At 30.8% G+C, this 72089-nt stretch overlaps 5 protein-coding genes across 5 annotated transcripts; 4 read left to right on the top strand and 1 right to left on the bottom strand.

Annotated features, from left to right (window-relative positions):
- The first annotated feature begins 4235 nt into the window (after positions 1 to 4235).
- On the top strand, positions 4236 to 5545 carry LOC105764357 (heavy metal-associated isoprenylated plant protein 20). Its single transcript, XM_012582895.2, has 3 exons — positions 4236 to 4418; positions 4524 to 4599; positions 5010 to 5545. The coding sequence occupies exons 1-3, from the start codon at positions 4335 to 4337 to the stop codon at positions 5300 to 5302; spliced, it is 453 nt and encodes a 150-aa protein (XP_012438349.1). The 5' UTR covers positions 4236 to 4334; the 3' UTR covers positions 5303 to 5545.
- Positions 5546 to 13639: 8094 nt separating this feature from the next.
- LOC105764358 (hypothetical protein) lies at positions 13640 to 19293 on the top strand. The gene is made up of 9 exons (XM_012582898.2): positions 13640 to 13849; positions 13936 to 14070; positions 14176 to 14292; positions 14891 to 15019; positions 15387 to 15563; positions 16724 to 16864; positions 17615 to 17800; positions 18142 to 18213; positions 18580 to 19293. The coding sequence occupies exons 1-9, from the start codon at positions 13727 to 13729 to the stop codon at positions 18739 to 18741; spliced, it is 1242 nt and encodes a 413-aa protein (XP_012438352.1). The 5' UTR covers positions 13640 to 13726; the 3' UTR covers positions 18742 to 19293.
- An 8106-nt stretch (positions 19294 to 27399) lies between these two features.
- LOC105762204 (uncharacterized protein At1g66480) lies at positions 27400 to 29161 on the top strand. Its single transcript, XM_012580099.2, has 2 exons — positions 27400 to 27989; positions 28841 to 29161. The coding sequence occupies exons 1-2, from the start codon at positions 27495 to 27497 to the stop codon at positions 28991 to 28993; spliced, it is 648 nt and encodes a 215-aa protein (XP_012435553.2). The 5' UTR covers positions 27400 to 27494; the 3' UTR covers positions 28994 to 29161.
- Positions 29162 to 39010: 9849 nt separating this feature from the next.
- On the top strand, positions 39011 to 39709 carry LOC105764360 (mulatexin). Its single transcript, XM_012582900.2, has one exon. The coding sequence runs from the start codon at positions 39124 to 39126 to the stop codon at positions 39526 to 39528; it is 405 nt and encodes a 134-aa protein (XP_012438354.1). The 5' UTR covers positions 39011 to 39123; the 3' UTR covers positions 39529 to 39709.
- A 9581-nt stretch (positions 39710 to 49290) lies between these two features.
- Positions 49291 to 54330, bottom strand: LOC105764359 (hypothetical protein). The gene is made up of 9 exons (XM_012582899.2): positions 53978 to 54330; positions 51912 to 52724; positions 51481 to 51666; positions 51285 to 51328; positions 51116 to 51205; positions 50942 to 51038; positions 50757 to 50828; positions 50479 to 50589; positions 49291 to 50061 (listed from the first exon to the last, which is right to left on the bottom strand). The coding sequence occupies exons 1-9, from the start codon at positions 54017 to 54019 to the stop codon at positions 49618 to 49620; spliced, it is 1899 nt and encodes a 632-aa protein (XP_012438353.1). The 5' UTR covers positions 54020 to 54330; the 3' UTR covers positions 49291 to 49617.
- Positions 54331 to 72089: the final 17759 nt, after the last annotated feature.

A 72089-nucleotide genomic window follows, 5' to 3' on the forward strand; every position in this document is an offset into this window, starting at 1 on the left:
ATAATTCCATGGGAACCTTTACCAAATATAGATTTAAAATTTCAGCATATACATATTTCAGAAGCTCACTCTTCAGCAAATAAATCATATAGGACTTTAATTAAGGACTTCATATAGGACTTCAGCAAATAAAACAATTGTTTTATCATATAGGATTTCAGCAAATAAACACATCTTCAGCTTCTTAGAATCACATCTTCAGGAAATAAATCATTAACAAGCATTCAACACACAAATTAAGTAAACTAGAGGACTTTAATTCCTATAGGAATCAAATTGCCATATCATTTTTACTCGAAAAAAAATATTCAATGAAAGCCAGAAATAACCAGTTCAAACAATAGCCCTTTAGCCATTAATTCTTCACACAGAGCTCTAGGTATCCATTAAGCTAAATCTAGAAATTCATATATGTTGAACTGAACAAGAAGGAATTGAAACATAACCTGCCAATATCAAACGAAGCCATTTTCTCTAGCATCAAATACTAACAAATTTAACTTCTAACTAGATAAGTAATAAACTGCGACCAACGATAAAACCATGGATTAAACTACATTTGACTACATTTAATGCTATTAGAACATCAAAAGCATGGATTAAAATCTAAGCTGCGATCAACGATACAGTAAGTGGTAACCAGAGAAGACTGTCGGCACAGATCAGTGAGAGCAGAGGTGACATTCAGCATAACCAGGGGCCAAAATCTTTTAGTTACTATTCCCAACCACCAAATATATGAGCAAGAAACCAAGAACATAAAGGAACTAAACCAGAAACCAATTCACAAAACTATGGACAAGAAAATATACCTTTCTAAAGAAGTCTGCGAAGAAAGTCTGCCCAAGACAAGCCAAACACCACAGGCTACAAAACGGTAACAAAAACCCGACCCAAGAAAGAGAGGAAGAGTGGAATTTGTAGAAAGCCTGAGCAAATGAGAGAACCTAAACTAGCAGAAAACCCAAGCAAGAGATCTCAGACAAAAACAACACAGTAATGAAAATCCCCAAAACAATTTATAAGAAGAAGAAGAAATCAATGGGGGAAAAGAAGCCCGAAACCAGATCAAGGGAGAACGAAAGGGAGAACGAAACCAGATCGGTGTAGAGAGGAGAAGGGAGAACGAAAGGGAGAACGAGAGTGTAGAGAAGGGAGAACGGGAAAATGTCTTACTGATTCCAAATCGGTAAGACGTTTTCCATAAATTGGGGCCTAATTTTACCCGTGTTTGTAAAATATTTTCCTTTAGGATTTTATTTTCCACCAACCAAACGCTGGAAAATCCAGAAAATATTTTCCACCAAAAAAACGGAGCCTAAATTATATAACAATATTCTCTTCGAAACGTTTTCAAGCTTTTCACTCTTTCACTAGCATTTCGTTTTACTATGTTGGGTCACTAATTCTTAGAATTAAAAAGGAAGAGTATTTTTTTTTATATCAAAGTTAAAAAAATTCATTTAAGTTAGATTCTACAATAATTGTTATTTGAATTCATTCCAGTTAAAAGATATTTGAATATCGATGCTTACACTTAAAATACATTGAATTTCGTGTGTTGACTTGATGATCAAGATGTTCACCGCCCCAATTGCAGTTTGAGTTCTAATCGCGCTGTTAGGATTTTACTCTCTTCTTGTAATTCATCAAAAATAAAAAGTACTTAGACTACGTTAATTTTATAGGTTAGACAATAATTCTTTCTCAGTTAAGAAATTATTAAATATTTTTTTATATACAAAATATTATGAAGGTGTTTTTTTTATGCTTTATAAATTAATATAAATTTACCTAAAACGAGATTTAAATTAAAAAAAAACATGCATATCAAATCTATAATTTTACCATTGAAACCAAAATATCATTTAGTTTTTATATAATTTTTCACCCACATCATAGTTATATCATAAATCTAATATTTATTATTCAAATCTATACTTTATTAGGTAACAATATATGTCATATATTCAAAATTGTGAAATATTAAATTTAAAAACCAACTTTTAAAAATATAATTAAACAATAATTAGATATGCAGGCAACATCATATTTGAATAATCAAATCTATTTTTCATATTATATTTGGATCAACACAATTCAAACACAATTCAAATTAAGGTGAATTTGAATATTGACCATTTAAAATATAATTTGTTACTGTTGATTGAGGATCAACTTTTCTATAAGAAATTTTTAGAGTGTCGTTTTAAAGGATGTCGACTCTGTCCCTCAATAACATAAGATATTATTCAGTGGGAAGGATTTTGTCCCGTCTCCATCAATGTATGATTTATGAAGGGTGTACCTCTTGATAAGTGGTCATACATACTTTGAAGACTTTTTTCAGAACAACCAATCCTAACTACTAATCTTAAAAATAATAAATGAGTTTAGAAGTTATCCAATTTCATAAAAATCGAATATTTAGGTTTTCTACTATTTATTATGATAAAGAAAACTATTGTAAGCAATAATTAATGTATAAATATAAACAGAAAAAGACAATATTGGAGGTGGGGAGGATGACATGAAACATGAAACATGAAACATGAAAATCAACCTCGAACGGATGGCTCAATGTCTGCCTCGTATATAGGAAATATGACCCATTTCATTAAATTGCATTCCCCCACTCATATTTATGCCAAATGCCAAACATCTCGACTTTTTTCTTGTTAAAGTACACCATTATTGCTACCATACTCATTGCTTCGTAGACTTCATTTTGATAAATGATGAGGATATTGATAAGAATCCTATCATTTAGTTTGGGTGGCTCTAAGTTTTGTTTTTGAAACTGTTAAAATTATACCCATCCAATAATATATTTATAGAAGCAAATATAATTTTTAAAATTTATTCTGATACTTTAAGATTGTAGATCATAATTTAATTTTTATTAAAAAATACAATTTTAATGACGTTTTAACATAATCTTAGAGTATTCAAATTTGAAAAAATTTAGGGAGTAAATGTTGTTTTATCCCGTTTATTCATAATATTTTAATAGTCTCCTAAAATGGTATAAAGTCTTTTACTTTGTTTCTCTGTTTTATATAACATTTGCAAATGAAGGTTTGATAATTTTGGGAAAGATTGAGGTTTTGATACAGTAATGTCATAAGTTGGACTTACACACCTGTTATAAAAATAAACTTAATATACAAAGTAAAACATCCTAGGGTGCATTGATGTTGATTTGATTTGTTAAATTACATCAAATTGAGTGGCCAGTTGAATGCTAATATATTGGTAGTAGCTAGTGACAGATAAATGCAGTTGTAAGTGTGCTTACAACCGCGTATAATGGGAAAATAAAGACTGCTACTTGCAGTTGCGGCTTCAATTCTTTTACGCTTTTTTTACATTTAAATTTTTTAATATTTATGTATTTTATAATTACTAAATAATAATTTAAATCTAATTACACATAATTTTATTCAAAACCTGAATTAATACCCCGACCATCGGATATATTTACACACAGGCCTCATTATCATTTAAATTATTGATGCGAAATTAGCTGCTATCTCCATCATAACTATGGCAGCAGTTCCTCCACAATAGGGGGGAGGGGGGCCAATAATTTACATATTATATTTGTGTGGAAGATTGGCCCATTGACACTTCATATCATGTCATCCATCACATTTAGGGCTTCAAAGAGAAGAGTCTGGATGACTGACAGAGTGAAAAAGGAAGGCAAAAATTTCATATTAATTTCTCAGTATAAAATTTGAAAAAATAAAATAAAATAGGGGTTAAGGAGAATAAAATTAAAGAAATAGTGAACAAACCGTAAGCTTTAGCCGAAGGCAATTGTTACTTAAGATTAGAGATTAGCCAAAAAAACAAGAGTAGGTAGGCCACTGTACAGGAAATCAACGCGGACATTGAGCCGCTTTACAACAATTTTCTCTCTTTCTTTGGACCCAAGAAAACAGCCAGACGACAGCTCCATTTTTTTAACCTTTAAAATAAGCTCTCTGTTTTTTTATTATCTTAATTCCCTTTTGCACTAGAAAAATATTAGCTGTCTGAGGAAAACAAATGATGGTCGAGTTTTGATTGAATCCAAGTGCATGATATTATGGAGAGATAGACATGATTAAGGGACACAAGTCACTTTCTTAATTTATCATTTATGTAAATTCCACCCACAACTTGTTTTAGATTAATAATACATCCCCTAGCGCCAGGCCACCCTCTTCCCTCCTATAAATACACCTACTAATGTTTCATTTCTCTTCGTGCCCAACACACTTTGACACCCCATTTCTCCCTCTCTCAAACTCCTTTTTGCTTTGCTATTTGAAGTAAAGAAAGAAAATATGGGTGCCTTGGACTCTCTTTCTGACTATATTTCTGATTTGGTAACCGTCCATGGCAAAAGAAAGAAGCGTAAAGTCATGCAGGTATTTTTTTATTACATCATTCATCTCATTGTGTTTCTCAAGAATATATGGTGTGTGTGTTTACAACATGTTTAAAACTCATAGATATGTGTTGTTTATTGGCAGACTGTTGAGATCAAGGTTAAGATGGACTGTGATGGGTGTGAAAGGAGAGTCAAAAACGCTGTTTCCTCCATGAAAGGTGCAATTTTAAAGCTCTCTCTCTCTCTACAATCTTCCCCTTTTGAGAGGGAGAATCTCAGATACCTTCCTTGTATTAGAAAACAGGAAGAAACATAAGAAAGCTTATATTTGTGGTTCTCCCCGTACTGCAATGTCTTAAATTTACCATAGTTAGTCTGCTTTGGCTAGAAAGGGAAACGTGTATGTCTATTTATATACCATATCACTTTATAAGATCAGAACAAACAAGTCTCTCGGGAAACAAACAAAGTGGCAGTTGGAAAACATCTTTCTATTTTCTGTTTGCGGACATTAAAAGTCCTTTTTCCCTAATAAATGCACCCTTAACTGCTTCTTTTCCCATTTTTTTTTTCTTTCTTTCTTTTTTAAAAAGTTATTCATAGTTTTTTTGCCCTTAATCTTGTTTAGGTGTGAAATCAGTGGAGGTGAATCGAAAGAAAAGCTATGTGAGCGTTAGCGGATACGTGGAGCCAAACAAGGTACTAAACAAAGTGAAAAGCACAGGGAAAAGAGCAGAGTTTTGGCCTTACGTCCCCTACAACTTAGTGGCATACCCATACGTAGCTCAAGCATACGACAAGAAGGCACCGTCGGGGTACGTTAAAGAGGCGGTGCAAGCTTTGCCGAGTCCGAATGCTGTGGACGAGAAGTTTGTCACTTTCTTTAGCGACGAAAACCCCAACGCCTGTTCCATCATGTAGGCTGGCCAAGAGAATTAAAGGTTAAGGAGGGCATGTTTGGGTGGATAGGACGCAATTTTGTCTGTACAAATGCTTAAATTTGGTGTGTAGGGTTGAGTCTTTGTGAAGGAATTTCGTTTTTGAAATTTTGTTTCGGAATGTTGTATGTGTGGGGATTTTCATGTAGTCGACTAATCATACTTAGTTTCCTCAGGGTTTTATGTAGTTATAAATGAATTATATACCATTCATATATTTGGATTATATACTCATGTTGGGGTAAATTTTTTTTATATTTTTATTGGATTCGTGATTATCTCTATCAATCATTTCTAAAAATATTTAAAGTTAATTATATATAATTTAAAAACCATCAAGATTAAATTATATTTGTGATTATTCAAATTAAGTGCATAGGATTAAAGTCTTATGACATATAAATAATTAAAACGATAAGTTATTGATTTAATTTTATTATACAATAAAAAGTTCAGTTCTTTTCATCTTTTGTCTTTTTCTGTTTACCTTGATGAATGTACTAACTTTAGGTATTTTCTTTAGTAATTATCTACACCCTCAATTATATTATTTTAAAATTATTGAGTTACTATCAAAGTTCAAATCATCCTTAACTTTCTATATATTAGTCACTTGCATTTAGTCGTTTGTTTTATTAATATATAATAAATTGAAAACAAAAATTATAAGATACTTTAAAATTTCTAGTATCTTATATTATAAAAATTCAGTCTAATTAGTTATTGTATTTTTAGTGTTGGGAATTCAAACGAGAAAATAAAAGTAAAAGTAGAGAAGATCAAACACAAAAATATTTTTGTGAAAAAATTTCTCTAGGATAAAAAATTACTGGTAAAAAAGATTTCACTAAATGAGCAAAAACCGATTTCAACAAATAACCCTAAATCCTGAAAGAACAAAGTACTTCTGGCTAAAACTCGAAATTCCCCAAAACTCACAGAAACCTCTCAATCTCAAAGATGATGAAGATTGTTATTTTAGGTTACAACAACCCCTTTTATAGGTTAAATTTGTAGATTAAATATAACTAAAATAACATATACTAATCAGAGTTTAACTGGGAAACAATAGTAGAGTTTAACTAGGAGAAAAAAAACTCAGTTGAATGGAGGAATATATCGCCACTCGCCTTTCCAAACCCATCCTTAGAACATGTTGATTTTCCTTTTGGAATAGTTGAAATGAAGATTAAAAAACAAAATTTTCATGATATTCATATTTGAATTTTATTACAAACAAATGTGGAGTTGTATCGCTTTTATTCAATTATATTGTAATTTATATGAATTAAAAAACAAAATTTTCGTTGAAGTAAAAGGTTAAAATGGATCATCATCATGGAAATGATTGACAGAAATGGAGCCCTTGACTTCCAAGCCTTTTGGGTATTCGCCATCTGTATTTGTCCAGAGACTTCATAGTTACAAAACTATAATTTATACTTGAAGTGGTTGGACAGCTACTTCTATATATTTCGTTATTCATATCATAATCAACAAAACTCATCAATTCACTATTATTATTTTTATTTAATTTAGATTAACTTATAAGTTTTCTTGTGAAAATGGGTTACCACGATTGCGGTTTGTGCTTGAAATTTTGAATTACCAATTGTCCTCATTCTTCACTTCAATCGCTTAAATTAATTCATCTTTTATTAATGCACTTAATTGAATTAGCAATTCTTTTATCTTAAAAGTGTTTTTATTCTAAAATATTTTTTTCAAAATACTTCTTAAAAGCAATGCTAACCCGGCTTTTAAATAGAACTCTTAAATGATGCTTGATAAAGTAAAAGAAAATTAAAAGGGTAACAAATTAAATTTTCTTAAAATGATAAAAAAATCCATTGTGTTAGCCCTATTTTTCAAATGTTTGATATAATAAAGTCAAATTATAAATTCCCCTTTGTCAAATTTGCAATCAATTGATATAAAGCTCTTACTATTATTTTCATAGTGTTTAGAAACTTAAAATTACGAAATGCCTTTGAAAAACCTTGACTCAGAACAAATTTTACAACTTTGGGAGACTTCTAATGATTCATGGTCACACAAGTTTCAGTAGAACCAAGTCAAAAAGCAACTCAAGAATCCTTCTAAACTTTTTCCGGTACTTGGGAAATCTTCTACTGATACAACCCCAGTAGTATCAATATTTGAGTTGAGTTCTACTGGTAGAAGTAAGTAAGAGAGCATTCCAAGCCAAACATTAGATTTTTACCGATACTTAGGGGGACTTCTATTGATACAGCCAAGTCAATGAGCAATATTCGAATCTCCCTTGTATCTTCTACCGATATGACTATTGATACAAGCCCAAACCCTTAAAACCCTCAGACTTTTACCAATAGAAGTGGACTTCTACCGACACTCGTGGCACCAACGATCATAAATTGTAGGACTTCTATCGGTAGAAGTCCACTTATACTGATACAAGTGGTCTGCAGTCTGCAATTAATGCATGAATTAATTGCAGCAACGACTCTAATTGACTCCTAATATCTCTAAATGGCTTCAAGGTTGTTAGAAGGCATAAATACAAGTCAATACTCTATATTGAAGACAAGAAACAAGTTTGTAAAGTCAATTGTAGTAAAATCCAATCTTTTCATCGATATCCTCTTTGTTCTTCATACACACACTTGAGTAACCATCTTTCTTATTCTTTTCAAGTGTTGCATTGTATTGAATGAATTTTATCATTGTAATATCTTCCATTGAGAGATGTCTTTAATCGTTATTCTTATATCTTATATTTGTAAAGGATTGCTTAATATTTTGGGTAGAAAATCTTAAGGGAAGTAGCTCTATCTTGCCTAGTTAAAAGATAATGTTTTGTAAAGGTTAAACATTGTCCTTGAAAGGTTCAAATATAGTAAATTTAGAAAATCCTTAATTGTGGTAAGCTAAGGTTGTAGAGGTAGGAAATTGGGCCAAAATACTATAAATTCTTGAGCCTCCTTTGTTTGCAATATTTCATTAAAGTTATTAAAAACACCAATCACCCCCTTTTTGGTGATCATCAAGCTTAAGACATTGTTAGAGGAGTTCAAAAGTAAAAAGGAAGGAAATAAAATCTTTAAAAATTCATAATTTTGAACTAGTATACATGCACCTCTTATTTTATATCATTTTATTATTCCTATTAGGAATGATTTGTTTTTATTCATTAGGAATAGTTATCGCTTTTGTTTTCTTTCCTTTCAGTTTTTGGGTATAACCGATTTGAGCATAGTCTTGTTCTGGTTGGAAGGTATTCAAGTAGAACCCTTCTAACAATGTTGACGGCAAGATTCAAACTTGATCCAAAAGCTTGGGAAGTAAGTCCACTTTCACTTCTTCCAACTACTTGTTGGTTCTTTCTTCTCATTTTTCTTTCCTACCAAGCATATTGAAAATTTATTTTCTTTCAGCATTTTTTCTCCATTCTTCCATCATTTCATTTTTCAATTCAACCAAGTACACTCGTGTCTTTCAAAGCTTCCTCCAAAATATAATTGTTGTTAATCTTTCAAATGAATCAAATCTCACTTGTGAAATTACCAAATCATTTTATTAAAGTAAAAAAAAATATTACTATGAGGATATTTATATCTTTTTTGGCTTAATGTATAAAAGGCCTTCAAACCTTTTCGAAAAATCAGCTAAGCCCGTGCGACCTTTTTTCACCCAATTGAGCCTTTGAATTAACAAAATTAGTCAAATAGACCCTTTAGCCAATGTTGATCGTTACAATGCTGATGTGGCAATTAATGGTGCTGATGTGGCACTCCATGCCAACCGTAGTTACTAACGTGGTATTGCATCAAAAAATAAAAAAATAAAAAGGAATATTGAATTTTTTTACTAGAATGAACCTAGATGTCATTCGTTTAAAAGCTTAATTTTAAAAATATAAAAAATATTTTTTGAAAAAATTTATAATTTTGTAGAATATTATAAAATTTATAAAATTATTAAATAAAGTTAAAAAAATTAATAAAACCATTTAAAAGTGAAGTCCAAAATAAATCGGACATATGGTTGTCCAAATTTTCATTAAATATGGATAACAATATGTCTAGGTTGATTGAAGAGGATTTTTCTACATTATATGAAGTTTAAAATATTAAAATTAATTTTGTTTAAAACATTGATATGTGTATCGATGTTTTAATACTATTAGTACCTTTTAAGTTGTATGCAAATAAAACTATTGAATGTATGAATATATTCAATTAAAAAAATGTATCAATTATTTAATTACATGTGTAGTCTAAAGTGAGTATCAATTATTTCATAGCCTAACACCATGTTTGGTTCACCTGAATGGCTAAGCTATTTCGGGTGTATTCACTCTACCACAGTGAAGCAGACGTTTGGTTGGCTGAATGATAACATGTTTATTTTGCTTATTTTATGTGTTCAAATCAATTAATTCTTGAATTAATTTATGCTAATTGGTGATTTTATGTTTAAATTCTGTCAGGAACGAAATTCGGATGCCTTAAATAAAAAAAAGTAGAAAAGAACTAAATTGGAGTGCAAACAATAAAAGAGGGGTCGAACTGGGAATTTTGAGACATTTAAGGGCTGATTAGATTTTTGACTTGGTAAAAGCCATATTTTAAAAAAAAAAATTCTGATTTTGATTTCATGTAATTAGTGGTTTGGTGGGTTAGCTAATTTTAGTATATGGTTTGTGTATAAATAGGGGTATAATGGACTTGAAATGACACACTTGACACTTGAATTCACTTGGAATTGACTGAAATTATTTTTTTCCTTCTAATTTCACACATGAGTAAGCATACAGTATTCTATTTCCATTTCCCTATTTCTTTACAAAATTGTTTAATTGCTTTCCAAGTCCCTTCCCTTTCCAACTTCCACCATTTCTTTAAAAACCATTTCCATACACCAACCAAGCATGATTAATTTCATTGTAGAGGCCCAATTTAGCCCGGGCCCGAAACAAAACTAAAAAAATAAAAAAATATATCAGTCCATGTACAACGAGCCAAAATAGCCCAATTTTTAAAACCCTAAATGGCCCATTAGGGCCCAAAAACTAAACAGCACAGGGAACCCTAGGGTTCCCTGCCCTTGCCTCACGCAGCTGCTACCCATGTGCGCCTTCAGTGCGCACCACGCCCGAGGTTTGCCACCGCCAGCTGCGCCTTGCACCAAAATGGAAGCTTTCCGTCTCCGTTGAATTCACCAAGACCTGAAAATAATTGTGTGAAGGGGGGGAGCCTTCTTTTGAAAAAAGAAAAACATTGAGAAATAAAAGCAAAAAAATTTCTAAGGTGACTACAACTTTCAATCTGTTTTTTTTATTTTCTTTATTTTATTTTATTTCTGCATACAAAAAATAAAAGAAAAGATAAAGAGGTCTTACCTTGTTGGTGGCTGGAGGGGAGGAAACCGAAGAGTTTTTCGGTCTTCCTTTGATCCTTGACAATTTTTAGCCAGTTTTAGGGTAGATCAGAGTTACCCGGGGTTAAAACGGTTAAAAAAGGGTCGATTTAGGGTTTTCGGCCATCGCGTGCGGTGGGCGACGATGGCGACGGCGTCGGAACCCCACCGAAACCCCCTGGCCGGAGAGGGGAGATTGAGAGAGGCCCTCTGTTTTTTTTTTGTTTATTTTGAAAGGGGGAGAAGAATGTTTTTTTTAAGAAAAACTGATTTATATGGAGCTATTAAACAACATCATTTAGGGCTGGTTCTGATAGCCCTAAAACGACGTCGTTTCCCCTTAAGGATCCGCGCGTCGACCCGACCCGCAGGGCAGATCCGCGCGTTTTGACTGTAGTGGTCTATTTGTGCGATTGGTCCACCCACTTTCGCAGAGCGTTCAATGTGATCCTTTTCTTCTTATGATTTTGGCCACAAACTTTTACCTCTTGTTCAATTGGGTCCATAAACCATGCGCAGATGTCGTCCCTTAGAACGACGCCGTTCGAGTAACGTGGGAATATTTCCCTTCGGCCCCTGTATTTTTACGCGCGGCACAATGGGACCCTAACCTTTTTATTTTCTTTAAATTTTGGATCCTTAATTTTATTTCTTTCTCGATTTAGCCTTTTTTTTGCTATTTTATTATTTTATTAATTAATTCATTTTTTATTTATTTATTTCTCACTATTATTATTGATAATATTATTCGCTTGTATATTTACCTATTATATATATACATTATTTTATTCTATGTGTATTATTGTTTTAAGTTTCTCTTAAAATTTTAATATGTTATTACCTTTTATAATATACTATTTTTGGTATTATTTAATTTAATTTAATTTTTATCTTTATGTAAATTTGGTATGTTTATATGCTTGCTTGATTTGTTTTATTTTTATTCTATAATATATACTTTTTATTCACTTTCGATATATCACTATATTTTTATATGAAGATATTTTATATAGTATAGTACTATTTTATACATATATATATATTATACTATTGATTTCGAATCATATTTTTACCTGTTATATATATATATATATATATCCACCTACAAGTACACATTTGTATAACTTGTATATATATACATACTTATATATCTTTTTATATTTTAATATTTTCATTCGTTTTCTTTATTCAATTATTTATTTACATTTTCATGATTATTTTGAGAGAATGTTTTAATTTTATTTACTTGTTATTTTATATGTAATCGATTTGTCCTTTTATTTATTTTATTGTTATGGCTCGTATTACTTTTACACCATTGTATCCACTATTGTTTTGTACGCATATTAACATCGAGTTTCATTTCTACCATTTCGAGTTAGATTAAATCAATGCATGAATCATGATTTTAAAATAAGCAAAATCTCGTGTTTAGATTCGAAAAGGTCGTACCCTAACTTACTGGGTTTCGATTTTCGCAATTAATCTAAATATACGAATCTTTTCAAACTCAAGTTTTAAATGATCTCGGGAATTAAGAAAAGATCGTATCCTAACTTACTAGGCATGATCCCCCTTTTTTTTAATTCAGGATAGCCAAATATTTTCTTAAATAAGTAAATTTTTGGCATGTATTCTCGTATAGGGAATTCGATACGTTGTGTCCTAACGCATTGGATATGACATATTGTTTACTTAATATGAGGACTCCTCTAAAAAATAACAAAGGCAATATTTTACATTTGGAAATTCAAGAAAGCGTGCCCTAATGTGCTGTGTTTCGATTTCTCGTTTAGCCAAATAGCAAATACCCTCTTAAAGTTTCAAAGTATGGGTTTTAGAAACCATAAGGTGATCTTGGTTTCGAGAGTTTAAAGTATCGTATCCTAATGTGCTGGATGCGATATTCTTTCGGAACAAGAAAATTCTAAATTCTAACCCATATTGTTCGAAAGTTTTAGGATCGTATTTTTTTAAAATTCTTCAAAATTTTCAATCTTCGACATTAAAGACACCAAATAATCAACTAGGTACCAATTTTGGGCGTATCGAGGGTGTTAATCTTTCCTCGAACGTAACCGAATCCCGAACCCGTTTTTCTAAATTTCGTGGTCCAAAATTGTTGTTTTAATAAAATTAAATTGTTTATTAACAACAACTACTTTTCGAGGTGAACCGATCACACCTCATCAAAAAAAGATTGGTGGCGACTCCCATTTTTGCTTTCATTTTTCAAATCCAAGTCTACCCCGTTTTTATCCAAAAAAATGGTGTCAACATTCATGATTCACTAAAATTCTAACTTAGCTTTAGGTCAGTATTCTTTCCTGTCAAGAATTGTGCGAAATGAATTCGCACTAAAAATCTTTCATAACGGTATTCACCATCTCTCCAGAATATAGGGATAGTACAAATTCATCTCTTAAAGTTAACTCGATTAAACAATTGAATTGCTAATTATAGCTCTATTCCATTACAGCCTCATTCTATTTAATTTTTTTAAAAATTAATTTTTTTGTTGCTGGCGTGTTGACGTCAGCAACTATCCTTTGATATGGAACACCATATCAGCATTGTTAACGGCCACATTAGTGTTGCAGTGATCAACGTTGTCAAAAGACTTATTTGACCTGTTTTATTAGTTTATGGCTCAATTGAGTATAAAAAAAATCACGAAAACTTAATTAATTTTTTTGAAAAAGTTCGAGAAACTCTATTTTATATATTTTTATATACAATCTAAAAACACACCTAATGAGTTTCATGAATTTCAACATAATCTCATTTATTTTTTTTCATAATTTTTTTAATAAATCTATTTATTAAATAAGTAAAAGAGAAAGGCCCGAAAGAATTGTAAGGAATAAGGGGCAAGACCGTCAATCCGGAACAAAACTGGAAATGAAAGGGGCTTGGCCACTTTGTCTGCATTATCCATTCTCTTTGGTCTTCTAAAGTTCAAACTCTCGAGGCAGTCAAGTAAACATTTTTGTTTTTCCGCCAAACAATGGCGGCAGCGACAGCTCTCAATCTATGCCGTCCGTGGCAATCGCCGCCGACTCATAATCAATTCATCACCAAACCACGACCGTCCATTCGGCCTCCTATCACCTGCTACGCCGCTAACAAGGTCAGTTACTTGGTTCTCTTGACATTTTTCTTTTTTAATTGTAGGGCATACATATAATCTTTCTTTGGGGGGGGGGGCTGATTCAGTCGAAGAGGGAGTACACAAGCGTAATGATAGTGCCAACGGGAGTGGGGGCCAGCATCGGAGGATTTGCCGGTGATGCTCTGCCTATTGCTCGGGTCTTATCCTCCGTCGTCGATTGTCTTATTTCACATCCTAATGTAAGAGTGCAAGACTTATATTTATTTATAAAATTCCTTTTCTACGTTAGGCTTTTAAATAAACTGAATTTAATGGAATAAAATTAACAATGTTTTTTTCTTCAGGTTCTGAATGCAGCAATGTTATACTGGCCCATGCCTAATGTAATGTACGTTGAAGGTTATGCTCTGGACAGATTTGCGCAAGGCTTATGGGCTCTGCAACCTGTTCATCAAAACAAGGTTTTATTTTATTCAATTTCTCAGTTCCTTGTTCATTTCAAATGAATATTTAAGTTAAAAACTTTTTTTTTTAAATCTCAAAACTATACATGAACTTTAGTCTAATATGCAATTCTATACATGTACTTTGATTTGATCAAATTGTCATAAATTATTAACACAATTATTGATATACCAATTTTATGTTTATATATTATATTTATCCAATATAAAAATAAATTGACGTAATTATTTCTTTAAATGTGCATGATTGAATGTTTCATGTATATATTTGAATCACAATCAAAGTTTAATGTGTATAATTGATTCAAATTAAAGTTCACGTATCAAATTGCAAATTGAATCAAAGTTCATGTATAATTTTGGGATTTATCCCCTTTTTTTTATTTGTAATGCTAAAAGTGTACCCAAAAAAAATGAGAAGTTCATATAGAATGTAGAAAAAGTAAAGATTTTTAGAGGGTTAGAGGGAAGAAAACAAAAAGGAAATAAGACATAAATTTGTGGCATTCGAAAAATAAAGATGGACTCTTAGTGTTTGAGCTGCTTGTTTTAAGTTGCTATCATTTAACAACATCAAGATTTTGAGCTGATGCAGGTGGGATTGGTTCTTGATGCTGGAATAGAAGAGCATCTTCGGGTCCGCCATTTGCAAGTGGCTGATGCCACAAGGGCTTCCCTTGGATTGCCGGTTGTTGAGTATGCTGTCACTGACACCCCTTTAGAGGTACTAATTTGATTTAGCTGAGAAGAGATATGTAGAGTTCTGAACTCTATTTGCGAATTGTGAGCACAAGATATAAAATCTTTCAAGCAATATAATATTATAGTTTCTGCTCTATGCTGGTACTCTACTAGCTAAAAGAGATGAACATCAAATTTTGATATATATAAAAGTTAAAAGTATAAATTATATCTCCTTGTAGCAAACTTGCACTATTGCTTGCATGTTGAAGGGACAAACTTTGAAGGTTGGAGCTGGCATGTGACTGCTTAATATTGTTGTTCTTGATCTTAGTTGATGAGAAATTTGTCTTTATAAAAACCAAAGAAGAGAATAAGCTGATTTTCTATAAACTAAACAAGTTTTGCAGGTGGAAAAGTGGGTCAATCCAACAACTGGGCAATCAACAGGCAGGATTAAACACCCTGATTCATTACTGCGGGCTGTTGAGAATTTAGTCAAACGATCACAAGTGGATGCTGTTGCTGTTGTTGGGCGCTTTCCAGATGATGAAGTGGATGATCTTGATGACTATCGACTTGGAATTGTAAGGCACTTATTTCTTTTCCTTGACTTCTTAAGTAAAATGCCAAGAATCTATTATGTTACCATTTGGAAAGTCTTTTATACTAGCATGGAGAAGGTGAAAGTTTCTTATGCTAATTTTCTTTACTGAACTTGAATTTTGCATGAAGTTTACGTAATTGGTTGTTTTATTCAAATTACCTGAAGGTTGACCTGGTTAGAAGAAGTATTCAAATTAGTTTTGAAACCATTGGCTTTTGAATATCATAATTAAAAAAAATAGATGCTGCTCTCTATTTTCCCTCTGCACAGCTTTCTGTTCTCTTGTTGGTAAGTCGTATTAGTTTGAAGTTTCCAATGAAATTGATTCTAAACGAGCTCTGTACCAATGAGCACTGCTTGAGCCATGGCTATAATTTTTTCCTGACATTTACAAACTATATTAAGATACAGCATAATCGACTTAGAACAAGTACTTTCAAATAATAACACTCAAGTTTATATATCAAATCTCAGAAATCTCAGTCTTATAAACAAAAACCGACCAGACATTGAAATAACATAAGTTTTATTAAGTCCCAAACCCTATTAAAATGAAAAATAGCATATATAAACCTAAAACCACAAGTACTTGAGAAATGGCTCTTCATCTATGAGAATTGTTGATCTGTTGCCCTTATAGACTATATTAAGTTGAACTTTATTGATGCATAGTGCTCCATCTATAATCTGAAAATCTCAATAATTCTCAAATTCTATGTATCAAAATATCGGAAATATCAACATCTCCTAAACAATATCCTACTAGAAACTAAAATAACATCGGTTTCATAAGTTAAACCTTAACACTAACAAAAACACAATATAGCTAATAACACTAAAACCCTAGTACTTGAGAAATAAGCAAAACATTAACTAATAAAATAACCTAAGTTATCTAAATATTGTAAATTTACATAAAAATTGCAATTAATGCCATAAAATATTCTTCAATAGCTTGTCTTCATTTCTCCATGGATCAATTTTGCATATGATTTTCTATTCTAAGTTTCTATTAATTACCAAATTCCTTTTTCATCTTTAATTCAGAAGGTATGCCAGATGCTGCTGAAGGCACCTCTGAATTCTGATTTGCTTTCAAATAGTTTTTTATCTTATATCATGTCATGCACGTGCTTCCAGGGAATAGATATATTGGCAGGAGTAGAGGCAATAATAAGTCATCTTGTGGTGAAGGAATTTCAGATACCATGTGCACATGCGCCTGCAGTATCTCCCCTTCCCTTGACCTCATCCCTTAGCCCAAAATCAGCTGCTGAGGAGGTTTGTGAAGTTTTATTTGTGCTCTCCCTCTTGCCACGCACACTTAGCATGTTTATATGTGATTGGTGTGTGAACTTGGATACAACATAAGAATGCCTAATATTTTTGAGTAAAATATCATCTGTAGAAAAGCATGTAATCTTCAGAACTGTCCTCTTCAAGATTGTTTCTTCCTTGTATCTAATTTAAGCAATTAACCCTTTATTTGGTGGTTGTTTTAACTTATAGAAGCCAAAAGCAAGTAGCAAAAGTAACAACGAAATGGAACCTCAAATATTAATCAATGAACAAGAACTGAAGGCTAAATGCAGAAAGACTTTGTGGTTGGAAACTTTTTGAATGATGAGAGATGAAGTATTCCTAGATTAAGTCAGCAAAAACTAGAACAGACGAAAAGGTAATATGCCATGTTCACAGATTTGAGTAACAAAGCATATTAAAATCAGTGTTCTCATAGCATCAGTAGCTCTTTTTTCCTTGACAATTAATTAGAGTTGGTTTGAACTAACAGTAGTGTTAAAATATGGGAAATGAACTAGGGGATGGAGAAAGAACCACTCGTATAAAAGAGCGCAATAGATAGATTAGACAATCAAAAGGAAATAGTATGATTGGTTATTCACAATACTTTTGACTGAAAAGCTTGGCTACAGAGTTTTATTGTCACAAAGACATGCATTATACATGCATGCAAGGAAGAACTCCCCTGCATACCATGTACTTATGTCCCTTTTCATTTCTTTTGACTAGATAGGATACACATTTTTGCCATGTGTCCTTGCGGGACTTAGTAATGCACCACAGTACTTGGTTAAAAACCCTGAGTCCTTGGCAAAGGGTTGTATCTTGGCAAGCGATGTTGACAGTGTTATTCTGCCAGTAGATGCTTGTGGAGGAGATGGTGCTCTTGCTTTTGCTAGAAGCAAGAGAAATAAGGTACAAATTTGAAAGCAAACTATCTGTGCTTTTCCTTCTATGGTAAAAAATGTCTGGGAAATTCATGTTTGGTGGGGAAAAATGGAAAGGGGGAAGGATGGAAAATGTTTTAGTCTAATGATCGAGATTCATAACAATGTGCTTGTTAGTTGCCGCTCAACCATTAGATTAAACCTTTTCCTTTCCTTCCTACTAAGTGAAGGCACATGTGCTTACTAGCACTTTGGCTTCATACTTTCTTGGCCCACCAAAAACATCTTATAATTTTAACCATGAGTAATCTTAATTTGTTGCAACAGCAATATAATGACTGTTTTTTCCTCTGCTTCCCTCGTTTACAGCCTCTGATAATCTGTGTGGAGGAAAATGAAACAGTTCTAAATGATACTGCTGATAAACTTGGGATCAAAGTGGTATGGCATCTAATTGGCTTAATTTTTTATTAATAGTTTTGTTTTATTTCATTCTGTTTGTTTCTTTGGTTAGGTTTTTGGAGTAAAAGACCTAAAAATTGTAGTGGATGCTCATAGTAAGAGCCTCTTTCTACGTACACTAGTTTGGAAATCAAAAGTGACTGTTTTATATGAAATTTTTTTCCCTGCTAAACTAGACTAATTAATTTAAGGGCTTATCAAAAATTATCCCGATTGTGGATTTGAAAGGAAAGACAGGTTAGATATCATCATTTACATAAAAACCAAGTGCAGTGGAATCATATTTAGCAGTAAAATCAGAAGCGTAAACACTTGATAACTAACGCAACGTCATCTTTTGTGCAGGTCAGGGTCTCAAACTATTGGGAAGCTATAGGTGTTGTTGCAGCTCATAAGGCAGGAATTGACCCAAATTCTCTTCGTAGAAACAAAATACGCAACATTCAGTGCTTGTCTGATGTTCAAGCTAATGGCTTTGCAGTTTCAACAGCCTCATCCGTCACATAATGGTAAAGGTAGGGAAAATCTCCAAAGAAAACTGAAGAAACAACATATTAAATGAAATCATTATTTGATTTATACAACCGTGGAAAAAGAGTTTTTGCCTCTTCGGAGTATCTTTTCGGTTAGACCTCAGGGGAATAAATAACCTGCTTACGTTGAATATTGTATATATATATATGCCGTAATGCTTGAGGATTGTCTGAAGGTGATTTCCATATCCATGATATGAGGTGATGTGAGGTGGGTAATTGGGTTGAAAAAGAGCAAGTGCAAAATTTCACTCTGAGTTACCAATTTTTGAAAGAAGCTGTGGTATTTGGATTACAATGTTGTTCTGTTTTTCTTAGGAACAAAACTATTGACTATTGACTCGAGTGTTGAAAATTTTGATTGCCTAGGTTCGGTTTAGGCATGTCTCAACCCTACCCAAATCCTCGTTTTGTATATCTTGAATACGGATGTAACGCTATCATAGCAATTATCTCATTTTTCCCCCTTATACATAATTTATTGTAAAATGCAGCAATTATAACATACTAGAATGATTCCCCCCCTTCACTGTTTTTTTTTAATTAATTTTTAAGTCAATATTTATTTTAATTATATTTTAAATTGTAAAGTGTAGTTTTACGGAAAATAATTTATGAAAATGTTTTTACATTTTCATGCATTTGTTTCATGAAAAATTGTTTGGTCAATCAAAATAATTTACAGAACATTAATTTATTCTTTTGAAAAACAGAAATCATTTTCAAAAAGATTTTATTTATGAGTAATTTAACTTTTATATAAAATTAACTTGAATGAAATGATTGTATTAATAACTTTTTATTTTATTTTATTTTATTAAAATATTAAATATTGATATAAAATGTTTAATTATTTATATTTAATAAAATAACAGTTTATTGATACAAAATATTATTTGATAAATGATTTAGTATTACAATTTTATTTTAATAATAAATATTAATATTTTTAATAATTTTAAATTTAAAATTTAAAATAATATTTTATTTTATTGAAAAATATTTACATTAATATTTTAATGATGAATATATACTACAATTTATTAATATTTAATAATAAATACTTTCCCATATAAATCATTAATATTCTAATAATATAAATAAATATGAGTACTTGTTTAAATTATGCTCAACTTAATTTATCCATTTTAGTGTAATGTACCACTATTCACTCTCATATATGTAATATATGTAACTTCGAACTAAACTTTAATTAATTATTGTTTATTATTAAATTTATACAAGATGTTAATTATTATGAATATGATTTTATTATAAAATAAATTTTGGTTGCTACAAGGAAATGCTTCTATAATATTTTGTAACAAATATAATTGACGGTGTCTTTGTTTAGCTAAGAATAATTTTTAAAAATCAAGAAAATTTGTCTAACAATCAAAAATATTTTACTGAAATTATTCAAACACCAAAAATATAAATATTTCCAAAAAATTAATCTATTTTCTAGAAATAATTTTTAAAAAATTGTTTTCAATGAAAACAAAATAATCGATTAATTTTAATGGTGGTGCAAATATATATACAGATAATGTCCATAAATCTCATGATAGGTACCCAAAGATTCAAAGTGAACTTCGATGGTAGCTTATCTTGAAGCAATAACGCATTGCTTTAGTCGCCATCAATGTAATACCCCAAAAATTTTTATAGTAAGATATTATTTTTGATATAATAAAATAAGAAAATAAAGCGATAAAAAGGGGAAATTTTGGAGTTATGTCAACATTGGGAAGTATATTATGACATATTAGTTCAAGAAAGGATTAAATCGCAAAAGTGAGAAAGATTTTATTGCCCAAGAGTAAATACTCAATTTGAGGGGTTAAAGTGTAAATATAAAAAAGTTGAAGGACCAATGGTGTAAATATTTTAAGGGTGGAATGATCTAGAAACTAAGGAAAATGGATGGATTAGGACCAAACTGAAAAAGGTGAAGAATTTTGAGGGACTAAATCACAATTTTACCAAATTAAGTGATGACTCAAGAATGAAATTTTAAAAGATCATAAAGGGCAAAACGGTCAATTAGAAGAGAGATAAATCTAGAAGATAATGATGATATTGGAGATATTTTAGATTAATTAAATAAATATTAGTTTATTAATATTTTAATTTAATTTTTAAATGATATTTTATTATTTTATTATTATTTTATTTAGTATATATATATAAGAAAAGGAAGATGAAGAATCATCCAAACCACCATTTTTCCCATGCACCAAAGTGTGAAAAAGAGAGAAAGAAAGAAAGTTTTGCTTTCTTTACAATTTGGTCCTTCCATAAAAAATTCACCATTTTCATCTAGAAATCAAAAGAATTTCCATATCCATCAAGAGAGAAAGATAACAAGGAGACTATGGGGAGCTAGAAAATCAAGTTAGATTCAAGAAATAGAAGCTGGAGGAGAGAGAAAATTAAGTTAAAGATTGAAATCAATATGACAAGGTAAGAACATCAAGATTTTAATATATTTTTAAGTTTGATATTATTGAAAAAGTATGGAAATGATGTTAATGTAAAGTTTTCGTATATATGGTCCTATGTTCTTGATATGTTAGTGAAGAGAAAATAAGACAAAGTGATGAGAAATAGTGTAGAGAAAGAAAATAAGGGTGTTATAAACATGGTAATAAACATCTTGCACTAAAACAGTTTTGACAGCAACAGTAGGCTAATTTTGAAAAATCACCATAAATTATGAAAATCGAATTAGAGGATGAAAAAATATGGAATTAAATATTATTAAGTCTAGTTTCTCATAGAAGAAACGGTGTAAGTAATGGAATTGTAAATCATGAGATATAATAAATTTGGTGAGACAAGGTCAGAATGAATTCGGATTCCTCTTTTCTGACTTTGGAAAATCATCAAAAATTGAATAAAAATGATTAGAGGCTTAAATTTATATTTTTAAAATCATGAATGAGTCTGTTTTCAATAGAAACAAACAGGAACATCACTTGAATTCTGTACAAAGAGATAATTAATTTTTAGTAAAGAGGGGCTGGAACTATCAAACAGTGAAATAGGGGAAAATTTAAAGAATAAACTGTATTTATTGGCTAAACCAAAAATTCTTAAAATTTTATGGTAAAATATATGTGACCTAGTTTCAGAGAAAATTTTCGGATCTCAATTCGGAGTTTTGTAGCTTAAGATATAATTAATTTAGTGACTATGACTCAAGTGAACAGCTTGTTATGAGTAAACAAGTAAATAGTGGTATTATGTATATATCAAGGATGTGGAATGGAGTGGAGGAGGAAAAATATATGTGAATATTCAGCTAATATGAGTTTATTTTGAAATAGCTAATTTACATGTTTTAGCTTTAATGACTAAATTGAATAAAAGTAAAATTTTAAGGGTAATTTTGTAAAAATGTAAAAAATGACCAAATTGCATGAAATGAATTGTTTTATTATTTAAATTAATAAATTGAATGAAATATTAATTTAGATCAAGATTGGGTGGAAATTCGAGGAAAATGGAAAATTACTAAAATGTCCCTGAATTTTGGTATTTCTGCAATTTAGCCCGGTAAGTTCGTGTAACTTGAATTATATTCTTAAATGCTTGAAATGTATGTTATTGATGTGAATATGATTTGAATGTTCATTGTATGAAAATCGATGAAACATTGATATATTTGATAAAAATGGGAAGAAATCTCGGTTGAATGGAAGGAAAATTCGATGGATCTCTGAAAAGGAATTGACGGTAAAAAGGATCTAGCCCGGATGGTGATCCTAAAGGATCTAGCCCGGATGGTGATCCTATCCTGATATAGCCCTCCCGAAGAATATGTGGAAAATGAATTTAGCCTGGACGGGTAATTCGAATTAGGGTCTGAATTTAGCCTGGACTGGTAATTCAGTTCCAAGCTCATTAGAGTAATTGTCATTGCAGGGGATTTAGCCTGGATTGGTAATCCCGCTGTAAGGATGAGGTTCGCGGGAGTGTACTCTCTGAAATGGAAATGTCGCACATGAATATGAATTGACGGACCTGGATTTGTACACTAAAAGTGTACCTCTGAAAATCCATCGAAATTTCTGAGAAATTCAACGAGATAAATATGGAAAATAATAAGGGTAATAGAAAACATGAAATTGAATTATTATTGGAAATATATTATCGAATTTAATACCCAGTTTGGATTGAACGCGGGATTGAGTACAATTGTTCTGTGCCAAAGGATGAATTGACGGCAAATTACCCAAGTAAACCGAGGTTCAGCATTGTTGCGACCTTTCGTGTTTACTATCTGTTTAGCTCTCATGAGCTTAAGTTCAGCCTTCGGGCTTCTGAAAACGATGTACTCATATCCGTAAGTTGTTCTTCGAAATATCGGGAGTTGTCTTGAGTGGTAATATAATTATTTATATGATGCATTGAATTGGTAAGTATTTAAGTGAAAATATGCTACTGCTCATGAAAAAGTATTAAGGTTTAAATTAAGCAATTTTCTTATGAAATGACTTATCATGTGATTAGTTCGGGAAAGGCTTTGGGTAAATGCACTAGCTTGTGACCATGGTTGAATGATATGTTTATGACTTGTGTGACATGCATATGGAAAAAGCGTGGAAAGTAAAGAAATGCAAATGAAAATAAAGAAATGAAAATAAAGAAATTATCAAGAGTTAAGGTTATATAAAATCCTACTAAGCTTGGGATAATATGTTTAAGTGATACTGTGGATTTATTCACCTTGTAAGTTGATGAATATAGCTTCATGGGTATTGTGGTATCAATATTGGGTTATCCTTGATATGTATAGATTTCATATTTTAAAAAAACTAATATGATTAATGGCTATACGAGCTTACTAAGCATTCATTGCTTACGTATTTGGTTTTTTTTATTTACCCTACAGATTATCGGAAGCTCGATTGGGTTGGAAACTTGTCGGAGATATATTACACTATCCATTGGTTTTATCGGTAATTTTGGATGATTTGATTCTAGTTATAATGGCATGTATAAGTTAATTTAGCCAACGCTGGCTCATTAATATTTTGATTTTGGTTGGTTTCAAATATAAATGCTAGATGAAATGAAATGTCTGAAAATTAATTTGTAAATTTCGGTAATACTTCGTAACCCTGTTCCGGCAACGGATTCGGGTTAGGGGTGTTACAATCAAAGCGATAAAAGACTATCTAAATTTATTATTTTATACTTATAAGCTCCAATCGGAAAAGAATATATATAAATAAAGGAAATGAATTCTTTTTATTGGACCATGCATTACTTTTTGTATTTAGTGTGGATAAAAGATCTTTCTATGTTATACTATTCAATACTTAACGGTGAATCGATTTGATAGCCTAAATATTGTTATTCATAATATTGATTTGATTCGATGTCATTGAAATATAAGTTATTGCATTGAATTTACAAGCGACAAATTTATCATTTCTATGAGATTAAATCCGAGTTATTGCGAAGAAAAGAAACAATGAAATTATGGAAGTAAATATTCTCACATTTATTGCTACAACGCTGTTCATTCTAATTCCTATTGCTTTTTTTACTTATAATATATGTAAAATTGTCATCAAAGTGATTAATTTGAATGAAACTTGACTTTTATCAAGGAGTTAAGAAAAAAATTCAAATCTCACGTCTTAAATAAAATGAATGGACTAGAATTAACAATATCCTATAAAACTTGATAGTATGGTGGAAAAAAGTAAATCTTTCTACCATACTATTTATTTCTATTATTGTAATGTATAAAGATACAGGCTTAATATAGATGAATCCAATTAAATATATGTATTGTACATTGTATCTCAAATTTAGCGTTACGTGGTTCAAAAACATCAAATCTCGTCTCAATTATCATTTGTCAGGATTATTCGAAGTAAGTTCCTTGGCTTGGACAAGACACTTAGTCCACTTCGCTATTTTTAGATCCCGAGGGGAATATGTTCGAAGGAATAATTTCTTCGATGTATTATCACATCCCCAAGGGTTATGCCCATTTTTTTCAGGTCAACAGAATCTTTATGCTCAAAACCCCGATTCAAGTAATCATTTATTTGGTACCTCCCAAGGATCAGATCTACCATTCTAACATTTCTCGGGGGATTCCATCCACAAACGCAAAGTTTATGGCTGACTGATATTGCACCATCATTTAGCTATTACAGTTCTTTTCCTAATAGCAGGTCACATGTATAGAACTAATTTCAGAATTGATCATAGTTTAAAAGATCTTTTAGAAGCACATATTCCTCCAGAAGGACGATTGGGGTGGGGCCATAAGGGTCTTTATGACACAATCAATTATTCGATTCATTTTCAATTAGGTCTTGCTCTAGCTTCTTTAGGGGTTATTACACTTAATTTAATGGGATCTATTAATTTTAATGGTTACTCAAACATGTCAAACATGTTAATTATAAGTAATTACAGTAAATTTAATTCCTATTTGACTTTCCAAATACATTTTAAATAAAAAAATGATTATCGTTCTTAAAAACACATCGAGTGTGTTTGGACACTAGTTACAAAATAATTGAATGAAAAATATTTACGAGGGTAGTAAGTAATTATAAGGAATTTTATTTCTTTGTAATTATAAGGATACATATGACGTGACGTTACCGTTTTATACAATTTTTTCTCAATCCAAACATATCGCAATTACATTGGAATTGTTGGACAAAACACATTAGCGAACAAAAATATATATATAAATAAAAAAAGATTTATATATATATAATAAATTGAATAATTTATATTTAAATTATCAGATATGAAAAACCAATAAATAATATAACAAAAAGCATAAATCAAAAAGAAGAAATGAGTTTTATTAGATGTTGAAGCCTGTTTTACATAGTTTTCTTAAGACAGATTCGACCGCTTCTACGGTACTTAGAGAAATGTTGGTCGAATGTCTCCCAAGATACAACAACACGATGATCGAAGTAATAGCACCTCTACAGTGATCAACAAACAAGCGATGCCTTTTTCTATCACCGAAATGTTGGAAAATATAAAGAGGAAAAGAGAATAATTTTAGAGAGAAAATAATCTCGGTGTGAGAGAGTGAGATTAAGCAAAAAATTTTGAAGAAGTCTTAGCCTTTTATAGGCATTCAAAGTGGAGGAATTTTTGGAAATATTGATGTATAAGGAGACAAAATCTGCATTAAAGGGGCAATTAAATCAATTTGATTAGAAAAAAAAATTAAATTTCGTGTTTTGCTAAAATATTCATAAGCCAAGCCCATATTGGTCCCAACACTTTGCATCGCCCACGTTGTACAAGTGTGCCCCAACCTCAATGGGTTTAAACCTACACCCCCTACATATGAAATAAGATTCCAAGCTTAATCATTTAATTAATTTTTAAGTGGGTTCTCATATATATACACATTTCACACATGGTATTTAACCAATGTGGGATTTAAACTTTTCGTTTCCTCAACAAATATTTCCGAGTAGCTTACTTTGAGCATCAATTTCTCATTCGTCACTCAACCATTTTGAGCATATGATATACCGTTGTAAGGGTCTCATGGGCCTTTGCATTAGTAATTGTTTGAATAGAATTGGATAAAGTAGATGAGATTTAATTAAACTTAGATAAGGTAGCAAGTAATTGTGAAAATCCAAATAGATGAGCGGACTGTCAATTTAGACCTTGTTTCATTCAAAATCAAGCTTAGCAGTCGTTCTAATACCTGGTAGGAACAATGGGAAAAATGGTTTCTCTCCCCTTGTTGTCAAATTAATATTCCCACATGTGCTGTCTTAATCCCATGTGGGAGTGTGATGATCCTAAGCCACTTTTGACAGCACAAACAAGACAACATCAACCAGTTCGTTATCCACCCCCATTTCCATGTCCTTTTCTTCACTCACTTCCCCTATAGATTTATTATATTTAATAGTTAAAACGTATTGAACTAAATGGGTTTACAAATTAAAAAAAAGGTTAAAAATATTTAAATAGAAATCGAGTTAAGAGAATTGATTCTAAATATAAAAGAAAGATTTATATCCGTTTTAAATTAAATGAATTGCTATATTGATTAAGATGTGTTATCCAACATATTATAAATAATCGTATGAAACAGAGGGTTATTTTCTTAGATATTTATATAATTTTGATACATAAATAGTTTATGTATTTTTATTTTATTCTGTGTTATATTAATATTGTCTTTAATTCAATCTGAGTTAAGGTGCGTTTACCATTATCTTTTAGAAGCATTAAAGAAAAAAACACTTTTGAAATAAAAATATTACTAAACAAGATATTTTCAATTTTTTCAAAATGCAGATAAAAAAATTTAAATTTTTTAGTCAAAACAGAAGTAAAAATTTTATTAGTCAAAAGTACCTTTTAACTCAAAATTATTTTTAAAAAATTGCTAAACTAACTTTAATAACGAGTATATCAAAGCCTAAAATTTTGTTAGTTATATATGTGATGTATTTTTTTTAATTTAATGTGAAAGCGATATCTTACGTACTTTTGTTCTTTGGTATTGGCAAACACTAACCTGGGCCTATTTTAAAAGGTTTGCCCTCTTTATTGACCATGATCCCTTATCACCATCCCCCCAACACACATGTATATATAAATACCCTTATGTTTCACCCACCGTGAATTAATCTTGTATGCTTTAAAGTAAGAGAAACCAAGCCAGTTTTGTTGTTAAATAATCCTGAGTGGTTGAAAATGGGGAATAGTTTGGGTGGGAAAAGGAGTAGCAAAGTGATGAAGATAAATGGGGAAACATTCAAGTTGAAGACACCAGTGACAGCTGAAGAGGTTGTTAAGGATTATCCAGGACATGTTTTGTTAGAATCAGAGGCGGTTAAACGTTATGGTATTGGAGCAAAGCCATTGTTTCCATTTCAGAAACTGGAACCCAACAGGCTTTATTTCTTGGTAGAGTTGCCTGAGGAAAGGGTTCCAAGGAGGGTTCGATCGGGTTTAAACATGAGTGCCTGGAGATCTGTGTCAGATCTGTCACTCCTCAAACACAAAAGTGGAGCAGTGAGGGTTAAGATGAGGATTCCCAAGGCGGAAGTGGAGAGGTTGATGAAAGAGAGCGAAAACGAGGCCGACGCTGCTCACAAAATCATGCAGCTTTGCATGGTGAAACCACAGCTACTGCATTGGAAGGGTGACCATGGAAGCGCCGTGGCACAAGGTTTCAAGGGCAGACAGGTTTGTTCTCACCACCAACTCTTCCTCTTTTCATTAGCTTTGTTTGTTTGTTTGTTTGTTTTATTAAGCTAGATTTAAGGCTATGTTTAGCATTTTCTTTGAAAAAACTCTTAAGGTTGTTTTCACACACTCAATAATAAAATATATTATATTTTAAAGAAAATAATATAGATTTAAATTTTAAAGATAATATTATTGAAAGGAATAACCATAAATGTCAGATATAAACAATACATTTGTTTTCCTATAAACCTAATTTTGTTGTAAACTAAACTGTCTATAAAAAAATTGCTAAATGAGCCTAACTCATAACAGTTGACATTTATTTAGTAATGTTTATCCGTTTAGTTGCAAAGTGTGAATGGTATGACGTAAGGAATGGGAAGAAATTAAGGGATATTTGGAAGTGGGTGTACCAAAACAAAGCACACTCCTAAGTACAAAAATTATAATAGGTTTAGGACGACTTCATATCATTAACTAATGAATCACATCTGGATATTCGCTCTACAACTAATTACATGCATCTCTTATTTGAGATTTCTTTGTGTCATGTAAATTTTTAGTATGCCATATTAATCATATTTAAAATCATCACATATCTCTTTATACTTTAGGTGATAAATTTTGGATTTAATTTCTTCTATTTCAACTTTCAAGACGTGCATGCACGCATATTATTTTATTAAAACATAAATTAAAGATGAAGGTGAAAGGGAAACACCCATACCTAATGCAAAATAAATAGTTAAAAGCATCAAAACCTTACATTATCATGTTGTGTTTATTATTACCTCGAAAATGGTTCGTATTTTCAAACTGAAATATTTGATTCATTTTTATTCATGCAGAGAAGGGTGAGTTTCGTGCCAATCAATGAAGGAGGGAGCCAAAGATCAGAGCAATGGAAGATAAGGGTTCATTCATATATATTCAATTTTCCGCATCCTCCCCAACCTCACCCTACATTTTCATTCTCATATGTACATACATTAAATTCATAAGCTATGATCAAGCTTTTCTTTTTGGGAATTTATGAAAGAGCTTAGAGTGAGAGATGTAACCTTTGCTCGGAATGATTATGGAAATCTTGTGAAATCATTCTATGAATTTTATTATGCATGGAATGAGATTTAAAAATTGAAATAAATTAAAGAATTTTATTTGTAAAATTTGAGTTTCTGTTGTAATAAATCCTTTATTTTTCTCTTCAATGAAGCTATGTCGATTAAATTGGATCTTGAATGACAAGTTTATTTGATGTGGCTAGTGCCAATGGTAGTGGCCACTTTGACTAACATTGCGATAGGATGTTACTTGCCATATACGAAGTTAACAATTTATGAAATTAAATATTTGGAGTTTAAATATTGTTGGTGATGTGAAGAATGCAAGTCCCTCTATAAAGATCAATCTATTTGAAACGACATATCTTGAAAATTGGATTGCATTAGATTAGATCAAATAATTGGATCCATTAGATTGTGAAGATTGGATTGAGATAACATTAAAGATATATCTCCAAACAGCCACTTTATATTTATGTTTATTATTATTGTTGACACCATTTTTTTGATAAAACGGGGTCGACTTGGATCTTGAAAATAAAAACGAAAGTGGGAGTCGCCACCAATCTTTTTTTGATGAGGTGTGATCGGGTCACCTCAAAAAATGATGGTTTTAATAGACGATTTGCTTTTATTAAAACAATGCTTTTTGGTCTGCGAAATTCAGAAAATCAGGTTCAGGAGTCGGTTACGTACGAGGAATGATTAGCACCCTCATAACGCCCAAAAATTGGTACCTAGTCGATTAATTAGTGTCTTAGTGTCGAAGATTGAAAACTTTGAAAAGTTTTAAAAATACGATCCTAAAAAAAAAAACTCAAATAACATGGATTGAAATTTAAGATTCTCTTGTTCAAAAGGGATATCACATCCAGCATGTTAGGACACGATACTTTAAACCATCGAAGCCAAGATCACCTTATGGTTTCAAAAAAACATACTTTGAATTTTTAAGACGATATTTGGCTATTTGGTCAAACGAGAAATCGAAACCCTGCACGTTAGGACATGCTTTCTCGAATTTCCAAATGAAAAATATTACATTTATTAATTTTTTTTAAAAATCCTCATATCGAGAAAATAACATGTCACATCCAATGCGTTAGGATACGACGTATCGAATTCCCGATATGAGAATACATGTCGAAAAATTTACTTATTTCAAAGACATTCGATTATCTTGATTTTAGAAAGAAATCGTACTCCGTAAGTTGGAATACAATTTTCTTAATTTTCGAGATTATTTTAAATTTTTTTAAAAAAAACATTCGTTTATTTGAATATATTGAGAATATCGAAACCCCGTAAGTTAGGGTACGACCTTTTCAAATCAAAATACGAAATTTTAATTATTTTCAAGTCGCAATTCGTGCATCAAAATAGAATTAATCTAACGTGAAATGCTAGAAATAAACATGGTATTAATATGCGTAACAAAACGATAATGAATACGGTAATGCAAATAATAGAAAATGCAAATCAATCATACCATAACAAGTAAATAAATGAATAGTTAGGACATTCTTTTAAAATAATAATGAACATATACGCAAATAAATAAATAAACATTTTAGTAAAACAAAACACAAAAATAAAAATATGTGTGTATCTATATACATATTTTAAAATTCAAATATAACATATATATATATAAATTATAAGATATAGGTACATATATGTATTATAAAAATGTATAGATGTACGTATAGTTTAAGATTATAAAATATATAAAAGAATATATGTATGTATATATATATTTTAAAGTTATGAAATATATATAAAAAAATATATGTATGTATAAATATATATATATATAAAACATTAAATATATGTACATATGTATGTTAAAAATGTGTATGTACGTGCAGGTATGTATTATAAAATGTATGTGTATATATATATTATAAAAATGTATGAATGTATATATATAACAAAATTTGAAATTTAAAAGGTATAAATGAGTAATAATAATAATAATAATAAAATAATAATAAAATAAAAAAATAAAAAATTAGTGGACATATTTTAAATTGAAATAAAAAGATAATAAGGGACTAAAGTAAAACGCGCGTCAAGAAGGAGGGACTGATCGCGCAATATCCCCATTCCTTATACGCATCATTTTGCGCAGGACTAGATTGGAACAAACATGGAAGAAATGGGGTCAAAGTGAAAATATTGAAAAGGACAAAACGGCCGAATTGAAGTCGAGCACCAAAGCGGAGGGACCCGCAGCGCAAATAGCCCATTCGGCCTTGAAAACGCGCGAATCCTCCGCTAAACGGGTCGGGTCTTCGGGTCTTAATTGAAACGACGTCGTTTTGGCTATCATCACTTAAGCCCAAAATGGCGTCGTATAGATACCCATATAAATAGCCAAATTAAAACAAAAAAAAAAAACATCAGCCCCCATTTTCAAAAAAAAAAACTCTGAGGATCTCTCAAATCCTCTCAACCCATCCCTCGGCCAGGACTCCGGCGAGCACTTGCGGCGGCTCCGTCGCATCTCCTCCGTAACGCCACCGTGCCGGAGGGCCAATAGCGACCAAAACCCAAGTTTTCAGAAGATCTCCTTTTTTTAAAACAAAATAAACTCGATTTGGGTGTTTCCAAACTAGAAAATGAAGGGAGAAATAGAAAAAGGCCTTTCGGCTTCACTGCTTCCCTTCTCGGTGAAGCCCCGAATGAAACCCTAAGGGTTTCCACGACTCGGCCGAACAGACAGAGGCCCCCAACGGCGGCGCACCGCGAGGGACAGGTACTTCAAAACCCTTTTCTTTTATTTCACTTTTTGTTTATTTATTTAGTACGCGAAAACCAAAATAAAAATAAAAAATAAAAAAATAAGAGAATTGAACAAAAAGAACAGAAATATAAGTTTCCCTTCCGAAAATCAGTATTTTGTTTCTTTTTATTAATGTTTGCCGAAGCCGAAGAAGAAGATACATTGATATTTCATGGCTTTTTATAGCCGATTTACAGAACTGTTCATTTCTTCCTTTTGTTTTTGTCTATTTGCTATTTGTTGGTTTCTGTCTTTTTCTTGCAGGTGGTCTGACACGCGTGGAGGGCCAGCGATTGGCGATCAGCGGCGGTGGGCATGCGAGGAGGCGTGCGGCGCTGGGGCTGGGCAGAGGCAAGAGCGGCGCCCTAGGGTTTGCTGAAATGTTTATGTTGTGGGCCTGTTGGACTAGGTTTTGGTTAGATTTTGGGCTGTTGGGTTTGAGTTTAGTTAGGTTTGAGTTTTAATTTTTGTATTTGGTTTTGTTTGGGTTTTATTGGGCCCGGGCAAAAATAGGCTCTTCCAATTATATTGCATCTTGCTATTTTAGCTGTTGTTTAATAATGATTTAAGTTGTAATTGATCTCTAGTATGTTAGTAAATTTCGAAACTTTTATATATTTGACAGAAAGTTTGTATTGAGTATTGGTAGCACTTATTCATTCATAAGGTTTTTCTTTATTGCATTTGCTATATTTTTCCAAATTGGTTGTGCTCTAAAGTTGTGCAGTCTTCTATAATTTTTAAAAAGGAGTTGGTTTTTTTCATTACAGAAATACTGATTAGAAACATTTTTTTTTTACAACATCGCTGGAGAAAAAGGCTTGGTTGAAGACAAATATTTTTGGCATTGAAGGCTACGGAGATGAAGGCTTTATGTTGTAGATGCTGGGTTTTTTCTTACCAATTGATAATTTATTAGATCAGAAAGTCTTCTAAAATAAACTTTCTAAATACAAATAGATTATGTTGAAATTTAAAAAAAAAAACTGAAAATTAAGATATTAAAAAAAAGTCGAACTTGTTTTTGAGTCGAAGAAGTAGGAGAAATTTGAGAATTTTTATTTGGAGTTTTATTTTGGTTAAAAATAAATTTGGAATATTTAATTTTGAGGTCCTAGCATATTTTAAAATAAAAATTCTCGCAAAAGTGACACTTGGCATCTTAAAATTGGGTCACATGCAAAAATCTGATAGAATTTAACACCGTCAGCCCAAGGTATGAAAAAGTTAGGCAGAAGAAATATTGAGGTACTAAATCAGACAAATTAAAAGTAGAGGTACTATATTGACAATTACATTAAAGTAAGGAGTTTTTTGTCTGTATCCCTTGTAGACCTGTCCATGGGCCGGGCCCACAAAAATTTTTAGCCCGTTTACTAGGCCCGGCCCAAAATATGGGCCCGAGATTTTGCCCAGGCCCGGCCCGAAGAAAAAATATGGGGCCCGGCCCGGCCTGTTTTTAATTAAAATTAAAATTAAAATTATTTTTTTAATAAAATTAAAACTAATTGTTATTAAAATTAATTGTTAGTAAAATTATCAAATTATTAATTGTTAATTGTATTAATTGTTGTAATAAAATCTAACATTTGATTAGTAAATTTATCAAATTATTAATTGTATTAATTGTTGTAACAAAATCTAACATTTGATTAGTAAAACAAACTTGATGTTTTATTATTATTATTATTTTGTAACACTAGTCAAGGAAATGAAAGTAAATAAACTTAAAATAAAAAACTATTATATTTTAAAATTAAAAAATATATATTTAATATTTTCCGGGCCGGGCCGGGCCGCCCGGCCCATGGAGAGGTCTAATCCCTTGTAGAAATAACCTCTAAGCAATAAATTCAGTTTTAACTAGCTTTTTGATAAGTTTAATAAATTCTACAAATTTTTTTTAATAATTTTAAAATAATGTTTATGTTTTTTTAACAATTTTTACATTTTAAATATTTTGACCAACCATCAGCAACATAATGATCAATGATTGACACGTGGTACATCTTCATTGGTTGAGGATTTTTTTTAATAAGATTAATTTTAGGGGCCAAAAAGTGTAATAGATAATTTAGGCACCAATGTGAAAAATTAGGTTTAGTTCAAAGGTAAAATTATGAATAAAGCCTTTTTTTTTAATGGGATAATGACAGGAAAATCTCCCTCTACTTTGACAAAATTGTTAATGTGGTATCTGCAATTTTTTGATATTTTAACTTTTTTACCCTCTAATATTTTGGTATGTGAGGTGGACGGTATTAATTTTTGACATACAAGGACGTGTGGCTCACTAAAACAATGACACGTGGTTTGGTGGGACACACTGAAAAGGCAAAACAGAGAAGAAAAAGGGACTCGATAAAAAAATTACCTTTTTTATTATTGGTAAAAAAATTTTAGAAAACATAAACAAAATAAGAACCATTTCCACTTCCATGGTCAAAGGAGAAAATGAGGTTAATTCATCTTGGAACCAAAACTTGTGTAGAATCATCTATAACAACATTGAAAGCTTGAACATCCAGAGCCAAATTAAGCCTTTACAACAGACATCAAACAAGAACAAGAATCATTATCATGAAATTAGTATTTTTCTTTTAAAATGTTTAAACTTATTTGCATTAGCAATTGGTATAATCATTTGTTAGTAGAAACTATTACAAATAATTCATTCAGTCCTCATCATGAATGAGCTTCAAAACATGATCAGTTAGTTACATCCGCAATCCTATTATCTTTCCTGTTAACATGTTGTATTTTCAATTCCCGTTGATTTTTTTTTTTTTTTTAGAACTATACCATGCTTTGCTTTATTTGGGAACTTTTCAAATCTTATTATTTGGGGAGGAAACTTTGTACCAACGTAACTATCGAGCTAATTGCTTGGGTACCATAACATATATACTTACATTTCTCTAATAATTATATGACACTGATGAAAGCCATTTCTCACCCACCATACCTACCGATCGTGACATTAGTCTGTACATACTCTCTTTAGCAAAGAATCAAATAACTTATTTTTTTATTTAGGTTTAAATATACCAAATTACTTGTATTCTTTTGGAATTTAATGTTGACACCATTTTTTTGTGAAAATGGGGTCGACTGGATTTTAAAAATCAAAACGAATATGGGAGTCGCCACCGATCCTTTTTGATGAGGTGTGATCGGGTCACCTCGTAAAGTGATTGTTTTTAATAAACAATTTAATTTTATTAAAACAACGATTTTGGTCCACGAAATTCAAAAAAATGGGTTCGGGAGTCGGTTACGTACGAGGAAGGATTAGCACCCTCGTAACGCCCAAAATTAGTACCTAGTTGATTAATTAATGTCTTAGTGTCGAAGATTAAAAATTTTAAAGAAATTTAAAATACGATCCTTTATTGAAATGTTGAAATTTTTCGGGAAAATGGCATATTTCACGTTAATCGAAAAAGAGAATTATATCCAGTAAATTAGGACACAATGTCTTAAATTCTTGATGCGCGAATGAATGCCAAAAATTTACTTATTTAAAAGATATTTAGTTATCTCGGATAAAAAAAGGATCATGCCCAATAAGTTAGGACACGATCTCTTATTAATTCCCGAGATCGTTTAAAACTTGAATTTGAAAAGATTCATGTATTTAGATTTATTGTGAAAATCGAAACCCAATAAGTTAGGGTACGACTTTCTCGAATCTAAACACGAGATTTTGCTTATTTGAAAGTCGAAATTTATACATCGAGATAAATTAATCTAACTCAAAATAGTAGAGATGAAACACGAGGTTAATATGCGTATAAAGCAATATTAAATGCGATAGTATAAAAATAATACAAGCAACAATAATAAGAATGAATGAATAAAAAGGGACATATTAATAACATGCAAAATAGTAAATATAAGTAAATAAAATTAAAATATTATTTTAAAATAATAATAAAAACATGAATAAATAAAGGAGATGAATAAAATTATAAAAATATAAAGTATGTATATATATATGCGTATTAAAATTATGAAATATAAAAAATATGTGGATACATATATATGTATATGAATTGTAAAATATACGAAAAATATGTATGTATTTATGAATTATAAAATATAAAAACTATATATGTAAAAGAGGTGTATGAAACAATTTTAAATAATAAAGCAATTTCAACTAAATAATGCGTAAAATAAGTTCAAAATGACAATTTAAAAGGAAATGGCATAAAACAGTTTATAATAGTTAATTTATATAATACATCTTACTATAAAGTAAAATAAATGATAATAAATAATTTATAAAAGCAAGTCAATATATATAATATAAAAAGTTTGGAATGTAATATAGAAGAGGAAATTTAAAATAATATGTACAAACTAAAACAGTTTAATATAATTGATACGTAAAAAAATCTTAAAATAAATAATAGTAAAACTGTTTAAATGAAATAATATATAAAAAATCCAAACAGTTTAAAAAGTAAATAAAACAAAATCAAAACAAGCAAGAAAATTAATAATAATAAACAAAAGCAATTAAAAAAAACACACAAAAAAAACTTAAGATAAAAGATTAGGGACTGCATCGCAAATCAGCATAAAATTAAGGGGTGAATATTAAACATTGCGAAAATAATAAAACCCTAATCTGGGCCGAAATGAATGCGCGTAAAACATCCAAGGACTGATCCAGCGAATATTCCTGAAGTCCTATGCGCAACGTTTCATTTGGACTGAAACGAATTAAACGCGAAATCCTCGGGGTCAAATTAATAAAAATGAAAAAACTTGATTATGAAACAGAGAAAAAGTGGAAGGGGCAGGCATAAAATCACGCGGATCTTCATTGGGTCGGACTCGGGCGTGCGGGTAAAGGCCTCATACGACGCCGTTTTAGAGCCACTGAAGCAGGCTCTATACGGCGTCGTTTAATCCCTTTTTAAACCACTTCAGAAAACCCTAATCCAAACATTTCATCCCCCCTAACTGAAATCTAAACCCTGGCTCAAAGCCGGAAACTCTCCTCAACTCCGACGAAGACCGACCGAGAGGGTTTCGACGGCGCGCCCGGGTAAGGTTGCTTCTCGTCTTTTCTCTTTTTATTTTATATTCTTATATATGTGATTAAAATAAAATAAAAATGAAAAGGAAAGAAAACCATATTAAGAAACAGTATGAAAAAATAGAGAAGAAAAAAAAACCTTCTTTTTTTTACATTTGTTCCCCCCTCGAAATTACATTATTTGTGGCTTTTTATAGCTGATTTTACACTTCTATGTTGACTGTTTTTGGCTACTGTTTCGCTTCATTTTCGTTACTATTTCTATTTTGTCTCTTTTCCTTTTCTTGCGCTGTTTCTACCTCTTTTCTCATGTTCGCAGGCGCTGACGGAGGAGAAAGGCTGACCCTTACCATTTTGGTGCAAGAGAGGCAGCCCTCGAGCGATGTGCACGCCGACACTGCACATGGAGGCAGCGGCGCAAAGGAAAAGAGGGAACCCTAGGGTTCCCTGATGCTGTTTAGTCTTTTGGGCCCCATTGGACCGTTTAGGGTTTTAAAATTTGGGCTGTGAGTTCATTTGGTGTTGGCCGGGGCTAAAATTGGGCTGTACATTTAAAATTTAGTCTACATACTTTAGTTATGGGACAATAAGTCTCTATATTTTTTTCATGTAAAAATCTTGATCCCTCCGTCAATTTTTCTGTTAAAATTGATGATGTGGTTGTTATAAAAAAAATAAAACAACTCTTTTAGCTCTAATTATTTATACAATTTAATCCAAACTCTTTAAAAAATATATGAACAATTACAAAAAATAAAATTAAAAGTTAAATGATTTTTCGCATTTTCAAAAAAAAAGGAAATTAAAATCTATTTAATTAAAAATAAAATAAATTGAAATTATATTAAATATTCAAAGAAAGTTAATAAAATCTCCCAAACTTAAAATTATTAGTAGGGTACATAGTAAATGTAGTTTAATAAATAAAATGATAGAAATCCCAATGCAATCCAAGCGATTGTTGACCTCTTTGAAGTTTCAACGCCAGCTTCAAGTCCATTATGAATTTCGTTTCTTTTTCGTTAAATCACTAATCATATGCAAATTGAGTTAAAATCAATTTATTTAACAAGAACAAATTAAAAGGATAAGCCATATATTTCTTTAACACGTTGATTGATTTGATTGGCATCCCTGGTGTGTAGTTATCAAAACTTGAATGATTAGACCTCTGTTGCAATGAACTCATCATGCCATGTGTGCTCAACATGAAGCATTCCAAAGTGGATTCATACTGTTCATAGATAATAAATGTTGTATTTGGGTTTATAAACTTCATTATTGATATGCAAATTAAGATTGTCGGTGATTATGAATTAAATACTCTATCGTCACTTCAAACTTAGACCTGTCCATGGGCCGGGCAGCCCGGCCCGGCCCGGCCCGACGGCCTGCTCGAAATATGAGAGGGTTTGGGTAAAAATATAGGCCCGAAATATGGGCTTGGGCAAAATTTTAGGCCCGTTTAAAAAATGGGCCGGGCCTCGAGCAAGCCCGAAAAATATTAAATATATATTTTTTATTTTTAAAATATAATATTTTTTTATTTTAAGTTCATTTACTTTCATTTCCTTAACTAGTGTTACAAAATAATAATAATAAAACATCAAGTTTGTTTTACTAATCAAATGTTAGATTTTGTTACAACAATTAATACAATTAATAATTTGATAAATTTACTAATCAAATGTTAGATTTTATTACAACAATTAATACAATTAATATAATTAATAATTTGATAAATTTACTAATCAAATATTAGATTTTATTACAACAATTAATACAACTAACAATTAATAATTTGATAATTTTACTAACAATTAATTTTAATAACAATTAGTTTTAATTTTATTAAAAAATAATTTTAATTTTAATTAAAAATGGGCCGAGCTAGACTCGGGCCCCATATTTTTCTTCGGGCCGGGCCTGGGCAAAATCTCAGGCCCATATTTCAGGCTAGGCCAAGCCCAGGCCTAGTAAACGGGCTGAATTTTTTATGGGCCCGGCCCAAACCCAGCCCGGCCCGGCCCATGGACAGGTCTATTCAAACTCCCCCATACGTATTAGTTTAGATGGTGGGGGCCTTTACTTTTGGACCATCCTATTCCTCCTCCTTGTAGAAATTGAAAAACAAAATAAAGACCCCCTAACCCCTCTCATTCACTCCAATTACAAACTCCCATAATCTCTTCTTCTTTCGCAAATTAATTTCCTCATCTTCAGTTCGCCACCATGTCGGCGAAATCGACCCGTTTCAATCCGCCGGCAATAGCAGTAACCATATTCTTGGTAATCGCCACCTTTGCATACCCCATCAACGGCTTGAAATCAAGGGAGCTTGATGAGAGTGGTGATCAAGGCGTCAAGTGTACCCCGTCATGTACACAAACTCCTCCTCCACCACCTCCGCCATGCCCTCCCCCACCATCACCACCGGCGCTGTCTCCGCCACCTACACCGAAAAAGCCGCCAACCCATTGCTGTCCACTTCCCCCTACTCCACCATCTATTATATACACAACTGGTCCACCAGGGAGCCTGTACCCTATTGACCAGAACTTTGGTGGTGCGAGCCGGAATTTCCAGGTGGGGTGTTTGGCTTTGCTTTCTGGATTCATGCTCCTTCTGGCTTTTTGAATGGGGATTATATTAATATAGATTTAGAATTGGGAGGGTTCCTAGGATCTTGTTCAAGAATTTGATATGGTAAGAGAAAATAATTTGTCGGAATAGAAAGTTTAAGGAACTACTAGTTTCTTTACCTGCTCTTTCATTTGATATTGTTCTGTAATAACAAATTTACCCACTTTTCATTTTACCTCCTCAACCAATCAATTTATAAATTTGTTTGTCAATGTTGGAAAAATAAGCTTCGAATACGTTAAAATTTTTCATAAGTCCCTGTACTTTTCATAAATTCAGAATTTAATCTCTTCACTTTCTAAAATTTTAAATTCAGATCCAATTATTATCGCTCTTGAAATTATTTTGTTAAATTTAGGAATAAAGTGAGTATTTTTTATTTTAAAATATCACACCAATAAATTTAACCAAAAATAATATAAAAATGAAAAATAGAAAAACTAAATTGGTACCTATAACCTCGAGTCTAAGTTTTATTTATTACTTGATAGATTTAAAAGGCATTAAAAGTTAGTGGAAAGTTGCGGATAGATGATGCAAAGTTAGGTTACGGGTGGACTCAATCTATTCAGTTAATGTTAATATTTTGTAATTACTAAATAATAGTAAAGAGATTGTTGGGTCTTTTTGTTTTTTTGGTCATTTTATAAAAGCATCCAATTCAAAATTCTTAAATTTTTATTAATTTTAAAATAAATGAGTCAATTGAACAAAAAATCATTCCAAAATTTAAATATAAAAATTTCACTCAAATCCTGATTTTTAATTTTATACTTCAACCAAAAAGCAGAAGTTAAAGGTGGTTTAAGGATTGGTGAATGTTGAGTTGCCTATCATTAACCAACAACACGCATAACTCAGTGTGACAAAAAGTGATGATTCTAGATGAGATCAAGATCAACATCGATTATCACCAACTGCTGGGTCCCATTTTAGCACTTCAGTTTGGTATTCCATGATGACTTATGAGTTGAATCTACGGATTAAAACTCTGGGTTGTGCGAGCCTCAGGCTTGACTTTGGTTCAGTCTTAATCTAAACTTACTTCGTAAAAGAATAAATCAAATCTCAGTTTGCATCTTCCATTATAGTTTGGAATTTTCTTAGGATTCTGTGTTGGAAAGATGCATTGATTTGATTTTTTTGAAGCTGAATTTATTGGCATTTCTTGTTTAATCATTTTTATTTCAATTTCCCTTCCTCGGAAAAATGGACTGAATTCTCTGAATTTACTTCTCTCAGATAGAAACTTGCATATGTGAGTTTCAAGAAAAACAAGAAAAGGAAGTATAGGAATGTTCAAAAAATGGGTTTTATTTTTTATCTAAATTTATTTTTAGGTCTATATTTTTAAAACTCTTCTATTTTTGTGCCCTTAGTGACCCAACCTATAATTAGGTCTAGAAAACAATGCAAGTTTTATACTTTTACTATTTAATCCTAAATTTAAACTCTTAAATAAATAAAATCTTCCTTGTTACTCAATCTATAATCTTATTACATAAATTGTTATTTTCATTAAAATTCTCTTAACCAATTAATTTACATTGTCCATCATCTTCTTCAACATTTAAACTCAATCACCATGCAAACCACAACCTTTTACATCTAATTTAAAAATGAAAACAGTGAACATAACCATCAGTATGGGTTTGAACAGTTGATGCCTATCAGCCTCCTCATTTGTCTCCCTCCAGTAAAACTTATTCTTACACTTAAAGGAGAGTCCAATATACGAAAAGACGAGCTTCCTGAACAACTTCATAGTAGAAGCTTGATGATTAATTCAGTCCAGGGGCGTAAGGGATTTGGCCCCTTGGTTAAATTAAAAAATTGCTTTATAATCCTTCCTCAAAATTAACAAATTTAATTTAATCATTTAACCTTTGATTAAATGAAAAAAATTATAATTTTAATTATTTTAAATAATAATTTAATTTAAAATATCTTTAGTACAAAACGTTTAACTTTGACCCCTCAATTTTTATAATCTTTAACTCAACATCCCTTAACAAAATTTTTGGCTTCGCCATTCATCTAGTCAAAGAATATTACCACTGTCACATTCAACAACCAGTTGGAAGCTAACAACTTTACAAGTTTGAGAAAGAAAGAAATTAACTCTTCACCTGGGTCGTCACAGAGGATACCTCCAATTCCAGCTGGACTGGGGTTTTCTACAACCGAACCATCAGTACAGTTGAACTTCAAATAGCTTGAAGGTATAGGCCTTTTCTTCATCATTGGGACTGGGAAAGCTACACATGTTCAATGAAAAGATTTGCGCCAACTCGTAAGCCATTCTCAATCTAAATCATGTGGTTTCTGTAAGAAAAATAAACAAGAAATAAAATAAAATAAATAGAATGTAATGAGTTTGAGGTCTTTCAAAAATTTTATATGCCTTCAAGATATAACAAAGCCCTCAATATTTTAAACAGAACAATAAAATGGCTAAATTTTATATGCCTTCAAAATATAACAAAGCCCTCAACATTCTGAATAGGTGTATATCATTTCATATAAATATATCTTTTTACAAAACAAACTTACATAAAATTATATTTTATGTAAAAAGATTATATCTTTATAAAACATTTCAACAATAATAATAATTCTACATAATAAAATATTATTACTATCAACAACAGTTTCTTCGTAGAAAAAAAAGGGCACTTTTGGGGAAGTTAAAACAAGCAGATATTGGTTAGCTAGTTTTATTGTTTTTGCTCTTCTTCTTTGAAATTTTGTTGTTTAAGAAAATAGAAAATAGAAAATTGTTTGTGGCTGTTAAACAACTTATAAATTAAATTTAAAAATTGGGTTTTTCCTTTTTAGGAGAAAAACTTGGTGTAATAGGCCAATTTTGGCCTGGCTAAAAAACAAGTAATTAACAGCCCAATTCTAAACCCTAGCCCAAATGCAGTGTGGCCCAAAACAATTTTCAACAGCAGCAAACTGGCGCCTCCAGCTTCCCACGAGCGCCGTCCCTGCTGCACGAACGTTGCAGCACGTTGCCCTCGCAAAGCAACTGCCCACGTTGTCTCGCCCACGTCTGGTAGCTTCGCACGATGCCCGTACCTGCAACAAACCATGAACCACGAATAGAAATAATAGTAGAAATTACGACAAAGAGGGGGAGTTTTTTGGATAGTTTCTATCTCTGTTATTTCGTCTATATAAAAGCCAAATTAAATCTGTAAAAAGGGGGAGGATGTGTTGAAAAGTATTGAAGAAAACAGAAAGAGAGAAAAAAAAAAACCGCACGATAACGAGCAAAGACTTGGGTATTTGTTTTTCAACGCAACATTGATATGAAAATTTGGGTGATAAAGAATGAGACAAATAAATGCGGAAATAGATTGTAAAGTTTGTTCAAGTCATAGATTTGACTTAGGGATCTAAACGTTGGGAAAAAAACTTAGATTAAATCCAAGTCAAATAAAACAATTAAAATAAATAACTAAAACTCTGGGTTGTGCGAGCCTCAGGCTTGACTTTGGTTCAGTCTTAATCTAAACTTACTTCGTAAAAGAATAAATCAAATCTCAGTTTGCATCTTCCATTATAGTTTGGAATTTTCTTAGGATTCTGTGTTGGAAAGATGCATTGATTTGATTTTTTGAAGCTAATTTATTGGCATTTCTTGTTTAATCATTTTTATTTCAATTTCCTTCCTCGGAAAAATGGACTGAATTCTCTGAATTTACTTCTCTCAGATAGAAACTTGCATATGTGAGTTTCAAGAAAAACAAGAAAAGGAAGTATAGGAATGTTCAAAAATGGGTTTTATTTTTTATCTAAATTTATTTTTAGGTCTATATTTTTAAAACTCTTCTATTTTTTGTGCCCTTAGTGACCCAACCTATAATTAGGTCTAGAAAACAATGCAAGTTTTATACTTTTACTATTTAATCCTAAATTTAAACTCTTAAATAAATAAAATCTTCCTTGTTACTCAATCTATAATCTTATTACATAAATTGTTATTTTCATTAAAATTCTCTTAACCAATTAATTTACATTGTCCATCATCTTCTTCAACATTTAAACTCAATCACCATGCAAACCACAACCTTTTACATCTAATTTAAAAATGAAAACAGTGAACATAACCATCAGTATGGGTTTGAACAGTTGATGCCTATCAGCCTCCTCATTTGTCTCCCTCCAGTAAAACTTATTCTTACACTTAAAGGAGAGTCCAATATACGAAAAGACGAGCTTCCTGAACAACTTCATAGTAGAAGCTTGATGATTAATTCAGTCCAGGGGCGTAAGGGATTTGGCCCCTTGGTTAAATTAAAAAATTGCTTTATAATCCTTCCTCAAAATTAACAAATTTAATTTAATCATTTAACCTTTGATTAAATGAAAAAATTATAATTTTAATTATTTTAAATAATAATTTAATTTAAAATATCTTTAGTACAAAACGTTTAACTTTGACCCTCAATTTTTATAATCTTTAACTCAACATCCCTTAACAAAATTTTTGGCTTCGCCATTCATCTAGTCAAAGAATATTACCACTGTCACATTCAACAACCAGTTGGAAGCTAACAACTTTACAAGTTTGAGAAAGAAAGAAATTAACTCTTCACCTGGGTCGTCACAGAGGATACCTCCAATTCCAGCTGGACTGGGGTTTTCTACAACCGAACCATCAGTACAGTTGAACTTCAAATAGCTTGAAGGTATAGGCCTTTTCTTCATCATTGGGACTGGGAAAGCTACACACATGTTCAATGAAAAGATTTGCGCCAACTCGTAAGCCATTCTCAATCTAAATCATGTGGTTTCTGTAAGAAAAAATAAACAAGAAATAAAATAAAATAAATAGAATGTAATGAGTTTGAGGTCTTTCAAAAATTTTATATGCCTTCAAGATATAACAAAGCCCTCAATATTTTAAACAGAACAATAAAAATGGCTAAATTTTATATGCCTTCAAAATATAACAAAGCCCTCAACATTCTGAATAGGTGTATATCATTTCATATAAATATATCTTTTACAAAACAAACTTACATAAAATTATATTTTATGTAAAAAGATTATATCTTTATAAAACATTTCAACAATAATAATAATTCTACATAATAAAATATTATTACTATCAACAACAGTTTCTTCGTAGAAAAAAAGGGCACTTTTGGGGAAGTTAAAACAAGCAGATATTGGTTAGCTAGTTTTATTGTTTTTGCTCTTCTTCTTTGAAATTTTGTTGTTTAAGAAAATAGAAAATAGAAAATTGTTTGTGGCTGTTAAACAACTTATAAATTAAATTTAAAATTGGGTTTTTCCTTTTAGGAGAAAACTTGGTGTAATAGGCCAATTTTGGCCTGGCTAAAAAACAAGTAATTAACAGCCCAATTCTAAACCCTAGCCCAAATGCAGTGTGGCCCAAAACAATTTTCAACAGCAGCAAACTGGCGCCTCCAGCTTCCCACGAGCGCCGTCCCTGCTGCACGAACGTTGCAGCACGTTGCCCTCGCAAAGCAACTGCCCACGTTGTCTCGCCCACGTCTGGTAGCTTCGCACGATGCCCGTACCTGCAACAAACCATGAACCACGAATAGAAATAATAGTAGAAATTACGACAAAGAGGGGGAGTTTTTTGGATAGTTTCTATCTCTGTTATTTCGTCTATATAAAAGCCAAATTAAATCTGTAAAAAGGGGGAGGATGTGTTGAAAAGTATTGAAGAAAACAGAAAGAGAGAAAAAAAAAAACCGCACGATAACGAGCAAAGACTTGGGTATTTGTTTTTCAACGCAACATTGATATGAAAATTTGGGTGATAAAGAATGAGACAAATAAATGCGGAAATAGATTGTAAAGTTTGTTCAAGTCATAGATTTGACTTAGGGATCTAAACGTTGGGAAAAAAACTTAGATTAAATCCAAGTCAAATAAAACAATTAAAATAAATAACTAAGATAATTAAAATAGAATAATAAATCTACAATTAAAATAACAAGGAAGAAAATAAACAAGATAGAACGTGGTATGTAGAAGTAAAGAAAATTTGGTAAGATGATCCCCACAATCTGAAAAGATTGTTAAAACTCTTCTAAAAGAAACTCAAGAGAAATTCTTAAAAAAAAAAACTTAATGAGATTTTATTAACTCAAAAAAGAAGTTGAATAATAATAAATTTGTGTAATTTGTGTACAATGCAAAGGCCTATATATAGGTTAGTTAAACAAATCTAAATAAAACTCTTAATTATACTAGAACTCTAATTAATCCAAGAAATAGTTTTAAACTAAACTTTCTTGTTGACATAAAACTCCAAAATAACTTAAACTACTTAATAATTGTTAAAAATTTAGAATAATAAAATAATAAAACAATAAAACTGATAAATACAATATTGGACTCATATATAATAAAAATTAAGCATCAAACCTGAACCCAATATGATTTAAACTCGAATTAAAAGCCTAAAATTCGTAATTCCCGTCTTAATCCTGTCCAGAAATTCTGCTCGCGCAATCTTCACTAAAACGGTCATAACTTGAGATCTTGAACTCAAAATCAAGTGATTCAAAGCGCGCTTCGAAGCTAAAAGATAGATCTTCAAACGCCATGAAGACATCTCAACCCAGAAATGCCAAGATCCCATCCAAAAAGTCGTCACAAGTCTGCTGATTTCCCAAACTTGAAAATTTATAAATTTCACTCTATTTGTACACGTGTAATTAGATTTGGAGATAAGTTGAAGGATGCAACCTAAGATGGCTTGTTTCTTGTCAAGAGAAGGCTGGTGAAGTTTTGAGTTAAGCCATTACCATAGAAATTAAAATGTATTTACGGTTTTGTATTTTATTTTTAATTAATTATATTAAAATTTTTTATTTCAAAATAAAAGAAGCTCACATCATGATGTGTCATGTTCTAACTGGTGAGATTATGAGAAGTATTGAGAATCACAATTTAGGTAAAAAAATTAATAAAAAATTTAGGTATTTAAGTGGGAAAACTTTATAGTTTAAGAATCAATTTTTGTTTAAACCTAGTTTATTTGTAAAAATTAAGCTTGTTTTAAAAGAGACCAAGTTAAGGCTCAAAATTCAAGATCCAAGCCCGATTTGGTTTGATCCATTTTCAATGTTATTTTTATATATTATGTAATTTATAACACATAAAAATTTAGTATATATAATATAATATCATAATATAAATATTAGAAAATGTTAAGATTTTTATACATAAAATTTTAATAAATAAAAATTATTAAATATTAATTATTAAATTAAAAATATGAATTTTTATAATTTCAAAAAAATAATATGAATAGACTTAAAATATTCTATAAAATTGAGAGATTTATATAAATTAAATATTCTATATTTTTCGTACATCTAAATAAATTGAATACAATATAATAATAACAAATAAGGACTAATGACAATTAGACTTAGTTTGGATGGGCGGTGTGTTTATCTCTGGTGAAGTTAAAAACAACGGTGGCAGTGAGATTAGTTACTGTAGTGTTGTGATTGGACACTACAGCAATGAGATTAGAAACAGCTGAGGGGTGTGTCTTTGGATTCAAACGCAACTATAGCGGTGTAACGGTGAGGTGAGAATAGACAATGATTATTAAGGACATTAGATTAGAAATGACAAATATTATTTTATCATTATTAGAAATGATATATAATAGAAGTAAGATTAGATACTCTAACAGTAAGATTAAAATCAATGGTAGAATGCATGTTTGGATTCAAACACAACTATAGCAGTAAGGTTAAAATGAAAAATTACTATTAAAAACATGAAAGTATCATGAAAGTATATATAATGAATATAATAAAATTATATTTATCTTAAATAGTTATTAAAATTTTCTAAATTATAATTGTATTTAATAAAATAAAAGCAAATAATTAAAAAAATAAAAGGAATAACGACACACGAAAATATTTGTATATTTTTAAATTATAGATATAATATTAAAACACCTCAATTGTTATTTAATTTTTATCCTATAAATTATATGATTTATTAATTATTATATAATATAAGTATTTATCCAGTCTAATCTAGAGATAAAATTGCGTGGGCTTTTCAACTTCAAACATTAGAAGGAAAAAGAAACATTAAAAAAGCAGAAAGGGCATGGGTAAAATTGAAAAAAAAAAAGACTGTGTTGAATGCATTTAAGCAAAAACTTCCACTGGAGTTACAACACAGGGAGAATTAGTTCACCGGGCAACTCAAGAAATTATCTAAACATTTCATTAGTGAGATTAAACTCCAAAAGTGGCTCAAACACATTGAAATGGAGGTAATGGGCCATCCAAAGGAGGCTTCGATCCAATTCAATTTTATTGATACAAGAGATTTGATAAGCATGATCCGATTCTCTATACATGTTTCTTTTAAGTGATATGATATTTATTAATAGGCTAGATACATTCTATAATATCATCACAACTTAAATATCCGATTCAATAAATTGTCAATAACACAAATATGAAAACTATCCAGTTGACTATAATTGGCCAAAGAGTGGACACTCTTCAAAACACTTTTTTAATCTTTCTATATTTTTCAACAATAATTAATATAAAATTTATTCGGAAAATGTAAACATAAATTGGATGTGATTTAAATAAAACATTAAAAACATCAATACACCAGTTATTATACTATGATATGAAAATCCGAAATCCACCAATACGCTAAACGATACACAATGATATGTAAAACTAAAATTTACTAACACAATCATAACTATAAATAAAACCAAACAATACACAATCATTATAAAACCAAAGAATATGCCAGCCATTTCAATACATACTATTGTGGAGATTGATATTCCATAACTATAAATAAAAGATAAATTATTATATAAAATCAAAAGTTATAATTATAAAAGAAGCTTTAGAAGCAATATGGTGATGTTCTCGACTCAAGGAAAATTTGATAAAAAAAATTATACAACTATTAATTTGTAAGCTAAAAGCATGGTGTCATTGTGGTTTTTAGATATATATATATGTGTGTTAAAAATATCCGTAGAATCAATTTTATTATGAATGGATAATAAATCTAGGGAAATGTTAATTAATTAATTAATTAATTCAATTTTGATAATTCGAATCCGATAGGTAGAATTTTGTTGTTAAAATTTTAGATTAATGTAGAGTTTGACTTCTTTTTATTCGTGATAACAGAAAGATAATCAAGGGGATCAATTATTGTTATTGGGAGGGAAAAAGTTGCAATTATTCATAGGCATGTGATGTGGTTGAACGTATGATTTATTTAGGCACGTTCTGAACTCATTTGTATAATCAATTTTATCATGAATGGGTAATAAATCAAAGGAAATGCTTACTAACCAAATCAATTTGGATAATTCGAGGCGGATAAAGGGTCGAGTTTTGTTGCTAAAATTTTGGATTAATATGGAGTTTGACTTCTTTATTTTCTATAACAGAAAGATAATTAATGGGATTGATTATTGTTATTGGCAAAAAAAACAAAGTTGTAATTATCATTCGTAGGCAAGGTTGAATTTATGGTTTATCGTGGGGGATTATGATGATTTATGACTCATGAGGTATATATTTTTGAGCGTGATGTTGTAAACAATTTTGCTAAAGGATTCGTAAGAAAGTTTATTGTTGATGTGTCAGACAAACACATCTGCCACTTACCATATATGTGTAACTTATAACATATATATATATATATATATTTATATATTTGATTTCACAAATAGGTAACCCACTCTATGTAAACCAGTCATGGAAACTCAATTGGCTAACTTATTCGTTTTTTAGCAATGTAGGAGTACTCAACCTCGCAAACGACCGACGGTCGGAGTAATGAGAATAACTACAATGAAGGAATACTCTACAGTCAACCATCTATTATAAGCCTGGCCATTTCTCTACTGCTGCATGAAAACAAACACGGTCTACATTCGAGGATCGGTTTCATTCAATGTACATTGAAGGCAGTAAATATATGATTCGAATTGAGGATACCTGATACATATGTTGGCTTGGTTGAACTGGAAAGGAGAATGAATGAATGAATACGCCATGGCCGCTCATTTCAGGAAGCGATAACTGCAAGTCGGCCCATCCCAGAATTACCGGCAATTCCAGCATTTTTCATATTCTTTGTCCCCAGCTCACTGTTAATTCTATAGCCACCTACTTTTGGCCTGCTACCACCAAACTTATTAACAACCTGACCGCTTTCTGATATGCGATGTTTTTGTATACTGCTCTCTTTCTCTCGCTCTTTCCTTGAAAGGATCAGATTTCGGGTCACAGGTTCAGGGGGAATGTGACTTTCTATTGGTGGAATCGATGATACAGTGCTAGCTTGAGACGATTTAACTGTAGGACAATTCAACTCGCATTCTAATCCAGCAGCAGAATGTGCTTGTTTATTTGTTTCCATATAGCGTGACGGTGATCTTGGAATTGCTCTCATCCCACAATTTGAAGAATTCTGTTGTACTTTTGCTGTTTTCATAGTAGATGTTGCAGTCTGGAATATAAAAAATTGAAGCAAGTTGGTGTTAAATCTATTAAAAAAAAGACATAAAATCATCATACACATGAATCACTCGAATGATAAGGATTTCATTAAGTTAATACCTTATCATTAACTTAAAAAACCCCGCTACCAATTATTCATTATGTATTTATATATAAAAGTAAATAGACTATTCCGCGTGCAAGGTAAAAAATGTTAAAGCTTTTTTAAGATGATTACATAGAAATGAAGAGGAGTAACTTAAGTCATCCTGCAATGGTATGGTTACATACGAACCAACAACGTAAGCACCTCCAAGTTAGACAGACTAAATACTCAAGAGTGCATGCTTCTCTATGATGTAAACTAATCACATCAGAAAACATATGAGCTGCATTATAAAATCAAGGATAGCAGACTCTAATTTACCTTGTTTCTAGTAGATCCTGATGTTGCGGAGACATGATAGAAAGAAGGCATCGGTTTTGCTTTGAAATTAAGGCTTTTCCGCAACTGTTTAATCTCAGCTTCTGTCTTTTCCTGCAACAACAGTGAACCAAACGTGCAATTTATATATAAATTTAGCAACGCATTAATCCAGAAATTATCAGAGCGGTCCTTCAAATACTAAGAAGGAAGCATAAAGATAAAAACCAATTCATCTTCCTTTAAAATAGTAAAAATTCTGAATATTGTACTTTCCCTACCTGTGTTCTTGCTTGAATCTGGTTCATCTCTGCCTCTTTCGCATGCATTTTCTCTTCCAATTTCATATAGAACTGAAACCATAGTATGGAAAAAAAATGAACAGAGGAAGAGATTTAAGAGCATAAATTAAAGGCTTACACTAAAGAATAAAATGAATTTTCAGAATGACAGTATGGATTATTGCCTCTTTTCTCCTTTCTGCTCGTTCTCCACTTTTAAAGTGGAATCTTCTGGCATTTGACTTCGCGTCTCCCCTAGTTGAACTGACTGATTGGTTAATCCTACATAAAATAATACGTTAAGGTTTAAAATCGAAAGTCTGATGGCACAAAGAAATGGCGGTGATATTGCCACACACCTGTCTGGTGTCTGACGAGCAACAGTTTCAATCTTCTTGTACGAAGATGGTTGAGCTTCAATTACTTTCTTTCTTATTGGTTCCTTTACACTGTCAGGTGAACTAATCTTTTGAAATTTCCTTACAAATCAAACATACATATTCTTAAAATGCAAGAAATACCAAGTACCTTTTATTGCCGGTGTTTAATTTTGCATTGAACCTTGCAGAGTCCTGGACAAGAAAGACCAAAGAGAAGGAAATTAGAATAGCAGCATGAAATCTTAATAAAAAAGCTAAATAGAAATAAAAATAAAACAGATGTTTCCTTTTTTCCAGATTATATTTTTATCTTTTAAGTTTCAGGACAAAGTCTAAATCTTCACCTCTTGTTTTGGAGATTTGCGCATTGAACGTCGAGTTGGAAAGACTGTTTGTAGTGGTAGTTTCTCTGCTTTTATTTTCTTTGTGATCTCTTTTTCTTTTCTTTCTTGAACCCTTGCAGCTACTTCTGAAGGATCAGAAAAACTGTTTTTCGGGGAATGATCAGGACTCATGGGAGCAGGCTTCAACTAGAATGAAAATAGTAATAATAATCAGTATAAGTCACAGGGAGGTAAACACAAGGGAAAAGTTGAGTATCTTTATTAATATAGAGAAAGAGGAGATAAAAGAAAATGCAGGCATCACATCAGAAAACAATGTGAATTCAAGTTTCTATCTACTGCATGACTGGTGCCGTTCAGAATTATGATTTTGGTAATTCTGACATGTTAGTAATTTGTTTCAACTGAAGGTAATATAAATAAACTTATACCTTTGGAGAATGATTTAGCCGAATTTTAGAATTAGTAGTATCAACTTTTCTAGTGTTTCCAGTCTTGGGGCATTGATCCCACTCCGAGGACTTAAAGGATTCTTCAATGTTAACTACATCATCATCAAGGTTTTCTTCTACTTCATTCTCTGGATTATCACTGCTTATAAATGATTTAGCGTATCCAATTTGAATTTGACAAGTTTCCTCAGGTTCAACATTTATAGGGACCGGGACCGAAACATCTACTGGATATTCGCTTCCACATTCAATCAATGCACCCTCACCAAGATATTCTGAATCTTCCGGACTCATGTCAAATTGAGCACGAAGGCCACTTTGATTTGAATGATCAAAATGGTTCCCTTCATTTTCATGATCAAAGAAGCTCCCTTCATTTCCACAATAAAGATCTTCCCCATGATCTGTACTACATAATCCATTTTCATCAAAATGATTGTAACTGCTACCTTTACTTGTACTATCAGAATCATTTCCATAAAAAGTGTTCTCCGCAGCATAATTCTCGCCAGTTTGATATTGTCTATAATTCTCATTCTCCATAGCATCACTCTCACAGTTTTGATCTTCTCCTCCATTTTGGTCCTCAGATGATGAACTTTGAAGAAGAAGTGCCTTCTTCCTGAAGTGAGCTTCAAAATAAGCTTTCTTCTCAATAACTGAACCTGGCTTTGAGCATTTCTCAACCTCTTCAAGATATCTATTGTGTGAGAAAGAGGATTTCCTTTCCCAAGCTAGGGGTTCATTTGCAAATCTACCAAATGATATAGAACCACAATGAACAGATTCTGCCTGTCCAGTTCAAAAAAGATGGAGTTAAATACATTAAATAGGTGGAAAATTATCTGCTAAAGCATAAAGTAAATTGTATTTCCGAGCCAAATCACTGATAGGAAACTCATGGAAGAGGTTAGCATTGTCAAATTCCATCAGGGCTTGAAATGGTAGTGGGACTTGGGAGGCAATCGGGATACCGTAAGGCACTACAGTTAATGACAATTTTCTATGGACTGTCGACATTCCAGAAATAATACAGTAGAACTTTCTAACGGCACAAAACTGGTGCCACAGCCAATTTGACATATAAAAGAGAACTAACATATATAATAGTACAATTTTATCTGCTAATGCTGAAACAAGTGGTAAAATATATAAAACAACGTAAAGATAACAAGCAGTTTATAGTCTAAATAGATAAATTTATCTTCTATGCATTCTGCCTTCAACTCCTCTTGGTTACTTCCAATTAAACTCAATATTGACTTTTTATAGTCGTGGAGTTGAAATTAATGTCTAGTACCCACAAGTTTTGATGGTGATTCCGAGTTGCTATCCCTCTCGTTGCCAGATTCTTGTTTTCTAAACTACTTGTATTTTTTTTTTGTTCAAATATAAACTACTTGTATTTGTTCACACATATTTGGATATGGATATCATTCTCTGGTATATGAAAAAACTAACATGTTATATGTATAAACCATACCCAACATAGCATCCAGGTTAAATATAAGATAACATTCTAGTCGGAAGACGTGAATAATACTACTATCTAAGGGAAAACGTAAAAAATATATATACAAAAAAAAAAACATTGAGCCTAAAATCCGAGTAATGTAGAAGATAACGACTCTGGTGCCAAGGCAGATGGATAATGCTATATGGAAAGAACGTATAGCAATAAATCAGTTAACAGAATAACTTGTAGTTGTATGAGAAAACTAGTAGCCGGCCTTGCCCCCAAATCAAAAACAAAAACTCTAAATTTTACTGAACCAAACAGATAAAGAAATAATCTAAAAAACATAGGATGAAGTCTAGTAAATCTTTTGAACTCTTTTACACATCAAATATAGAAAAAGGAAATAATTATCATGATCAAACTACAACAAATCAACTAATGAACTAACAGAAACTTAAACGTAAATAACAAGTACACAGATTTAAGAAGCTTAAACTTTAATCTTCAAACGGAGAAACAGATAAACGTTTCTTTTAAATAAAATCAGAGAGAGAGAGAGGTAATGCAAAAAAGATATAGATATTACCTGTAAACTAATGCTGAAAGTCTCTTCAATCTCTCCCGCCATTTGAAACCAAAATCAAGGTCGAAACGGAAAATACACTTGTAAAATCAAGATTCAGCAGCCGACATACTTAAATGCTTATCAAAGAAATCAAATCAATCGAATTCGCGAACAAGCATTTCTTTAAAAACGTCAACAGTAATTAACGAATCTTAAACAAAAACGTGCTTTGCAATTGCGAGTATCACCGCAATAAAAGATGCCAAAACCAAAGCTCCAAGATTTTGTTTCTCTCTTATTTTCCTTAGCTTTTGCTTTTTCAGATCTTTCTTTTCAGAAAATATTATTTAAAAAAAGTTTGTTGTGTGCAGTGAAGTGTAAAAAAAGATTGGGGAATTAGAAAGTTAGATCAATCAAATCAATTATTTTCATTTTTCTTTAAAAAGAAAAAGAAAAAAAAAGCTTTAATCATGTGGGGTTGCTCGCCTTTCTTGTCTTGTTCGCGGTTATAATCAGACGGCTGCGATTTGAGATCAGAGGAAGACGAGTGTGACAAGGCTAGTGGTCAGATTTAAAATGTAGGGGAAATGTCCCACATCTCAACTTCCCTAATCTCTTTCTTCATAAACTTTGTTGTTACTCGTTAATCTATGAAATTAGGACCGTTTCGCAATATATTGTAATTATCTCGTGAACGATTATGGATTCGGTTCTGTCTCAATGAAACTTAAATTGTAATCTTAATTAAACCAAAAAGTGGATTTGAATTAGATATTGAAAGGGATTCTTTCAATCCTATTAAATTTTTCATATTTTAATTTTTATTGTAAAATAAAATCGATTTTGGCTTCTTATTTAATTAATAAATTAAAATTTAAGAATTTGGGACAGAAAGAAATTAAAAGATAATGCATATAGCAGAAGAAAGGGATGTAGATTAATCATTAGAAGAGCCATAGTATGTGTATGAACTGATGTTGAAGGTAGGACCCAAAAACTTTGCGAGAAAATGATGGCAAAAGGTTATGATATGATGCAATGATTAGGAAGCGTTTGATTAAGGGAGTGTGGGAAGGATAATGCAAATTATATTTTTTATAAAGTGGGCAAAAGCAGGGCCAGGGCCAGGGCCTTGCACGTGCATGGACCTTGCATGTCTTTGCAGTCTCGACCCACATCGACGGTACCACCCTACGCGTCGTACGTACTGTCCTTCATAATATTTCCGATGCAATAGATCTTAGCCAAAGTATTTAATTTTTTAAAATAATAAATATATTTTTATTTTTTGGACCTCACGGCCATGTGATATGAGAATCATGATGAATGGTCCCAACTCTTATGCATATCACAAATAGAACATTCGATGAGAGATTCACATCGAAAAGGAAGTCCACGTCCATGGGTTGGTGCCTGCTTGGTTTAAACCATTCGCTTTTCTTGAAGAATTTACTTATATAGTAATATAAAGGAGACTTATTAAAGGGTGTCACGTTGAAACACTGGCAAACGGCATGCATTGATTAAAGGCAGGCTTAGCTAGGCATGTATGGTGTGTGAGGGGAATGCATCTAATTCATGTCAGCGGGTGAGTCCATGTCTCCATGAGTTTTGGTCCATCTTATCGGCTGCGTCTAAAACTCATCCATACACATGAAAAGGACAGAAAAGAAAAGTGTGTTGGAAATATCTGTAATACAAAATTTTAATTCTAAAAATAATGTGTTGATGCAATTATGGAAGTGAAATGTTCACTGTTGTTTCAAAATATTCACTTTCATAATTTGTCATATTTGGAGTTCACAATTTTTGTAAATAAATATTTTGAGTTGTGATATTTGTTGATACTTTTGACATGTGCAAGAATCTATCTCAAAGATTCGTTTGGATCAGATCAAGCAAATCAACTTCCTTATATTGAGAATATTGGATTGGATCGGATAAACTTAAAAACATATCTTGAAAATTGAAGATTTATCCTAGACTTGTTGAAGATATTCATCAAGCTTATTAATTTCATGGAAAGATTGATTGTAATTGGATCTAAGTATATTAGCAAATCAAAAGTAGTTTAAATATTTGAGATTTGTATAAGTTTTGTTGTAACAGCCCAATTTTCGATAGTGTCAGAACAGTAATTTGAGATCACTAAATCCGATGAAAAATTTAGAAAATTTATTAATTAATAATTATAAGTTAAGCGTGATTTTAGAATTATTTCTAAAATTAGTGAATTTTGTAATTTAAAAGAAATTATTAGGTAAATTGGGTCAAAAACGAGGTATCGAGACCTCGATATTATAAACTGAGTCATAAATATTTTTATAAATATTTACGGAGTGTCATTAAGGTAGTATTAAAGTTTCGTTAAGAAAATTTAATGTTCCGATGGTTAATTGATTAAAATATCGAATAATAAAAAAGGAGTATTCACGGAATTTGTTCCAATAAATCGGACTCGTAAATATTTATTACAAATATTTACGAAGTTAGTTGTACAGTTAATTAAGTTTTAATTAAGTGAATTTGTCTAAATCGTGGTTAATTATGAAAAGGATTAAATTGCAATAGAGATAAAAGTTTAATTGTAGATTAAAAAGTTAAAAGGACCAAATAGGCAATTATGACTTTTTCTAAAGCTGAGGCGGTTTAACCTTAAAAATCTAAGATATTTTTTAATTTAAAATATATATTATATTATATATACGTAAGTAATGATTATGTTTTTATATTATATTATATTATATATATATATATATCAAAAGAAAGAATAGAAATGAAAAAGAAAGAAACAGAGAGCAAAACGAAACAGAGAAGGGAGAAAGAAGAAAAAGAAAGAGAGCGACGGTTCAGGGGTTTCAAAACTTCTAAATTTAATTGGTAAGTCAATTTAGTCCCTTTTTTTTATGGTTTTGATATTTTTGGAATCCTAGAACAAAATACTACTTGATTTAAGTTGAAAATTTGGAAGTTAGTAAATTTTAGATGTTGTTCATGTTGAATTAATTGATGAATTAGAGGTTAAAATGATTGAATTTTAAGTTAGAAGTTAGTAGAAGATTGATTTGTAAAATAAAACATAAGTTTTGAATTAATAGGGACTAAATTGAGAGAATTTCGAAATTAGGGATTTATGATGAAAATGAAGAATTAAAATGAGTATATAGTGAGAATTAAGAGAGAATATGGAGTTAAATTAGGAAAAATAAAATTAGTATTGATAAGGGATTAAATTAGAGTTTATGTAAAGTTTAGGTATAAATGGAAATATTTTAATGGAATTGTGTATTAATAATTTTAATTGTTTAATTACGTAGCTAATGTCGTGCAAGAGTCATTGTCCGAGAAATGAAAGGAGAAGGTGGACAAGGATTGACTCGAGAGAAATTTCGTTAGTATTACTATAATTCAAATTTAATTATTAATTGTTAAAATTTAAATTAATATACATGATAAGCAAATTGAGGTAAGAATCATGATTGAATTAAATGAAAATACGTATTGGTATTGAAATTATAAATAGCAATTGTTGAATTTTGAATAATATGTTTAGTAAATAAAAATAAGGTAAATATTGATATTGAATTGTATGTGAATTGAATGGAAATTACTAGTGATATGATTTGAATTAAAAGAATTAATGCGATATTGAATTGTATGTTGATTGAAAAGTAATTAGTGATTTGAATTTCATTAAATAAATAAATAAATAAAATATAAAATATGAATTGAATAAAAGTGAATTAAAATATGAAAAGTGTGAATACATGAATCAAGTATGATTACATGTGAATGTCGGAATATCTATCGGTAGATTAGAAAGTGGAAAGTAAATTTGAATTGAAATGTGATTATTGAATAGAAATTGAAATGGTTTGAATTGAATTATTGAATTGAACTGGAATATTGAAATTGGTGATTGATATGGATTTTATTAGAATTGAAATTGAGAATGTGGAGATTGATATGTGAAACTGATATTGAACTGAATTATGGAATACTTAATATTATTATGTGTACTGCATTGAACTGTGAAAATACTGAAGCAATGAATTCCGCAATCTTGTGAAACTGATTGGAATAATGAATTTATAATTGATATTGAACGAATATGGAAATTTTACTGGAAAGTAAATTAAATACCCTATTAACTAGTCGGGCTAGTCGGATATAGTTGGCATGCCATAGGATATGGAAGAGTACGGGTTATTAAACTATCGATCGAGCACTTATGTGCCGACTATTGTTATTCTTTCATTATTGATTCGATACTTTGTGTGTCGAATATTGTTATTATTCATATGCATTCAACACTTTGTGTGTTGAATCTTTATTCTTATCGCTATCATTCTTATTTCTTGATCGGTACTATGTACCGTATTAGGCACTATGTGCCGTATTGGTGTGATTGGTTGGAATCCTGTATCCGTCAAAGTCCGAGTCAAGTTAATAGGGTAAATGGATAATTTTGATAATATAAATTTTATTGCATGATCTTGAATATGAATTGAAATAAGACATTAAATTGAGGTATTGAAATGAAATGTATGAACCATGGGTTCAAGAAATAGATAATGATATAGTTCATGAAATAGTTTTGGTAGTATGAGATGATGTAAAAATATAAGCAAAGAGAAGCAAACTGAAATAGCCATTGTTGAGAAATGAGAAATGAAAAAATGAAAATAAAATGATTTGAAATAGTGAAATAATATGTGAATTTAATTGAATACAAGTTATTGAAATTTATTTATGGATTTAATGTATAAATTGAGTGTTAGAAGATTATAAGTGTAAATTGATTATAAATGAACGAATCGAACTGAAAAATAGTTGTTATTATTATTGTTGTTGAAACAAGTTGATTTAATATATTAAATGTTTATTAAAAGATTAAAAGTATAAATTGAATATAAATAGAAATGATAATGAATGAGTTGATAAATTGATTGGATTTGTATGAACTGGAATGAGTTATTAGAATGAGATGTGGAAAAATCTAATAAATTTTTTATAGTGAAATAAGTTCGAATACACTTAAATATAAGACTGAAATATTGCTTATTGTTATTAATGATCAAGTTGATTTAAAGTATGGGATAATTAATGAATAATTGTAGACATAAATTAAATGTATATAATTTATCCATTAATGTTATTAATTTGAATTATGGTAATACCATTGAGTATTCCCATACTCATGCGTCTGATCGTTTCGCATGCAGTTAGTAGGAAGCTTGATGCTCGGTCCAACATCCGAGTAATCCCGACCTCGAGAAATTTTGGTGATGTACTTTTGTTTTGATAATGTGGCATGTACCTAAGTGATATATAGGTTAAGTATAAGAGTTTTGTGATTGTGGTTTTAGAACGATGTTTAAATTGGTTATAAGTATGAAATGGAACTAATATGACATATTTGATTAAAGTATGCTATGTCTGTTATTTATTTGTGAATTAGTTATAAGTTATCCGATATGTCCGGTAATACTCTATAACCCTGTTCCGGTGACGGTTTGGGGTTAGGGGGTGTTACATTTGTATTGAAAATTTTAGCACTTATTTTTTATATTTGTATAGATTTTGTATTGAGAATTTTAGCACTTATTTGTTCAGTGAAAAACTTGTAATTGTGGCTGCATTGAGTGTGAAAATAGGTGAATTACTTGGTTAATTTTCAGCCTAAGTTTTCAATAGGAAAATTTAAAAGTGAGTGATCTAAATTTTAGATGTAAAAGTGAGGTTGCTAACCTGGTGAGTGTTAGAACTTGTAATCACTTATTGTACGAAGTGTGAAAATAGTGAATTTTCTCTTTGGGCAAAATCACGTAGACATAGGGAACCGAACTTAGCACTACTCAATTTTGTGCAAATATTGTTGGTAATTAAGTTATTTCATAATGTTTTCAAAAATAAAATTTAAATACTGTTGCATGTCCTTTTTTTTAAATATTTTTTTATTTTCTTATCACATATTGCCTTAATCTTGAGGTGTTAATACATAACTATAATCACTTGCTCTTTTCAAATTTTGAGTAAACTATATTAGTAGTCATCCAATTATTTTTTTCTTTTTGGTCACTCAATTATGAAAAGTTACAAAATGGTCACCCAACTATAATTAAACTTCTTTTTGGTCAACCAACTATGAAAAGTTACAAAATGGTCACTCAACTATTCAATTTTGTCTTTTTGTAATGTCTTTATGATATATTTTATTTTCGTACAATTTAGTCATTTTCTATTATAACAACATATTTATAACTAATTAACTAAATAAAATACTTTATAAATTAAATCTAAAAATAAGATAAAATCCTTGAAGTACTTACAACCAAGATTTGAATGGAGTATTTTCTTCTCTTTTACTCTTTGGCTACTCCTTTTCCTTTGTCTTCAATTTGGTCTTCTCATTTCTTCTCTTTTCTCTATTTTCATATCAAAACACATAACATCTACTTGTTAAAATCATAATCAAATAACATATTTATGCTTAAATAATTATGGATTTCATGAAGAACTTATCATTCATTACCTTAATTTCTTGAATTCATAATCTAGTCCTTATTTTCTCTCACTTCCAAGACAAATATTGATTCTCTTTTCATGAAACTAAGGTGACTACTAGGTTCCTCTATTGATTTTTCTAAGGAAACATGAAAGAAATGGAAGAAATTGAGCTTGGAAAGGTTTTAAGTTGGTGGAATGACCTAATTGTAATGAAGGCAAAATTTTGGATGATGGCTTTAGGGGGTGATGTTTTGGCTTCTTTTTATGGAAGATGAATGTTTTTCATCTTTTCTACTCTTTTTTACACCATTCTTCCAAAATATCTACTAATTTAATATTTAATTTAATAATTTTGCAAATTAGTCCACCAATCCCATTTCAACACAATTTCATCCTTAATCATAAGTTTTTCGTAATTATCTAATTTAAGTAATTGCTATTTAATCCTTCAAATTTATCTACAATACCATGCATGATCCATGCTTTATTTTGGTAAATTTTCACTTCTAATCCTTCCTCATTTTTCCCAATTTCATGTATTCTTTTCTAACATTTAATTTTCTACTTTTACCACAACATTTTTATTCTTCTACAATTTAGTCAATATCTCAAATTAATTTTCCTCATCTAACAAGCATTTTCTAATTTCTTATTGGCTCTAACTACTTTCAATACTATTACTCTAAAGTTCTTATTAAATCTATTTTATAAAATTCTCTAATATTCCTAACCTGATCTGTTACTGTACCAAGCTCATTATACATTGAGGATGTCACACGTCTTAGGAGCTAAACGAGTTGGATCTTATTGCGGAAACTCTAAATGAAATTATTGATCTCAAACTGGAGATGAACTAGGTAAAGGTGAAAGTTATTGGGAACAACATGCTAGGGAAAATGCCTTAAGAATGGGGGATCGAAATAATTTTTTCTTCCATAATTTTTCCTCTCTGTTAAAAGGGTAAATCGGATTGAAGAACTTGTGGACGACTCGAGTGTTAAGAGAATGGAAAATAGGGAAATGCTGAAAATTGCAAGTTGATACTTCATGAATTTGTTTACCTTTCAAGGGCCCACGTATCTTATCTTTTTATCGGGGGTCCACCAAGGGATTACTCAGGAGGTGAATTCTTTTTTGCTAGAGGAATTCTAGGCGAAGGAAATTTTCAAAGTTGTTAAAGGTATAAGTCTTACAAAAGCGTCTAATAATAATGGTTTCCCAGCTTTATATTTTAAAAAATATTGGCATATAATGGGGAGGGATATTAGTAAGTGTTGTCTACCTATTTTGAATAGGGAAATTTACATGCAATCCATAAATAGAACTAACATTGTGCTTATCCCCAAAATTAGAAGTGCATGTTGTATTATCTCTCATTTTAAATCTATTAGCCTTTGTAATGTTTTGTATAAAATTGTTTCAAAGGCTATTGCCAATATAGATTTCAAGTTTTTTGAGAGGTGAATTGATGAAGCACAGAGTGCCTCTGTGCCTAGATTTTTTATTTCGGATAATATTTTGATTGCTTATAAAACTCTTCACTATTTTAAAACACACAAAACAAGAAAAAAGATTCTTTTGCCTTAAAACTTAACATGAGTAAGGCCTATGATAGAATAGAATGACATTGTATTATGGAAATACTTTGGAAGATAGGACTGAATATGTAATGGCTTGAGCTTATTACGAGATGTTTGTCTGCTGTTTCTTATTCAGTTTCAATGAATGGTACAATGGGAGAGCTATTTAAACCCTAACGAAGGTTTAGATAGGGTGATCCACTCAACTCGTATCTTTTTCTGATTTTTTGTGAAGGTTTTTCCTCTCTTTTAAATCTTGCCTTTAATAATTGTAACAGTCCATTTTCAATAAAATCGAAACAGTGGTTTCGGGACCAAAAATCTGAGGTTAGAAGAAAATTTATTTTAATATTATTTTATGGTCTAAAATATGATAGGAATATCGTATGAAAATTTTGTTAAGAAATTTTACCGATTACATGTTTAATTTAATGTAAAGGACCAAATTGCATAAAATGCAAAAGTTTAATTCTAGTAGCTAAAGGTACGAAATAGCTATGGAATTCAAAATTGGAGGTCCTTATATGACTAATAGACCATTTATAGGAGTTAGTAGATAAGGATGATTATTCATCATTGGAATTTAGTAAATTATTAAGGGTTAAATTGGCAAGATGATAAAATAATTATGATAAAAGAAATAAATAATTAAATTAAGTCATTTTCATCATCTTTCCTAAATTAAAATACATGGAAACCCTAGTTATGAAGCTTGAAGATAGACAAACTTATTTGGCTTAATTAGGTATGTATTCTTGTCCGGTTTTAATGATTTTTATGTTTAGATATCGTAATAGCTTAATCTAGCTATCAAGGGATTAATTTGTAAAAGTATCAAAGTATTTGGGTTTTTCATGGATGAATATAGTTTAATTATGAAGTTTTATGGTAGAAAATGAAAGGTTGTTGATAGATAAACAACTTTTGTAAAGAGAATTTTGATGAAATTATGATTTAGGGACTAAATTGAAAAGATGAAAAATTCATGGAAAAATTTTAAATTTTATGAAATAAATGGGCTGTTATTGTTTTATATGAAAATCTGCTAGGCTTGGAATAAGGATTAAATTGTATGAATTTTATTTTCCGAGCCTAGGGACAAAATCATAATTAATTAAAAGTATAAGGGCAAAATAGTAATTTTTCCAAAGATGTGTATTGGATTGAATTGAATATGCATTGTATTAAATTGAGCTAAATTCATTCGTATAGATTCGGATAGACCTAGTACGGAATTGGATCGAGGAAAAGAAAAAGTATCGGATTAGTAGCCTTTGTATTCATGAACATTGTCGAGGTAAGTTCGTGTAACTAAATTGTATGTTTATATGTTTAAATTGAATTTTATGTTTGAGAAATGTATAATTGCCATGTATAAGCATTGATCACATATCCGAAAATATCTGACAAGTATCAAGTCCCGTTTGTGTAACACCCCTAACCCGTGTCCGTCACTGGATTGGGGTTACGAGGCATTACCAAACATAGCATAATTAACACAATTAAATACAAAATCATAATTTACAAACATTTTTAAATAAATAATTTTTTATACACTTATTTAAACATCTTGCATATAAACAATAAAACATATTCTATATTTGTCGAATTCAAAAATAATACAAGTACAGCTTATAAATTTAATCTTATAAATAACATCATGATATGGCATATACATATTTTAGTTATCACAATGCAATGCACAAAATGTTCGATCAGATTTAATATTTAAATGCACAAATACAAAATTATATTATGTCAAATTTGCATTGTTTTACTTTAAATGCTAAATGCACATCTTGAACCATTTCTATTAAAACAAGGTTGCATTACTTATTAACTCAACCAAATTTAATTGATCTAGATGTATTTGAATATATATATATATATATATATATATATATATATATATATATTCAGCTTATAACTAAATCAAACAACTGCACATAACATTCATTTATATGACATAATTCAACAAACCGAATACATGCGGTAATTAAATTATAAGCATATTTCAATTTTAAATTTGTAACTTATTCTTACGATTTGAAATCATTACTTACCATATATTTAATTTATATATCACTTAGTCAATATTACATAATCTATCCTTATTTATTATAACACATACATTAAGCATATTTTCTCCATATACTTTATTTGCTTAATCTTTTAAATAAAAACAACATCAAATGCATATTTATTTATATATATATTCCTTATAAGTACTATCCATTTAGGCTTAAATGATTAAAATATACTTAAACCATAATTTAATTAAAACTGAATATAGACAAGGAACTTAAGCCATTTTCGCATGGCTTTAATACAGACTCTTTCGAATTTTAAACTAAAACCAAGGCTACATATACATGCCATCGTTTCAAAAGAAATTTCAGCTTAAAATATACAATGATTATTTGATAGTGTGATGAGCTTTACTGACGATCCCCAAGCTCGTAACAACCTCAAAATCTATAAGACAAAAATAAACAGACACAAACACATACAGTAAGCCATTGAGAGCTTAGTAAGTAAATAGCATAGATAAAATTTAACTAATAAAATAAAAGGGCAATTAACTTATTTTATAAAGACAATAGACAATATACATCTCTTGGTTATACTTTTAATTTCATGTACTTTTTTATTAATCCAAACATACCTTAACACATATGTATATATATAAGCCTTCATTATGGTAACTTAGTTATCAACTAAGCTAATTTACACCTATAAATAAACATAATAACTTACAATATTATAATCACTTAAAATATATCATCTCAAATAGCCAACTTACCTCATTTCCTTTCATTCATTTAACTAATACATACCTGCAGATAAAATTCATTCACATGTCCAACTGCATTTAATATTATATTGGCAAGAACTTTCTAAACACATGTTTTGAACAAACTCACCGGCACATAGCCTGCTAGGCTTGAAGCCTGATCCAGTACACCGGCATTAAGCCTGCTAGACGTATAGTCTGAAATATTTCACCGGTATTAAGCCTGCTAGGTACTAGCCTGAAAATCTCAGATACAAAGATGATTCTTTCGTATAGTTCTTTATATTTACATAAGTTTTACTCAATAACCGTATATCCACAGCATTGAATTATATTCGATTCTTCATAGTAAACATGCATTCGAACCATATAGATATAACTCAAAAACATTAAATCCAGCTCAAAGTATTTTGTAACCTATGTTCGAACCCCCTTATGTATATAAAATCCATACATCAATTCTCCAACTCAAGAACTTGAATATATGTATATATGTATGTTCGAGCCACATGCATATAAATATATGTAATTCATAATATTAAATTTTAGCTCAAGAACTTGTAATATACTTTCGAACCATATATTTATAACTCATAACTTTAAATTCAACCCAAAGAAATTAAGCCTTACATTGAATTACATGTCTATGTATATATATATTCTACTATTAATTTCATATCATTAAACTTAAAGCATACTATAGCTAACATACATGTAATTTGTATCATTAAAATCAACCTACCAAGATCAATTCTATATTCGGCTATCAAATAGGAAAATTACAAAGTTTTATTCAATTTACATATTTTAAGTTCCAGCTTATCATATGTATGATAAATATATATATATATATATATATTCAATTTAGATAACATTTAATTGCTAATTGACTTACTTCGGATATCGACGGACATGATCGACTACTCGACTACTTTCGTTTTTCCCTGATTCAATTCTGTTTTCTTCATTTCTTGATCTAAACATATTCAAATTTAGCATTTTTATTCATAAAATCATTTAATTAAATCCAAAAATACATAAATGCGAAAATTACCATTTTGCCCCTAACATTTTACACTTTTTGCAATTTAGTCCTTTCTGCACAAAACACAAAATACACAAAATTTAAACACACCATGCTAGGGCCGAATGCTCCTAGTGTTCATACAAGTCCACACATTTCATTTATTGCACATTTTAGTCCCTCAAAAATTTATTTTCACAATTTAGTCCTAATTACTCAATTTCACCAAAAATTCAAAGACAAAACATGTTAATCTTTCACATATCTTTCATATTTCATCATCAACTATCAAAAATCTCAAACATTCATCAATGGAATATCTCAAAATCACCATCAAATTCTAAAATTAAAGCATGGGCCTTGTAGTACACAAAGCAACGATCTCAAAAACGTAGAAATTATCAAAAACCGAAACAAAACTTACCTTGAATCAAGCTTGTAACTTGCCAAACCTTAAGTTTGTTTTAATGGTTTTCTCCCAAGCTAGTTTCGGCCTAATGAAAATGAAAACCATTGAATTATTATTAGTGTACCTTTTTAACCTTTAAATAAATAATTTATATTTCATATAACATAAGGATAAAGTTGTCCATTGCCACCCACTATCTTTAATTTTGGTCTTATTGCATCTTTAAACCTCCCATTTAAAAAGACAATAACAATTAGGTGCTTTTAGATTTAACCCCTAAATTTTCATTTTACACAATTAAACCATTTTCTCAAATTAAGCACTCAAACAATAAAATTATTTCACGAAACTTTCACACATATAATTTCACACATAATTAACACATAAAATAATATTAAAATATTTTTTGGACTCGAATTTGTGGTCCCGAAACCACTATGTCCGATTAGGGTCGAAATTAGGCTGTGACAGTTTGAACCTAAGAAATTCGACGGATACAAATGACATTGTCATTAAGGGTTCTCAAATTGGTTGTGGTCCTGCATGTGTTGCAGACACACCATAGCTCTTATGAGCGTCCCAATACTTGGCTCTCACGAGCTTTCCGTTATTTAGCTCTTATGAGCATCCCGATATATGGCTCACATGAGCTTCCCGATTAATGGCTCTTCGAAGCTTCCCGATATTGACTCGCATAAGCTTCTCGAATTTGGTTCCCTTGAGCTGCCCGTTTATGGCTCGTATGAGCTTCCCGATAATTGGCTCGCAAGAGCTTCCCGTTACATGGCTCACATGAGCTTCCCGTTATATGGCTCGAAAGAGCTTCCTGATTACATGCTCGCACGGGCATACCTGTATATGGATTGATGGATTACAGATTTGTACACTACCTGGGTATCCAACGATATTTAAATGGTTCAATGGGCAAAGTTCTTATATGAGACCATCTGAATTCGAGACGAATTATTATGGAAATATATTTGAAATACATTGATATGATTTGTACATATTATATGGACACATGATGTGTAAAGTATATGTATATGGAAATTTGATCATTGTTGAGCTCATACATGTTTATTGATATTCATATTAAATACAAGACTAACATAGTTGATGATGATATGTGTTTAGGCTTTTGGCCAAATGAATTTGTAACACCCCTGACCCTTATCTGTCACCGGAACAGAGTTACGGAGCATTACCGAACTTTACAAATTAAATACGGACATTTCCCAACCTTTGTTACACATACTAAGAATCAATCATATAACACTCATATTGTCCCTTAGATGGACCCTCGAGGCCCAATATTCACCTAAGAAGTGAATCGAGATTAAACCGGGTACTCAGGGAATTTTTCCCAAAATCTCAAAAATTTTCTTAGAAGTAGGGGACACACGGCTGAGACACACGCCCGTGTCTCTGTCTGTGTGGACAAAAATAGGTCATTTTAAGGCCACTTTTCTCACCCATTTTGACATTAACCTGCACTCAACATTCACATACACCAATATATCCCAACCAAGCAATCAATACAAACTAAAACATGTTCTCAACATGACATAACATCACAAATATTTCATTTACTTATACCTACCTATTTAACTCATTTCATTGATTTATCAAATTCTACTACTAATTACATAAACATACATACAATATATATAGCATTCACAACTACATTTCAAATTATATCATTGCCAATTTAACCCTATACATGCCATATAAACCAAAATTTACATTGCAAAAACTACCGGATTAAACTGGATAGTGTAGCTTGATGTGTTTATCCAATCTTTCGACTACACGTTAATCTACAAGAACATTAAACAACACGAGTAAGCTTAATGAAGCTTAGCAAGTTCAATAGGTTAAACATTGATCTTATCGAACTTAATATAATAAAATAAATTAAATTGTAAATAAATCATACAATTTTCCCTGTCAAATACAATATAATCAATAAACAGACTTCCTTCATATCAATATCAATAATAATCTATAATCTTTCAATTCAATCACATAAGTCTCTTACCATTTCTTACTAAATCAAAGAACGGCTTACAGATATAAGTACGTCATTCTTTTTGTGCCATAACCCAACTATGGCCTTACACATGCATTGCCATGGCCCTGCCATGGTCTTACATTTGTAGTGCCATAACCTAGTTATGGTCTTATCATTAGAATGTCATAGCCCAGCTATGGTCTTACACATGTATATATACTGCCATGGTCCAACCATGGTCTTACGTTCAAGGTGTCATAACCCAGTTATGGTCTTTTCATTAAAATTCCATAGCTCAGCTATAGTCTTACATTTAAACACTGCCATGGTCCAACCATGGTCTTATCCGTCAATTCATTCTTTGCCACGGAACGATCGTACTCAATCCTGCGTTATACTCATTTTAAACATCTAATTCAATTTCCATACTTTTACAATAATCTTAATTTCAACAAAAAAATATGAATAAATATATTATACCATTCCTAAATTAACAAATAATCATGAAAGTTTAACTATATGAACTTTTATACCTTAGAGACTACTCGGCTAATTTCTCTTTTTCTCGTTGATCTACAAGCTCTTCATCTAGAATGTAAAATTTTTCATTCATTAGCATATATTTCAATTTCAGTCCACTTCACAATTTATACCCTTCAAATTTTGAAATTACACAATTACCCCAACTTTTATAAATTTTACAATTTAGTCCATTACCAGTTAACCCAGCAAATGAGCTAATTTTTCTCAATTAACACATTATCTAAATATCATAAGCTATTACACAGCCTTTGATAAATAGAATTTAATGTCAAACCCTAAGATTTAATCTTCTTCACAATTAGGTCCTAAAATCAATTTCTATTGAAATTTCTTGATAAAATCATCATATAAAAAATTAAAGCTTTAAATACATGTTAATTCATTATAAAATCCAACACTAATCAATGGTAACTTTCAAAATTACCCATAATATCAAAAACTAATGAAATAGATAGTTGGACCTAATTTAAAAGTCTCAAAAACATAAATATTTCAAGAGAAAAGCAAGAATTAAACTTACATGAAGTAAAAATATAAACATCAGCTTAAGAAGCTCTCTAATGGCTATTTTTGGCTGAGAATTGAAGAAGAATTGCCTAGAAATCTTTAGATTTCTTTTTACATAAGCTTAATCTCACAAAATTTACACTTTTTCCCTTAAATCACCTAATTCCAAGTTTTCTGCTTATGCCGCCTCAGCCATTCTTTGGGTGTCTAATTTCCCTTTTAGTCCTCCCTTATTTACCATTTGTGCTATTTAATCACTTTAGCAAGTTTTGCACCTTTTTCAATTTAGCCCTTTTTAATTAATTAACTATCAAAACGATAAAATTTTCTAACAAGACTTTAATACTACCTTAATGACACTCCGTAAATATTTATAAAAATATTTACGACTCGGTTTATAAAATTGAGGTCTCGATACCCCGTTTTCAAAATCATTTAACCTAATAATTCCTTCTGAACTCAAATCACTATTTCACAAATCTTTCTAAAATCACATTTAACTCGTAAATACTAAATAATAAAATTTACGAGCTTACTCATCGGAATTGGTGACTTCAAATCACTATTTTTGTTACCACTGAAAATTCAGGCTGTTACAGAATTGGATATTTCTTGTATATTTACCTTATATGTTATTAAATGGTAAGTTAATTTCCATTTTATACAAACTTACTAAGCATTAAATGCTTACTTTATTTTATTTCCCCTGTTTTATAGTAACTCAAAAGTTCGTTAAGGTTAGAAGCTGGTCGTAGCCACATCACACTATCCATCGGCCCATTTCGATATATGTAGTAAATCAATTTTGGTTATAATGGCATGCATAGGGAAATTTGGCCAATGTTGGCTTATAAGTATTTTTTTGTAAATAGTCATTGGAATGGCTTGAATTGGACATATTTTGATGTGTACATATGTGTGGCCTTATCATGTTTGTTGTGTGTTTAATATGGTTAAATGATGAATAATTTATGGGTATGTTGATGATTGGGTTGAGCTAGTATGTTTGATATAAATAAGCATACATGTGCTTTTGATCAATTTGGTAAATTGGATAGTAATGTATAAGTAGAGATATGTTATGAATAAAACTTGATTTTAGCTTAACTTGGGTGCCTCATTATGGTATATTGATGTTCAAAAATGTTTGATTAGTTGATGGCAAAATTTGGGGTGAGAAATGTGGTTTGGAAATGACCTATTTTTGTTTACACGGGCAGAGACACGGGCATGTGTTTCGGCAGTGTGTCCCCTGTATTTTTGAATTAGAGTAAAACAGAATGCTCACACAGCCTAGCACACGAGCGTATGGCTTGGCCGTGTGACCTAAGTCAGAGAGCTCCCAAGTTTGGACACGGGACTGAGACACGGGTGTGTCTCTTGACCGTGTGAGACACACGGCCTAGTCACACAGGCGTGTGTCCGCTGCACCTTTAAAATTTTTTTATATTTTTTGAAAAATTTTCTGAGTACCTGATTTAGTTCTGACTTATTTCTAATGTGTGTTTTGGGCCTCAATGGCTCATATAAGGGACATTATGATTTATTTTTGATATAAATTCTATATTATATGAATTATCTATATTTTTTATCTGTAAATTTTTGGTAATGCTCTATAATCCTATTTCAATGACAAATACGGGTTAGGGGTGTTACAATAATGGTGTTTTCAAGGAGACTCAAATTTGTAGAAGAGGTCTTAGTTTGACACACTTATTTTTTGTCGATAATAGTATTATTTTTGGTGAAGCATCGGCTATGGGTGTTGTGACTATAAAGGACATTACCTAATCCTATGAGTCTCACTCTGGCCAACGGGTTAACTTTGACTAGTCAAAGGTTTTTTTTAGTGCTAATGTCCCAGAAAATTGTTGTAATTTAATTGTGGACATTTTAGGGGTTCCATGTACTATGAATATTAAGAAATATTTAGGGTTGCCTACCCTTGTTGGACATAATAAATGTGTAACTTTTCAGGGTCTGAAAGATAGGATTCGAGGTAGAGTCTCGGGTTAGACTTTGCATTTTTTGTCTCGAGATGGTAGAGAGGTGCTTATTAAATCCATTTTGTAGGCTATATTGACTTATACCATGTCCTATTTTCTTTGGTTGAAGTCTCTATGTGGAGAAATTGAAGCCATTCTTAACAGACATATACAATTTTAAAAATATATACATTTTACTTCATTGAAAGGTTTTTATAATAATTTTCAATTATTCATAATAAATTTTAAAGAAATAGAAGTCAAAGTTGAAATTTTTTACTACTAAAAGTTAAAATGTAACAAATTTATTAGGATGAAAGGAGTAAAAATTTTTCATATCCATAAACCATTATCTAAGTTATTGTAGGGTAAATCCAAAGAGAGTAGGCAGCGGCATTGCCCCTTTCCCCTTCCCGGATAAAATGATTATATCGTAATTTTAGACTCTTAAAAATTAGCAATTTAATTTAACTCTTGATGTGTCACGAAACTAACTAAAAATTTGACTAAGATAAGTACACCTATCAATTAATAGTATAGCTACAGTGAGCAAAGATATCGTTCCCACAAGGGCTATAAGTACTAGTAATTACCATCTTTCTATTATTTAACTGAATAATTCGAGTGATCAATTAAAAATTAAAATTAACTAACGAACAAGACAAATAACAAAACACGAGAATAATCGATTAACAACCAAGAAGAGAAACAATACCCAAGAAAGAATATGCCTAGGTTTCATCTATCACTATCAATCTAAATTAAGCAAT

This window comes from Gossypium raimondii, chromosome 12, assembly GCF_025698545.1.
Source record: "Gossypium raimondii isolate GPD5lz chromosome 12, ASM2569854v1, whole genome shotgun sequence".
NCBI lineage: Eukaryota > Viridiplantae > Streptophyta > Magnoliopsida > Malvales > Malvaceae > Gossypium > Gossypium raimondii.

Coding starts and splice junctions, on each gene's coding strand:
- LOC105764357 (XM_012582895.2), top strand. CDS start 4,335: ATGGGTGCCTTGGACTCTCTTTCTGACTATATTTCTGATTTGGTAACC. Junction 4,419..4,523: donor AGAAGCGTAAAGTCATGCAG/GTATTTTTTTAT, acceptor GTTTATTGGCAG/ACTGTTGAGATCAAGGTTAA. Junction 4,600..5,009: donor CGCTGTTTCCTCCATGAAAG/GTGCAATTTTAA, acceptor AATCTTGTTTAG/GTGTGAAATCAGTGGAGGTG.
- LOC105764358 (XM_012582898.2), top strand. CDS start 13,727: ATGGCGGCAGCGACAGCTCTCAATCTATGCCGTCCGTGGCAATCGCCG. Junction 16,865..17,614: donor CAAAATCAGCTGCTGAGGAG/GTTTGTGAAGTT, acceptor TCTTTTGACTAG/ATAGGATACACATTTTTGCC. Junction 17,801..18,141: donor CTAGAAGCAAGAGAAATAAG/GTACAAATTTGA, acceptor CCTCGTTTACAG/CCTCTGATAATCTGTGTGGA.
- LOC105762204 (XM_012580099.2), top strand. CDS start 27,495: ATGGGGAATAGTTTGGGTGGGAAAAGGAGTAGCAAAGTGATGAAGATA. Junction 27,990..28,840: donor AAGGTTTCAAGGGCAGACAG/GTTTGTTCTCAC, acceptor TTATTCATGCAG/AGAAGGGTGAGTTTCGTGCC.
- LOC105764360 (XM_012582900.2), top strand. CDS start 39,124: ATGTCGGCGAAATCGACCCGTTTCAATCCGCCGGCAATAGCAGTAACC.
- LOC105764359 (XM_012582899.2), bottom strand. CDS start 54,019: ATGGCGGGAGAGATTGAAGAGACTTTCAGCATTAGTTTACAG. Junction 51,329..51,480: donor GCAAATCTCCAAAACAAGAG/GTGAAGATTTAG, acceptor TTTCTTGTCCAG/GACTCTGCAAGGTTCAATGC. Junction 51,039..51,115: donor GCTCGTCAGACACCAGACAG/GTGTGTGGCAAT, acceptor TATTTTATGTAG/GATTAACCAATCAGTCAGTT.